The sequence below is a fragment of the Suncus etruscus genome, chromosome 6 (assembly GCF_024139225.1).
Source record: "Suncus etruscus isolate mSunEtr1 chromosome 6, mSunEtr1.pri.cur, whole genome shotgun sequence".
In the NCBI taxonomy this organism is placed as follows: Eukaryota; Metazoa; Chordata; class Mammalia; order Eulipotyphla; family Soricidae; genus Suncus; species Suncus etruscus.
In genome coordinates, this window is record NC_064853.1 from 31,432,838 (window position 1) to 31,504,292 (window position 71,455).

At 47.6% G+C, this 71,455-nt stretch overlaps 1 protein-coding gene and 1 non-coding gene across 2 annotated transcripts; both read right to left on the minus strand.

The window, feature by feature from the left end:
• Positions 1-11,635: 11,635 nt before the first annotated feature.
• Positions 11,636-50,492, minus strand: FAAH (fatty acid amide hydrolase). The gene is made up of 16 exons (XM_049775492.1): positions 50,468-50,492; positions 33,224-33,537; positions 25,407-25,520; positions 22,318-22,452; positions 22,102-22,235; positions 21,820-22,026; positions 21,551-21,591; positions 20,645-20,769; positions 16,442-16,567; positions 15,541-15,638; positions 14,567-14,666; positions 14,309-14,349; positions 13,525-13,564; positions 13,081-13,189; positions 12,473-12,618; positions 11,636-12,187 (listed from the first exon to the last, which is right to left on the minus strand). The coding sequence occupies exons 1-16, from the start codon at positions 50,490-50,492 to the stop codon at positions 12,059-12,061; spliced, it is 1,884 nt and encodes a 627-aa protein (XP_049631449.1). The 3' UTR covers positions 11,636-12,058.
• On the minus strand, positions 23,526-23,634 carry LOC126013110 (U6 spliceosomal RNA). The gene has a single exon (XR_007497442.1). It is a non-coding gene; the product is annotated as a U6 spliceosomal RNA (small nuclear RNA).
• Positions 50,493-71,455: the final 20,963 nt, after the last annotated feature.

The window sequence follows — 71,455 nt, forward strand, 5'->3', positions numbered from 1 at the left end:
ACACACACCCAATATTGCACACTCAGGTCAGTCAGAGAAACTCACTGATTTCTCCTACACCACACAGTGATCCCTCAAAGTAGGAGGCCTGAGTTTGCCCTCAGGCTATACACCCCAGGTTCTAACCCACATCTCAATTTTAAACCCTAACAGCTAACTCATATTCCTCTCCCACCTCATTTTCACCCCAATTTTTTTTGGGGGGGGGGTTCTATTTAGGGACCTTCACTTTCAGTGGTGCTGAGGCGGGGAACCATGTCTGGCAGGATGAACCAGGATTTCAGGCTCTAAGTCCAGCCAATACCTCTACCCTATGAGCTGGTGCCCCGCCCTCCAGCCTTCCTTAAACTGAACTCTGGACTAACCTTCACCTCAGTAACCCAATTGCTGCCCAACCCAGAGCTTAACTCCCCATCACACCCCGAAGCCAACCTGATCTCAGATCTCAGCCCTGCCCTGCTCAAATGTTGAAACTTGATTCAGGGTCAGGCATGGCCCTAAGGTCCTTGTGTGGCCTCCCACTGCTCGCCCTCACTCAGTGCCCTCAGTAGAACCTGAGATTTGGCCCTGTCTCCTGCTCCAGGTATCTCTTTCAAATTCTTACTAACTTAGGGCTCCCAGAGGAGGGGATATTGAGGACACTATCTCAGACTGCAGGACAATGCCAGACAGCCCAGTTGAGGCTCCGGGAGAGAACCCTAAAGTCTCACTCTCCCACACTCTGAGCTCCTTAGGTCCCCACCCTCTATAAGTCTCTTTGCCCCTCTGAAGCCTCCTCCCCTTTCAGAGAATTTGCCTCTCTTGGGGGCCCCACCCCCTTCTAATCCTCTTCCCCTTGAGTCCCTCCATGAGTCACCCACTTTCTTTGCCCCCTCCCAACCCTCTCACACTCTATGTGAGTCCCCTTCATGAGGGCCTCTCCTCCTTTGGCCTCTCCCCACCCCACTTTGCTCACCCCATGGGTGGCAGAGGAGAGCCTGGAGTCTGGCCAACCAACCAGCCCTGTCCTGCAGGTAGCACCCAAGGGCCGCTTACTAAGGAATGCTAGTCCCACAGTAGATTCATTACAGCCTTGCAGTGGTCAGAACACTTGGCAACTTCACCCCCTTTCTTCCCTCACCACAAAAACTTAGACTCTCTGGAGTTAGGAAAGGCTAAAACAGACTGGCCTGAGGCTGGTAGTGTGGCAAGTGTGGAAGCATCTCTCTAGGAGAAGCTGCCCCATAGCATTTGAAGAGCTGGGATGCCCTTCAGAAGGCAATTTCAAGAATACTTGCAGTCTGGGAGATTGTAGAGCGCTTGCCCTTGCATATGACTGATCCTGGTTCAATTCCTGGCACTGCATATAATCTCCCAAGCACCACCAAGAGTGGTCCTGAGTGGTAAGTGTAGCCCCAAAGCAAAATAAAACAACATCTTTGCAGATGTCTTTGACCAGAACTCTCTGTGCCAGTGGACACAGCATAGTTGAGCTATTCTCAACCTCTTATCTAATTCCTTTTTATTGCATACTAAAAGCACACGCCCACGACATTTCTCTGCCATTCTTGGTACAACATGTTTGTTGTATATTTCTCAATTACTCATGCTCAGCTTTCTTCTTTATAAATATGCATGGACTTCCTAGAAAATGTCTAGAATATGTATAAGCTGCTATGTTCCTCTCTCTGCTATGCATAAACCAGATCCCAGCTCCATTTCTGAGTCTGGTCTCCAGCCTTGTAAGAGAACATCCTTGCCCACTCAGTTGTTTCATTGCCAATAAAGCTCCATGTTTGTCCTTAGCTCTTCCTGTGCTGGGCAGTGCTCATAAGACATACAGTGTCAGGGATTTGAACCCAGAGTTGCAGTAAGGGGCCCTGTGTGTGTGACCATGAACTATCTCTCCAGTTCAAGATACAAAGATTTAAGCTAAGGAACAGTCCAGAGGCACCAAAGAGATAACCTAAAGGGCATAGGCACATGACCGGCATGCAGGAGCCCCTGATTCAATTCCAATTCAATTTCAACTCACGCACCTCTCCCCATCAACATTGCTGGACATGTCCTACGTAGTCTCCAAGCAGAACCAGAGCAGCCTGGCAGCCCCAGCATGACTGCAGTACCAGCTTGCCAGGCCAACTATTGGGCTAAGTAGGCTCCTCCCAGGAGAGGATGAGGATAAAGAGAACCATAGAGGAAAAAACAAAGGCCTTTGTGCCCACAGGCTGCCAGTGTAGGAATGTGTGTGGGGAGTGAGAAGCTGACTAGGCGGCAGCAGAGTCTTTCCTAAGGTGAGGCAGAAGCCGTATGCCCCATGAAAACCCAGTTAACTGAAACACTAAGGAAAAAGGTTCTAGAGGGCCGGGTAGGTGGCGCTGGAGGTAAGGTGTCTGCCTTGCAAGCGCTAGCCAAGGAAGGACCTCGGTTCGATCCCCCGGCGTCCCATATGGTCCCCCCCAAGCCAGGGGCGATTTCTGAGCACATAGCCAGGAGTAACCCCTGAGCGTCAAATGGGTGTGGCCCAAAAAACCAAAAAAAAAAAAAAAAAAAAAAAGGTTCTAGAGCCAGGCAGGCTGGTTCCAAGCGCAGCACTCCCAGATGTCACCAGTCACCAGTCCCACTGCCCATATACAGCATAGCACTGTTTTACAGTATCAGGGTGAGGTGAATCCAAAGAGCCTGCACAGAACAGGGACCAGTAAACACTTTTGAGCCCTGACTGCACGCTTCACATGCCTGGGGTCCAGCTCCAGTACCACATGGGTTCTTGAGCATTGTCTGGAGGAGCTTCCAGGACAGAGCCTGGGAGTAGTCTTTGAGCACTGCCGGGTATAGCAATAAATAAAATAATAAATAAATAAAATACATGAATAAATTCACAAATAAATGAAGACAGCCAGAACTGGGAGGTCCTAAAGCCATTGACCAGTTCAGTCCCTTATGGCAACTATAGGGAATTAGAGGCCCCAGAGAGATGACTCAGCCAGCGTGGCCTCAACTAAAAACTGAAAACCTGCTGAAGGAGACACAGGCTCTCCAAAAGTGTCCTGCCATGAGGGGTATGACCCTGGATTCCTCTCCAGATGCAGTCACAGTGCAGCTCCAACCTGCTATAAAGCTGAAGCAGCTGGTGTCGTGGAGGGTGGGGGTCAGCCCTGACTGATCATGGGGGACAATCAGAGGACACATTTCTGGCTTGACTCCTCCACACAGGACAGTGAGGTCTGGGAGAAGTGTCTCTTTCCTCATTACCCCCACCCCATCCCAGGCCATGAGACTAGCCCCTGTGGTCACTTCACAGGGAGAGGGGAGAGAACATCCCTCTTATCTTTTCTGCTGGGGGACCTGCCCACTCCTGGTCTCTGAGGCTAAAACCCAGGCCATAAGCAGGGCTGGAGAAGGAGTGTCCTGGGGTAGGGTAGAGGACAGCAGTGGTGCAGCTCTAAAGCAGGGGGAGACCTGTAAAAGGGCTGAAGAACAAATTGTAGGGCAAGAGCCACTGCCTACAGCAACTGGAGACAATCCTGCAGTGCCTCCCAAAACAATGCTATCACCTGTGGGACTGACATCAGACATGGGGGCCAGGAGAGGAGCCACAAAAGCAAAGTTGGCCAGGAGGAGGAATAGATTTGATCAGCAATTCCACTTCTCAGTATCTACTCCAAGCACAAAATCTTCATTCGATTGGGGCCAAAATGACAGTGCAGCGGGAAGGGCATTTGCCTTGCACACTGTAGACTCAAGTTCAATCCCTAGAATCCCATATTGCCCCCTAGCTAGCCAAGAACAATTTCTGAGCACAGATCCAGGAGGAACCTCTGAGTGCTGCTGGTTTTGGCCCAAAAACAAACAAAAAAATCATTCAAAGGGTCAAATGCACACCTTTGTCCACTGCGGCACTTAGCTAGGGGATGGATCAATTTAGGTGTCCAACAAGAGATAAGTAGAATGAAGGTGTGTGTAGATACAAGATGGGATATGAAGCAGCTGTGAGGAGGGATGAAATCATGCAATTTGCTGCAGGTTGGATGGAATAGAAGGATTATCAGGTTAATTGAAGTAAACCAGAAAAAAAAAGTACACTGTGTAATGAATGAAACGTGGCAAGAGAATGCAAAGCACCAAAGCGGGGATATCTCTAGCCCTAGATTATAGTAATTAAAAGACCTAAAAGACCTAGGAAGGAGAGAAATGGAGCAGGGAATAAGCAGAGGCAGATGGGAAATAATGGGAACAAGGTAATAACAATGTGAAGGAATGGGGCCCTTAGACACATTGCTGTAAAGCTGCAGCATAGATAGATATCTAAACCACAGAGCTAGCAATACTGAAAAACTTGGTGTCAGAGACCCACATTTGATTCCAGCACACCATATGGTTCCCCCCTCATCCTGCCAGGAGTGATTCTTGAGTGCAGAATGAGGAATAATCCCTGAGTACTACTGGGTGTGGCCCTCAAATTAAAAATGCCTAGTAAGAGTTAGTCTGGGATGGGGCCGGAGAGATAGCGTGGAGGTAAGGTGTTTGCCTTTCATGCAGAAGGATGGTGGTTTGAATCTCAGCATCCCATATGGTCCCTTGTGCCTGCCAGGGGCGATTTCTGAGCATAGAGCCAGGAGTAACCCCTGAGCGCTGCCAGGTGTGACCCAAAAACAAACAAACAAAAAAGTCTGGGATGAAGAAGATAGCCTAGAGATATTGGTGGAGAGAAGTTGACACTAGTGGTGAGATTGGTGTTAAGAGTGTTATATGTCTGAAAATATAGTATGGATGCTATTATAAATAATGGTGCCTAAATAAAAACCTTATTTTAAAAAGTAATAAAGTAATATATATATATATATATATATATATATATATATATATATATTTCATGTGCAAGGTAAAGTAAGAGAAAAGACAAGGAATGGAAGAGAAGGGAAGAGGAGAGGGGAAGGGAAGGAAAATGGAGGGAAGGGAAGGGAAGAAAATGGAAGAGGAGAAAAGGGGAGAGAAGTGGAATGAAGAAAATGGAAGGGAAAGAAGGGATGGAAAGGGGAGGGAAGAGAAAAGGACAGGCAAGGGAAGGGAAGACAGGGAGGGAAAAGGAAGGGGAGGGAAGGGATGGAGAAGAGAGGGAAGGAGAAAAATGAAATATGTCTCCAGTGTATAGTATGAGGATTCATAGGGTGGGTGGGAGAAGGGATGACTGGATGGAGAGCAACCTCAATAAATGAAAAAAAAAAGGAAAATATTGTGGAAAAGTAGAAAATTGTGGAAACAAATGGATGAGTGGGTGGCTGAGGGCCAGTGACCTGAGACTAAGGGATGGATGGTTATATAAGTGCATAGATGGAAAGGTGAAGAACTAAATGGGTGAAAGAATGTGCTACATTTTTTTAAAGGATTTTATCCCCTGATATATTCCAAGTACAGTATCTGGCTAAAGGTAAACACTCAAAAATATTTGCCACATAAATTACATGGTGGGTGAACTGTGAGCCATTTGATGGATTGAGACACGAGTGGGGGAATGGATGGATTGATGAATGAGTAAGAGAAAGGGTAGACTGATGGATAGGTGTACAGATGAGTGAATTAATGAACCAGTGAGCTGATTACTGAGTGGAAGGTCTATTTGTCTGCCACCTGTACCAAGCATGGTATGTTTAGCTATCAGCTGAGACAGGAATGATCCAAATTCCACCTATCTTTAACCCCTCCTGGATGAGAATTACTGTGCCAGAAGGCCTCTAGGAGCGACTGAGTCCCCACACCAGCTAATATTGAGGGTGTCCTATGCCCCAGAGGTGCTAACTACTACACAAGATGGCTGCTATGTGAATATTACCCTGGATAGAACTACTTCCTGTCAACAGAGCCCCATGCCCCCTGAGGAGACCCTGGTGTCTTCCTGAACCTCTGGGGTTCAGAGTCTGTCTAGAGTTGGAGCAGTTAAAGCTGAGGAGAGCAAAAGAAAGGGGCTGGACTTAAATGCAGGTCATCCATATTTCCCTAATTTTGCAAGGACAAGTGTTAATTTTATTACTGGCTGAGAACCATCACCTCAGGCTTGCAGAGGGTGTAGGCTCTACTAGGAACAAGCAGTAACTTCTAGAGTGTTAGAACAATTACTCAACTGGAGACAGAAGGGAGGTGAAGCCTAAGGGGTTATTCTTTTTTTTTTTTTTTTTGGGGTCACACCCGGTGTTGCTCAGGGGTTACTCTTGGCTGTCTGTTCAGAAATAGCTCCTGGCAGGCACGGGGGACCATATGGGACACCGGGATTCGAACCAACCACCTTTGGTCCTGGATCGGCTGTTTGCAAGGTAAACGCCACTGTGCTCTCTCTCCGGGCCCAGGGATTATTCTTGAGGTATGGTTAGAACACAGGCATCCCAAGTCCCAGGCCACTCTCTTTTGGGGGGTTTGTATATTTTTGTTTGGGGATCACACCCATTGGTGTTCCAAGGTTACTCCTTGCTCTGCACTTCAGAAATCGCTCAGTGCTCTGGCCTACCCAGGCCACACCCTTAACTTGCTTGTTCCACAACTTTTCACAAGGCTCATTGGAGTAGGAGAAGGACAGTTATTAGCACAGATATTAATCCCTTATCTGACGGGTAGTGGATGAATAGTTTCTCCCATTCTGTGACTGGTGACCTTTGTACCCTAGTCACTGTTTCCTTTGAAGTGCAGAAGCTTCTCAGTTTAATGTAGTCTCATCTGTTTATTTTTGCTTCCACTTGTTTGGACAGTGGTGTTTCCTCCTTGAATCCTCATAGATTATTAGGACATTCTAATGACAGTGTCTTTGATTAGTTGACAATGGAGATGGTAACCTTAGAGCTCAGCAGGCATAAGAATTCTGAATGTAGGCCCCGAGAGATAGCACAGCGGCGTTTGCCTTACAAGCAGCCGATCCAGGACCAAAGGTGGTTGGTTCGAATCCCTGTGTCTCATATGGTCCCCCGTGCCTGCCAGGAGCTATTTCTGAGCAGACAGCCAGGAGTAACCCCTGAGCACCACCAGGTGTGGCCCAAAAACCAAAACCAAAAACAAAAACAAACAAAAAAAAATTCTGAATGTAATCATTTTCAGTTTAGGAGAAACTGAGTGAGAACTCAACTCCAGAAACTATCTTTTTTTTCCTTCCCTTTGGTCACATCCGGTGCCACTCTGGGGTTGCTCCTGGTAGGCTCAGGATTCCAGGAAATCGAACTGAGTCAATCCATGATTGGCCTCGTGCAAAGCAAATGCCCTACCGCTGTGCTATTTGTTTTGTTTTTTTTTTTGTTTTTTTTGGGCCCCACCCGTTTGATGCTCAGGGGTTACTCCTGGCTAAGCACTCAGAAATCGCCCCTGGTTTGGGGGGACCATATGGGACGCCAGGGGATCGAACCTCGGTCCTTCCTTGGCTAGCGCTTGCAAGGCAGACACCTTACCTCTAGCGCCACCTCACCGGCCCCCCGCTGTGCTATTTCTCTGGCTTCAGGAATATCATTGATGCTAAAACAAAGTCTTTTTCATTAGCATACAAGTGACCTGATTTGTTGGGTGAGTATTCAAAGATAGGGGCAACTTCAGATGACAGCTAGTCAGGCCAGGAAGACAGTACAGGGGGTACTGTGCTTGCCTTGCAGTGTACTGCTCTGGGTTCAATCCCTAGCACTCCATATGATCTCCTGAGCCCACCAGGAGTGATTCCTGAGTGCAAAACTAGGAATCAGCTGAGTGAGGCCTACAAACCAAACCAAACCAAACCAATTTGTTTGTTTTGGGGAAGAGGCCACAGTCAGTGGTGCTCAGGGGTCCTATACTCAGGGGTCGTTCCCAGCAGTGCTTGAGAGGCCATGCGGAGACTGAACCTGAAACTCTGAACTATCTCTTGGCCTCAAACTTATGTTTTGTAGAGGAGACAATAAGAGGCCAAAGACCTGTAGATTTAAGGTGAGCTGGAGATCATGAATGACCTCGCCAACCACCTCTTCTACCAGACACATCCCCATACACCTAACTCAAGAATTACAGATCCCAGAAACCCAAACGATACTGATCAGATGTCCCTACACTCCACCATGCCTTGGTGCAGCACACAGGCCCCCCCCACACACATAGCACACAGGCCCACAAGGCACGCGCACACGCATACACATGCACACACACACACGAACATACAGTGCAGGCCACACCCAGCTGGGCCCCACACAGGAATCCTCTCCATCATTCGAGCTCACCATGGTGACCCCATTAGCCCGGCTTTCCTCATCATCAGCCAGGGAGGGGCAGCTACTCTCCAGGGGCAGATTGATTTATCCAACTAATTAGCCCCAATTAATATTAATACACATTCTTCGGAACTGCAGCAGCTCAGGCAGAGAAGCTGCCCACTAGGATCATTAATCACCACCCAGGGGATGGCAGAGGACACTCAGGAACTCAAGAGCATGGGGACAGAACCTTAGGCACTGTCCCCAGCCCCGAAGCTCCAGGGCACCCAGAGACTGTCACCATCAGCCGGGCACCCTGTGATCCTGAACCCACACTTCCTTGGGTAGTTGGGGAGCCCCAGACCCAGAGAGGTGCTGTCCCCTAGCCTAACACTGTCTCCACAGCCCTTCCACTTCTGGTATCCCCATGGCTCCGTCATTTCCTCTGCCAGCCTCGGTGGTGGGAAGCTACCCCAGAGTTCCTACAAATAAGGAATTTCCTGGAGCACTACCTTCTGGATCCTGGTACTTTGCCTCTGCCAGGGTTTCGAAAACGTTTTCAGAACCAAGTGGGGGTAAAGGAGGGTACAAGAAAATATCGGCCAGGGTTCCTGTGTCAGTGGGAGTTTTTGGTGTCAGGAACCAAGAGGCCTGTTTCATACCCACAGTTGCCTCCACATATTCCCTTCAGTTCCTGAGCATGGTGCCCAGCCCCAGGATGGCAGAGTAAACATGCTTCACTATGGTTTCTAAGGATAGAAAAAGCACAGGAGCATGGACCTAAGCAGTAGCACAGTGGTTAGGTGCTTTCCTTGCATATGGCCATCTTGGGTTTGATTCCCGGCATCCCATATGGTCTTTTGAGTCTGCCAAGACTAATTTCACACTGCCTTCCCCAGGGTGGCTCTGCTGGAGCTCCCTTCACTCTGGGAGAATCCCCAGAGGCAGGCTCTCTCAGTCTGGGTGACCAACCTCATCTTCCAAATAAACTTTTTGGACACCAGCAGCACTATCCCTTGAGCCAGGCTGTGCTTTGGGGGGTGGGGGACCCAGTCAAGGAAAGAACCCTGGTACTGGTCTCAAAGGCAGGGCACGTGTTCTACTGCTGGGTCATACCCATGGCCTTTTTTTTTGGGGGGGGGGGGAACAAGGTTGGAGGGTACTGTATGGTACTGATCACTACCAGGAATGACCCTTGAGCACCAAAAAGTATTTCTTTGGCCAGAGCAGAGTGAACTAAGAAAGAGACCCCAAGAGGCTGGAGCCATAGCACAGCAGTAGGGCGTTTGCCTTGCATGTACGGCTGACCCAGGATGGACCGTGATTTGATCCCCTTGCGTTCCATATGGTCTCCCAAGCCAGGTAACCCCTTAGCGTCACCGGGTGTGGCCCAAAAACCAGAGAGAGGTAGAGCGAGAGAGAGAGAGCCAGAGGCAATAAGAGGGAATAAGGACCCATCACACCAGTCCCTGAAACCCCAGAAAAGGCTTTACTCCAGGAGGTAGGGGTAGGGTGGGAGCTGTCAGAGGTCTTAAAAAGTGACTCAATCAGTTCCTACGTATGACAGTGCTGTGAATGGTCCAGGGCCACCCCCAAAACCAGACAAGTGATCTACCACTGAGCCCTGCCCAGCCCTGATTCACAATTCTTGTTTTTAGGTCACACCGGTGGCACTCAAGGGTTACTCCTGGCTCTTCACTCAGAAATCGCTCCTGGCAGGCTCAGGGGACCATATGGATTTCAGGAACCAACCCTCTGGGTCCGTTCCTGGTTGGCCGCATGCAAGGCAAACTTCTGCCACTGTGCTGTCACTTTGGTCCTCTGATCCACAAATTCTGAAGGTTACTCTGCACTGAAAGTGGATTGGGACCAGGCTGAGTTCAGTATCCACCTTAGCACAAGGCTGAATGGGGCCAGGCTGGGGTCTCAAGGGTGAATCGATGAAGGAATGAAGAAGAGGTGCCCTTGACACCTCCACCCATCCACTTACTCAGTAATGTGACAACACAAGCTCCTCTGTGAGTAGAGAAGGGGAAGGAGAGTGATTTGGAGGAAGGTTGGGAGGGAGTCCATACCAGCATTGAAGCTCCCTATCTAGGCCTGAGGGGAGGAGAGAGGTGAAGGTATAGGCGCAGGGGTCCTCAAACTTTTTAAACAGGGCCAGTTCACTGTCCCTCAGACCATTGGAGGGTTTGACTATAGTAAAAAAACTTATGAACGAATTCTTATGCACACTGCATATATCTTATTTTGCAATGAAGAAACAAAACAGATACAAATACAATATGTGGCCCCCAGGCCATAGTTTGAGGACCACTGGTAGGGTATGGAGCTCCCCCAGCTTTTTTTTTGGGGGGGTGGCTTTTTGGATCACACCCAGCAGCACTCAGGGGTTACTCCTGACTCTGTGCTCAGAAATTGCTCCTGGCAGGCATGGGGGACCATAAGGGATACTGGGGATTGAACCCAGGTCTGTCCTGGATTGGCTTTGTGCAAGGCAAATGCTGTGCTCTCTCTTCGGCCCCACCCCTCCAGCTTTCTGACAAGGCAAAAAGGCAAGGCAGATGAGACAAGTGTCATTGTGTGTCACTTGAAAGGGGAGTCCCACGGGGGATGGAGAATGGCAGAGCAGAAGGGAGCCCCCAGGATGAAGATTGTCCTTGAAGTTGATAATATGGTAGAAGCTAGGAGCCTCTAAGCCTAGATCAGCTGGGCTGTTTTCTCCGGCAAACAGGCTTAGCCCAGGCTAGGGAGCTGGGGAAGAGGGCTAAGCAAGCTGGAGAGGGTGCCCAGATAAGCTGCCCTTCCACGTTCAAGAGCTGTTAAGTCATCTCATTCCACCCAATGTCTCAATTTTCAAACCACCCCCCTCGCCTCTGGTGGAGCTCAGGCTGTAAGCCCAAGCCGTCAAGACCTTGGAACTCTGGGCTTTGCTCCTCCAGGAAACCCTCCTCACTGAACCTGCATGATCTTTACTCCTCATTGCCCTTGAGATGAGATTTAAGATCCTAAACTGGTCCCCCAAGTTCACTAGGATCTGGTCCACCTATAGCTCTGCTGCTTTTCTGGTGCCCGGTTAACCCATTCCTCTGCCAGTCTCATCCTGGACTCTAGAAATAGATGGTTCCTTTTCCTTGGAGATCTTTGTTCCTGAGTTTAGTCTCAAAAACTTCTAGATTCAACACAGGTCCTCCAGAAAGCCTTCCAAGAACAACCCACCAGATTTTTGTCCAATGACGGCCTATTGGCCCCAGCTGAGGGTCAACTCTTTAGACTGGGCCTGTGTCTGGCCACGAAAGACAAAGATATAGCAAAAGGGTTGATGCTGTTAAGGTACCTGAGGAGATGGACACCCAGGAGCCCACCAGGCAGGGAACATGAGAAAGAGCTATACCCCCTGCTCTGGGGCTGATTCCTGTGCCTTCTGGAGAAAGAAGAATCTGAGCTGTGTCTCAAGGATTTAATAAAAGAGAGCTCAGAAGCGTCATGGGCAGAGGAAGGGGAGAGGAAGGGAGAGAAAAAGGGAGAGCTTTCAAAACAGGCTCAATCTGAGTATATATGGACAGGCCAGAGTTCATTTTGTAGACGAGGAGAACTGGGGGCACTTCGGGAGCAGAAGACCTACATGGCTGGATTCATACTTGCAAAGATCAAGTCTAGATGTTCTAGAAGCCTCTGGGGTTCGGACAATGAAGGCCAGAAGAGACACAGGAAGCAAGAGCTCTTTTCTGCTGGTGGCCTTTGCCCTCGCTCCACCCACAAGCCACCAACGTCCAGACATGGGTTTCTGCTTCTGCACTTTGTGCATGGATTCAGAAGAAGAGACTGTGGAAGCACCAGCCCAGCTGAAAGTTCCTAAAGGCCCGTCAGCGGCACCTGCTCCATGATCAGGACGGCTGTTTCTGCGGTGTCATCAGTCGCTCTACCTCCCGCATGAACCGCAGACACAACTCCTCCTGCCAGGGCAGAGCCACGCACTGCACGGCCACAGGCAGCCCCACGCTATTCCTCACGACCTGTGGAAGACACATCAGGAGATTGTGAGACAGGATCCCAGCTCCAGGAATTCTGTCCCACCTGGTGAGCAAACCCAATTCCTTAAGGTCCCATGTTAGGAAAGGGAGGTCAGGCCAGGGAGAGTGCAGTGAGCTCGGTGCATGTTTCACATGTGGGAGGCCCAGGTGTGGGTCCTGTCACCACATGGTGCCCTGAGCACGAAGCCAAGAGCAGCCTCAGCACCATAGAGCAACTGGAGTTGAAATGCAGAGATGAGCCCAGAAGAAGGGGAGCAGAGGCCTCACCTTCTTCAATTCTTTGTCCCAGATATCCCCAAAGTATCCCTGGAAATGATCCATTTCGGCCTCGTCCTCACTGGTCACTTTGGTGACGGGCACCACGCCCGCCGGGAAGTCCAGGCAGTTGTAGAGCACCGTGTAGCTGATGGCAGCTAAGAATAGCAAAAGGGGCTGGAGCAGCAGAGGACCGACACCCACTGTCCAGTCCTCCCTGCAGTTTCCTGCCCCTGAGGAAGGTGCCTTGTCTCCTTAGATGGAGGCTCCAGTCACAGAGCCCAAGAGGTGAGATCTGGGGTGAGCAGCAGAGCCAGGCATATGGCTTTGCCCTGGCTCACGGGGTCCAAGACCATTAGCTTGTCTGACTCCCACCTGTGCCTCACACCCCAAATTATGAGTTGGAGCTGCAGATGTTCAATAGTGCTGGGCCGGGAGCTCTGTCCCCCAGTATAGGCTGTGATGGCCAAGGAGGGTGGGGGCCCGGGGGCCCTCCCCCTGGATATGGCCTCCCCACGAGGTCCCTTCATCTCTTTTCCCTGAAGCCTCCCTGGGTACAGGGCAGAACTCAGCAAAGAGGAAGGGTGGGGAGGGTGGCAGGAGGGGATCAGGGGCCTCACCTGGGGCCTTGCCTGGGCCTTTCAAGTCCAGAGCAGGGCCTAGCATAGGGGTGAGCAACACGTCCAGTTCTTGTGCTTTCCACTGAGTGATCACGGATTGGCGGTACATCTGGAGGTGGAGGAACACCCTAGGGCCTCACTGCTTGGTCTCCCACACCAGCCCGGTGATGTGGTTAGGGCACATGATACGTGACTCCTGCTTTCAGGGAAGCTTTTGGTTCCAACACACACTGGGGCAGAGAGAGGCATCCACAGGCAGCACCAGGGACTGGAGAGCCTCTCTGAGTGAGCATCAGGACAAGTAAGGACAACAGAACCCAAGAGGGCCAGTCCAGAGAACATAAGGGGCACTAGTGGGACTAGAGGTGAAAAGACACTGGCTGGTGGACGCTTTTCCCAATGACCCACCAGCTCATCCCACTCAAACCTGTGACTCTGCCTCACCTCGAACTTATGGTGCAGTTCCCAGAGCTTTCCCGCTGACCTGGGCAGGAGGAGGAAGGTCACAGGATTAGCAACACGGAGCCCCTCTCTGAACCCCTCAATCCCCCAGGCCATCTCAGCACAACTCTTGCAGGGAAGCAGCGTGGCTGAGTTCTTGGTCTGAAGCCTTCTCTTTTTTTTTTTTTTAGTTTTTGGGCCACACACAGCGGTACTCAGGAGTTACTCCTGGCTCTGTGCTCAGATATCGTTCCTGGCAGGCTTGAGGGGACAGCATGTGCAATGCCGGGAATCAAACCCAGGCTGCGTGGAAGGCAGCTCACTGCTGCTGTGCTATCGCTCTGCGCCCCACCCCCCCAAGCCTTGGGGAAACCCAGCCAGCAAGGGGCATAGGCCGGGTTGGCTGAACTTGCTTCCTGGCAAAGGCCCTTGAAGCCTGGATCAAGGCACAGACTGGCAGTGCCCAAGCCCTGATGCTCCAGCTTAGGCCATGAGAGGGCAGAAAGGAACCAGTGCAGCTCTGTTGGGAAGTTACTGAGAACAGTATTCACTGGGGTTCCCTACCACTCCCCTCTCCCAGGCCCCCTTGACAACAGCCCATAGTTCTTCTCATCCATGCTCCAGCCAGGCCAGTCTGCTCTACCTACCCTCTCTCAGCCCACATTCTCCCTCGGGACACTTGCTCCTCTCTAGGGTCTGGCCCACTACTAAGCTCCCACCAGACCTGGGCCACATCTTGGATGCTGAGGAGAGGGAAGCAGGCAGCGGGGGAAGGGGAAGTTCTCACCGAGACTGTACGCTGCTGCTAAAGGTGGCCATCCTGGGGAGCTGCAGAGACATAGAGATGGGGCTCTGCACAGGGTCCTCATGCCAGCCCTGGAGCCTCCCTCCCCGGGAACAGCTCAGTATCCCTAGGGCATGTAGGCTCGGAGGAGGAGAGAAGTCTGGGGAGGGGCCGGAGAGGATGCAGAGATGCCTCTCACAAGGGAGAGAACTCCAGAGGCTCCCTCCAGCCCTCCAAGCCCTGCCACCACTGTGTCCTCACCACAGGCTTCAGCAGGAAAGAGATCAGTCTCTTCAGCCAGTTGGGAAACTTCAGAATTAAGACCAGGAAGCCCAAGCAGGGGTCCACAAAGTCACCTTTGCTGGGAGACAAAAGGTCTAGTCCAGACACATATACCCCAGCACCCCTGTTGAGTCCCCTGCATTCCAACTCCTACAGTTACCCCTTACCTCTCCATCACCAGACCCCACTGACCTCCAGCCCCCCATTCCTCTCCCTTAAGCTGTTTCCTTTCAAACGTGTGGCTGGTTCTGCTGACCCCACAGGAGGTAGACCCCGCACCCACTGCAGCTCCCCAAGGCAGGACTCGAATCTCCCTGCCTGGGAAGCTCAGCTTAGAACAATCAGATCCCAGGAGCACAGTCTCCCACCCAGGGCTTGACGGAGGCTGAGGTCTTTCCCAAAGGTTTGTGGGGCTCTCGAGTAAGCAGAAGACCCTGGCACTCTGGAAGGTTCCAGATCTCAGACCACAGATGTCAGCCCGGCCCAGAGTTAGCCACTGGGGAGTTGGACCAGCCCAGGTACACCACCCAGAAGCACCTTCACATGCCTGTCAGCCTTAAAGACTCAAACCATGCCATAGAACCAGCTTCTCAACACGTGAGCCCAACTAAGTCCCTCACCCAAGCCACCAGAAGGCAAACACAGAGACAGGGAAGACTCACATCAGAAGAACCTGGCATCGGGGCAAAACGTTCAGGCCCCTCTCCTGCCACCCTGCCTGTGGATGCTCACCCTTGCCTCAGCTTACATGGCGCCTTCCAGAGGCTCCAGAGCCTGTTGTCTCCCAGCTCAACTGGTACAGCTGAAGGGGTGGCAGTCTCTGCCCTGCTCGGCTCAAGTCCAACTTTCCTCTTTCTCCAGACCAATTACCCTGGGGCCACAGACTGTGCTGTTCACCCCTGCTCTGTCCCTCCTGATCCCGCTAGAGCCCCATGGCCACTACCACCACTCACAAGCACTGCAGGAATTTGTGGCCGCCATCGCTGAACAGCCCGCCTGGTGACAGGGTCTCCATGACGTACGGGATGTTTTTTGGCAGGAAGGGAACCAGCTGCAGGGATTGAGGGATGTTGGGGAAGGAAGCACGGAGGGCCTGGATGCAGCTGCCCTGACTGGAGCCATACGATGCCTTCTCAGCCAGGAACTCCTGCTACACTCCTGCAGCCAGTGAAGTCCAGCAACATACAACATACAAACACACACACACACACACAAACACACACACACATACTGCACACGCAGATTCCTGCTGAATTCCTATAGTCAGACAAGTCCAGCAAAACACACACACACATACACACACCCTACAAATCTGACTCAGCCATCAGCTCCAGGCCCCAGAAGTTGCCCCTACCTTTCGCACACACGCGCACACACACACACACACACACCCTACAAAATTGACTCAGCACACACACACACCCTACAAAATTGACTCAGTACACACACACACCCTACAAAATTGACTCAGCACACACACACACAGTTGCCCCTACCTTGCACACACACAAAATTGACTCAGCACACACACACACACCCCTACAAAATTGACTCAGCCATCAGCCCGGGGCCCCAGCAGTTGCCCCTACCTTGCATACAAACACAAACCACACCCTACAAAATTGATTCAGCCATCATCTCGGGGCCCCAACAGTCTATCCAGTGGCCCCTACCTTGCTCTCTGATGCTGAGGATGCCCCAGTGTAGGACTGGGCTAATCAGCAAACCTTCCAACACCTGCTTAGAAATCAGACACTGGTGCCAGGGGACAGTTTCCCTCCCAACTGCAATCTGGGTGCAGGATGCAAAGCCTGGGCACACAGGTACAAGGAAGAAGGGGCTCCATAGCCATACCGTGTGGCCAGCAGCCTCCAGGCTCTTCTTGGTCTCCAGAAGGGCCCGTCTCATGGCCGGGGTGGGCCTGGTATAGTTGTCTGTCTCATAGTAGCCTATGCGTAGGGGCCGTGAGCTTTTGTAGACCTGGATGTGAAACACAGGTGACTGAGGCAGAGCTGGGTGGGGCAGGGTTCCCAGAGATCAGGGAAGCTACCACACATGGCTGGGAGGCTGCAGGCTGGACTCCTGACACTGATTGACCAGAGAAAAGAGCTTCTTCTGCAACTGACCCTTTTTCAAAACCCTTCGCAGTAACCCTGCAGGAAGGCGATGCAACTGCCCTGTATTATGTGGGGGAATCCAAGGTGTAGACTGGGAGATGGCTCCAATGAGGGGTTGGAAAGCCCAAGCCCCCACACACATGAATCATGTGTCTTCCTTCTCTTTTGACCCATTCAAGAATATGAATGGGAGGCAGACAGGGGGCAGGGCGGGAAGAAAACTGGGGACACTGATGGTAGGAAATGTGCACTGGTGAAGGGTGTTGTACATTGCATGACTAAAATTTAATCAATGAATAATTTTGTTATCTATAAAAAAATCATATTATGAAAGTTGCAGAATTGGGAACTTGAGCTTCTGAAATCACCTGCATCACACTTATAATGTATTCTTTCCTCTGTATAAATAAAAGACAAAATTTGGGCCAGAGATATAGCATGGAGGTAGAACATTTGCCTTGCATGCAGGACAGTGGTTTGAATCCCGGCATTCCAAATGGTCCCCCGAGCCTGCCAGTAGTAATTTCTGAGCATAAGAGCCATGAGTAACCTCTGACTACTGACAGGTGTGACCCAAAAAAACAAAACAAAAAACAAACAAAAAAAAAAACCCAAAATGAGGGGCCAGAGAAATAGCATGGAGGTAAGGCGTTTGCCTTTCATGCAGAAGGACAGTGATTTGAGTCCCGGCATCTCATATGGTCCCCTGTGCCTGCCAGGGGTGATTTCTGAGCAGAGCCAGGAGTAACCCCTGAGAACTGCCGGGTGTGAACCAAAAACCAAAAAAAAAAAAAATGATGCAGCGGTAGGGTGTTTGCCTTGCATGCAGCTGACCCAGGACAAACCTGGGTTCATGGGTTCAATCCCCAGGTCCCATATGGTCCCCCAAGCCAGGAATGATTTCTGAGCATATAGCCAGGAAAGTGTCACCAGGTATGACCCAAACATCAAAAACAAAACAAACAAACAAAAAGAAAGTCAAGACAGAACTAAATATACAAGCTACAGAGTCAACATGAGATCCAATCCTAACAACCAAACTTAAAAGTGGACCTGTTACAATGGCAGGCTAATGGTAGGGGTGGTGACATGGGATGGACTCTGGGAATATCAGTGGAGGGAGGCTGACACTGGTGATAGGATTGGAGTTGAAACACTGTATGTCTAAAACATAACTATGAATAACTCTGCAAATCACAATGCTTCAAATAACAAAATGTAAGAGAAAAAAATAATAATAAAAAAGGGATAGAAGAGATAGCACAGCGGTAAGGCATTTGCCTTAGGTGCAGAAGGATGGTGGTTCAAATCCTGGCATCCCATGTGGTCCCTCAAGCTTGCTAGGGGCTTTTTTTTTTTTGGTTTTTCAGGCCACACCCATTTGATGCTCAGGGGTTACTCCTGGCTAAGCGCTCAGAAATTGCCCCTGGCTTGGGGGGACCATATGGGATGCCGGGGGATCGAACCACAGTCAGGATCTTTCCTTGACTAGCGCTTGCAAGGCAGACACCTTACCTCTAGCGCCACCTCGCCAGTCCCTGCCAGGGGCTATTTCTGAGCGTAGAGCCAGGAGTAACCCGAGTGCTGCCGGGTGTGACCCAAAAAACAAAACAAAACAAAACAAAAAAATAATAATAATAATTAAAAAAAACATGAGTTCTGGGGTAGAGAGATGACTCAAAGTGTGGAGCACACACTTGGCATGCAGGAGCCTCAGGTTCAATTCCTGGCATCATCTGGGCTGCCAAGCACTTCAGAAGAAACCCCCAAACACAGCATTAGCCCCTAAGCCCTATCAGATGTGGCACAAAAACAAAAAAGAGAAAAACAACATAAGTCCTGTCTCCCAAAATCAAATATTCCAGACAGGGACAAAGATGTCCTGGCCTCCCTCGTACAAGGGGATTCACAGACTCCTGGGTTCAGTTAAAGTCCTCTATTGAGGACAGTCCTGTCCTCCCTTTCCAGAAATCTCATTCCTACCAGAGGAGGAGGAAATATGGCTGGATAGGGATAAAGATATGCTGGAGGCAACAGAACCACCTCCACAACGTCCTGCTACACAGACATGCCTACCACCCCTTTCCTGCAGATCTTGGCCCCAAAATGTTCCTGGGTGTTTAGTTACATAAAGCACAAATAGAACAGAGAGAATATGTGATAAGGCGCTTGTTTTGCATATAACCAAACCCCATTTCCTGAGCTTTGCCAGGTGTGGTCCAAAAACATTCTCCCAGTTTTTTTAAGTAATAAAAGTAAAAATAACTCATTTTTTTTTTTTTATGTGTGCCTGTGGTGGCAGGGAAGTGTCTGGGCCTTCTGCTATGCTCAGGCCTCACTCCAGGCTCTACGCTCAAGATTCATTCCTGGTGGTGCTTGGAGGACTATAAGGGATGCCAAGAACGGAACCTAACTCAGTTCAAGAGGCAAGCATCCTCCCCACTTTCCAGCCCCTCATTGTTCATTCTTGAAAGATCCATAAAAGCTTCAATAGACACATTAAGTGACACTTATAATCCCAAGATTCCTTAAACTAAAAATACCTCACTTTGCTGTGTCCACCAGTCCCATCATCTTTTTTTTGTTGTTGTTTTTGTTTTTGGGTCACGCCCACAGTGCTCAGGGGTTATTCCTGGCTCTACACTCAGAAATCGCTGTTGGCAGGCTCGGGGGACCATATGGGATGCCGGATTTGAATCACTGTCCTTCTGTATGCAAGGCAAATGCCCTATCTACATGCTATCTCTCCGGCCCCCCATCATCTTTTTGATCCTATTTTTGTTTGTTTTTGGGGAAACCCAGTGGTGCTCAGGAATTACTCCTGGTTCTGCACTCAGAAATCATTCTTGGCAGGCTCGGGGAAACCACACAGAATGCTGGGGATCAAACCTGGGTCTATCCCGGGTTGGCTGCATGCAAGCAAATGTCCTACTGCTGTGTTATGGCTCTGGCCCTAATCACTTCTAAATTTCTTTTTTGTTTGTTTGTTTGTTTGTTTTTGGGCCACACCCGGCATTGCTCAGGGGTTACTCCTGGCTGTCTGCTCAGAAATAGCTCCTGGCAGGCACGGGGGACCATATGGGACACGGGGATTTGAACCAACCACCTTTGGTCCTGGATCAGCTGCTTGCAAGGCAAACACCACTGTGCTATCTCTCCGGGCCCTTTTTTTTTTTTTTTTTTGAAATTTCTATTTTATTTTTTAATTGGACAGTCCCACACACAGTGGTGCTCAGGGGCGATCTCTGGATTGTTGCTTGGGGACCCTACAATACTGGAGGCTGGAACCAGAGGCCCTTCAGTCCTGTCTCTCTCAGCTCCACCAGAAGAAGCAGAAAGTGGCTTGAAAGTGCCAGGATTTGGGGCCAGGCGGTGGCGCTAAAGGTAAGGTGCGCCTGCCTTGCCTGCGCTAGCCTTGGACGGACCTCGGTTCGATCCCCCGGTGTCCCATATGGTCCCCCAAGCCAGGAGCAACTTCTGAGCGCATAGCCAGGAGTAACCCCTGAGCGTTACCAGGTGTGGCCCAAAAACCAAAAAAAAAAAAAAAAAAAAGAAAGTGCCAGGATTGGGGCCAGAGTAGTGGGACATTTGCCTTGCACACAGTTGACCCAGAACAGACCCGGGTTCAATTCCTGGTATCCCATATGGTACCTGACCCTTCCAGGAGCATTTTTTTTATTTTTATTTATTTATTTATTTATTTTAATTTTTAGGAGCAATTTCTAAGTGCAGAGCGAGGACTAACCCCTGAATGGTGCTGGGTGTGGCCCCCCAAAACCAAACAAAATGCCAGTTTTTTAATGAGGGAGAGGGCTCCACCTGGTGGCCATCCTTGGAACAGCAGCTGACCTTGGCCTCAAGCCCAGAAAGGCTGCTCTCTGGGCACAGGGGCACCAGTGACAAGGGAATGTTCCCCATAGTCATTCCTACCCTCACTTACCTCGTCATTGAAGGGCAAGGGGGGCACAGTGGGGTCCAAGCGGAACATATCCTTACACAGCAGTGCTCGCAGGCAGAGCGCCAGGCTCTCCACATTCCGGGCCATGGGGCCTATCGAGAGTTGAACTGTGGGGAAGGGACACAATAGAGAAATCACCGGGGCCCAAGCAAGAGCTGTGGCCCACGATGCAGAAAAGACACCTGCACTCGTAGGTTCATTGCAACACTACTCACAATAACCAAGCTTTGCAAACAACCCAAGTGCTCAAGAACAGATAAAGAAGCTACGATACACATACACAACAAAATTGATTCGGCTGGCCCTAAGATGAAGTCATGCAATTATTGTTAGGTAGAGAAGTGATGTACTGAGTGAAATCAGTCAGAAGGAGAGAGATGGATTCAGAATGATCTCACTTATATGTGGGCTATAAAGAAACAATAGCAAAAAAAATTTAAAAATAAAGTAAAAAAAAAAACAAAAACATAGTAAGGGACTAACTAATGATCAAAAGTAACATAAACAAAGAGCAGGAGAACTGGTTTCCAGTAGGAAGCTTGCCACTGGGAGAGGGGAAGTAATAGGTCAGGGAGGACGAGTGCTGAAAGGAGGTAGAGAGTGCCTGCCATAGAGGCAAGCTGGGGGTTGGGAACAGGAGGGAAACTGGGGACTCGGACTGTAGGGAAGTAGACAATAATGAAGGGACTGGTGTTCGAACATTGCATGACTGAAACTCAAACATGAATAACTTGGTGATTCATGGTGATTCAACAAAAATAAGAAAGAAAAAAAAGAGCTAAACCACTGCCCAAGACGTGAGCATATTCAGAATGGCCAGGGAGAAAGGGCAGAGGCAATGAGCAGATCCTCCCGGCCTCCTCCAGGGTTGGGGGACCCAGACCTCACCTGCCACCTGTCCATAGACACAGCCCTTCAGGCCAATCTTGCTGGATAAGAAACAGACATGTCAGAAACAGCACACAAGCCCCTCACCCAACCCCTCACCATGCTGGAAACCAGGGACTAAGGCCTGCGGGGCTGCAATATTCCCATCGTAAAAAAACCCAGTGCAGAGTCCTCCTCCCACCCCATGCAGGGCCCAAAAAGGCAGAAACTAGGTGATGGTCTGGGTAAAAGAAAGGTCCTCCACCTACTTATCATCACCTCCACCTTACCTGAGGCGGTTCCCCGTGGGCTTCAAGCCGCAGATGCCACAGAAGGATGAGGGAAAGCGGATGCTGCCTCCAATGTCGGTGCCAATACCCAGCGGGGAACCTCCAGAGGCAAGGAGGGCCCCTTCACCCCCCGAGGAACCACCGGGGGTCTTAGAGGACTTCCATGGATTCAAGGTCTGGCCGTAAAGGGGGTTACTACAGTCAAAGCTGGAAGGGACAGGAACAGGTCAGTGGGGTCACACGGCACCATCCACTTCCCCCAGCCCACACACGAGACCCCACCTGTACATGGACTGGGGGACGTTGGTGTGCACAAAGGGGATGGCCCCTTGTAGCTTCAGCACCTGCACGATCACGCTGTCGCACTCTGCCAGCACCCCTTGGTTCAGGCTCAAGCCCAACGTCGAGTCGTGACCCTAGCAGGAGGGGTGAGCAGTGGTGATGAGTCAGGGCCAGACTCATCCATCCTGAGGGACGCAGGCAGGTCAGGGCAGTCACCTTACAGTTGATGCACTCCTTGAGGCTCACAGGGACGCCATACAGCAGGCCCTTCCGGGGTGTCTTCTCCAGCTGAGTCTCACATTCATCCAAGTAGGTGGTCACACAGTTGGTATCTTTGGTCACTTCCCAGGCCTGGGGGAGAAAAACATGGACATGGACAAGAGAGGTCAGACTTAAAAAATATGCCTGTTGGGGCCAGAGTGATAGCACAGTGGTAGGGCCTTTGCCTTGCACGCAGCTGACACCAGACAGGCCTGGGTTTGATTCCCGGCATCCCATATGGAGTGATTTCTTTTTTTTTTTTTTTTAATATATAAAATCGTTATTTAAGGAGCTGGAGAGATAGCACAGCAGTAGGACATTTGCCTTGCAAGCAGCTAACCCAGGATCAATATTGGTTCGAATCCCAGCATCCCATATGGTCCCCCGTGCCTGCCAGGAGCGATTTCTGAGCACAGAGCCAGAAGTAACCCCTGAGCATCACCAGGGGTGAGCCCTCCAATTTTTTTTTTTAATCTTTATTTAAGCACCATGATTATAGTGGGGTTTCAGTCATAAGCAGAACACCTCCTATCACCAGTGTAGCATTCCCACTACCAATGCCTCCCCTCCCTTATACCCAACCCCTACCTGTATGCAAGACAGGCATTCTACTTCTATCACTAAGATTGTCATGATAGTTATTAGTGTAGTTATTTCCCTAACTGTACCACTACTCTTGTGGTGAGCTTTATATTGTGAGTTGATCCTTCTAGCCCTCATCTCTACTGTCTCTGGGGACAATTACAATTACAATAATGCCCTAATTTCTCTTAAAACCCATAGGTGAGTTGGAGACTATTCTATGCCTACCTCTCTCCCTGACTTATTTCACTCAGCATAATAGATTCCATGTACATCCACGTATGGGAAAATTTCATGACTTCATCTCTCCTGACGGTTGCATAATATTCCGTTGTGTATATGTACCACATTTTCTTTTCTTTTTTTAAAATATGGGGCTGAAGAGATAGCATGAAGGTAAGGCGTTTGCCTTTCATGCAGAAGGTCATTGGTTCGAATCCCGGCATCCCATATGGTCCCCGGAGCCTGCCAGGAGTAATTTCTGAGCGTGGAGCCAGGAGTAACCCGAGTGCTGCCAGGTGTGACCCAAAAACAAACAAAAAAATACACACACACACACACACACACACACACACACACACACATATATGGGATGCTTCACGAATTTGCGTGTCATCCTTGCGCAGGGGCCATGCTAAAATCTTCTCTGTATCATTCCAATTTTAGTATATGTGCTGCCGAAGCGAGCATGTACCAGTTTCTTTAGCCATTCACCTGTTGAAGGGCATCTTGGTTGTTTCCAGAGTCTGGCTACTGTAAACAGTGCTGCAATGAATATAGGTGTGAGGAAGGGATTTCTGAATTGTATTTTTGTGTTCCTAGGATATATCCCTAGGAGTGGTATAGCTGGATCATATGGGAGCTCAATTTCCAGTTTTTTGAGGAATCTCCACATTGTTTTTCCATAAAGGCTGGACTAGATGGCATTCCCACCAGCAGTGAATGAAAGTTCCCTTCTCTCCACATCCTTGCCAGCACTGACTGTTCTTGGTCTTTCTGATGCATTCCAGTCTCTGTGGTGTGAGATTGTACTTTGTTGTTTTGCCGGGAGTAATTTCTGAGCGCAGAGCCAGGAGTAACCCCTGAGCGCCTCTGGGTGTGACCCAAAAACCAAAAAAAGAAAAGAAAAAGCTGAAAACTAAAAATGGCCTCATGGGGCCGGCGGGGTGGCGCTAGAGGTAAGGTGTCTGCCTTGCAAGCACTAGCCAAGAAAGGACCTCAGTTCAATCCCCCAGCATCCCATATGGTCCCCCCAAGCCAGGAGCAATTTCTGAGCGCTTAGCCAGGAGTAACCCCTGAGCATCAAATGGGTGTCGTCCAAAAAACCAAAAATTAAAAAAATAAAAATGGCCTCTTGTGAAACCAGGGAAGAGGGACAGCACAGAGCCAGGGGCACAATTGGTGACACAAGGGTGCAGCACCTGCCTTGGGGGCAGGGGTCATCTGGTCCAGCCTCACAGGTCAACTCTGGTGTCCCACCTCTACCTGGAGAGAACCCCAGGGCCCACTGGCCCCTGATGCTCCTTGGAGAAATGAACCCTGTTCTCCAGCTCTGCTGAGAAAGGAGCAGACCCCACCTCAGCACACACGCAACTCCAGCCTGTCCTCCCCAGGCAGATGGGTGTACCCAGTAAAAAAAAGGGCCCAAGGGAAGGTGTGAGCCAGGGCTTGTACTGCCTCTCCAAAACTCACCTTCACGTGAGGGCCAAGGCAGAGGAGCAGAGCTCAGAAAAGTATCCTGCCAGGAAATACCATGGAGGCAAGGCTTGTTGCCACATCCAGGCCCCAAAATCAGTCTTGGAAAAGGAGGCGCCAATTCATAAGCATGAGATTAGGAAGGGCAGAACCTCTCAGGCTCCCGGTCCTCAGCCCCCCTTGCAGTGATTTACTGTGCTCACCCATGGGTGAGCCCAACTTCACACCAAATTACCTAGGAGTCACATACGTAAGGGACAATTCTCTCTCACACTCACTTCATTTCAAACATCTGTAAGGCAGAACTCAGGACAGATGAACAGGCAGGATAAGACACATTCTGATCATAAATGCCCACAGGTGACATAGGACAGAGAAACACAAGCTACATAAAGTGATGAAAAAGGTTAAAAAGAAGGAACCTGAATGTGAGCTGGGAAAGATGAGAGTCGGGGAGGCTTCTGGAAGAGGTGGACCCTCTCTGAGCTCTGGAAAGTCAGCCAGCAAGTCCAAGAAGGGAGAGAAAGGCCTTCCACAAACCACTACAGACTACCTCTGTCATCCTTCTCTCTCTCTCTCTCTCTCTCTCTCTCTCTCTCTCTCTCTCTCTCTCTCTCCCCCCTCCCCCTCCCTCCCTCCCTCTCACCCCCGAAGGGAACAGCAGTATGAGGTCACCAGGGGCCCCTAGCAGCAGCAACTCTGGGCCAGATTTCCCTACGGCTAGTGCAGAGTACAGGACAGAGGGCAGAGGACAAAACGACACCTACCTTGCCCACATAGGTAAAGAGTACAGCCTCAGGAGACAGCTCCCCACTTCGTAACTTCCCGACCAGCTGAGGCAAGGGTAGAGCCAACAGTGCCTCTGAGTCCAAGTCTGGGTTCTGGAGAAACACCATGGATTAGTGCCTTGTTGCCCACAGCACCCCCATCACCCAGTGTCTGCAGTAGTCACCTGTGTCTCCCACCCTGAACATCATGCCAACACAGTCCCAGACACCAGACACATAGTCCCACCAGCAGGGCTTACAAATAGTGCTTCTTCTAGAAGCTCTCTTGGTGAGGACAGACTATGCTCCCAGGTTGATTAATAAACCTTTATAAACCAGGGGCATCAGAGGCTGCCTGTGCGTACCAGGTCCCATAAGTGCTGGGTTTCAAGTTTCCCACCACCTATTCTCTCCCATGCTCCTCCATGTTGATGGTGGATGACAGCATTCTCAGAGTATTTTAAAGTCGTCACCTTGCCATCAGGCAGCTGAGAAATGGACTCTTTCAGAAGACACCAAATTAAGTCTGTGTTTCCCAGAGCCAACAGAACTCAGCAGGGAAATAAAGGTATAGAGAGAAGGCAGGAAAGTATCCAGGTAACTTCTTTTTTTTTTTTTTTTTTTTTTTTTTTGGTTTTTGGGCCACACCCTGTGACGCTCAGGGGTTACTCCTGGCTATGCGCTCAGAAGTTGCTCCTGGCTTCTTGGGGGACCATATGGGACGCCGGGGGATCGAACCGCAGTCCGTCCTAGGCTAGCGCAGGCAGGCAAGGCAGGCACCTTACCTCCAGCGCCACTGCCCGGCCCCAGGTAACTTCTTGTTTTTGGTCTTGGGGATAGAAACCTGGACCTCTTACATGACAGCATGTATGTGGTCTGTCACTGAGCTACATCTCTGGCTACATGTAAACTCGTTTGTTTGGGGGCCACACCCATCAGTAACTCAGGGGCTACTCTTGGCTTTGCACTCAGAAATTACTATTGGTGGGCCCGGAGAGATAGCACAGCGGCGTTTGCCTTGCAAACAGCCGATCCAGGACCAAAGGTGGTTGGTTTGAATCCCAGTGTCCCATATGGTCCCCCGTGCCTGCCAGGAGCTATTTCTGAGCAGACAGCCAGGAGTAACCCCTGAGCATCGCCGGTGTGGCCCAAAAACCAAAACAAAAAACAAAAAGAAAGAAATTACTATTGGCAAACTCAGGGGACCACATGGGATGCCAGGGATGGAACCTGGGTCTCCAGAGTGCAAGGCAAATGCCCTACCCGCTGTGCTATTACTCCGGCCTCATAAATGTAAATTCTAATGAAACATGTGGCTTCCCTGCAGACAGATTTTTCGAGGGAGGCATGCTACAGCCACCAGTGCCTCACTACAATCTGTTCTTCTCCCTCCTAGTCACCCACTGAGTCACTGTACTGTTCTAGACTCCCTTATGTCTCATGGTTTCCATTTTGTTCAATTTCCAGTTCCCACTTCCATTTGTTTGTTTGGGTTTTTTGTTGATTTGCTTGCTTGTTTTGGGCCACACCAGTAAGTGCCCTACTATTGCTCCAGCCCCTCCCACTTACATTTGACCCAGTAGGCCCCTCATACTGATTTCAAGATGAACTATATTATCAACTTATCTACTGAACCCATTAATTTAAAAAGTCAGGTTCTAAGTGAACGTGGAGAAGACCAGAAGACGGATTTACAGGTAAGGTCTTTTAAGAAGTGTCTTTTTTTTTTTTTTTTTTTTTTTTTGGTTTTTGGGCCACAACCGGTAACGCTCAGGGGTTACTCCTGGCTATGCGCTCAGAAGTTGCTCCTGGCTTGGGGGACCATATGAGACGCCGGGGGATCGAACTGTGGTCCGTCCAAGGCTAGCGCAGGCAAGGCAGGCACCTTACCTCTTGCGCCACCGCCCGGCCCCAAGAAGTGTCTTTTAAAAGACCTGGGAGGCAGTGAGAGAAGGGGCTGGTTGTGTGGGAAGCTGCCTTCAAAGAAAAGGCACAGAGGTATGGCAGGTTTGGGGGTGGGGTGTCTCTCCCAGTCATACTATTCTGTGACTGGTGCCTCCTCCAGTGGGTCTAGAAACTAGGACAAAAAAAAAAAAAATCAGGAGGCAGGGGGAGACACAGGTTACAGTTGAACCGGTTTAAGCCTCCAATGGGCAACAGTGCCAGCAACAGGCCAGGCTCTGGTTGCTCAAGAGTCTGGCAGTGGTTCCCCTCCTCCCACAAACCAGCACGAAGGTTTTTGGGATCCTTAGTCCAAAGTAGGCCAGGTGGGGCTGTTTGCTTTGCTTGGGTGACCCTAATCACCACTAGGAGTGATTCCTGAGTGCAAAGCCAGGAGTAACTCTTCAGCACTTAATAAAATTAAAAAATAGCAATGTCTATCAGGGCTGTCCCGGGCCATTTCTTCAGAGCAGTTTTTGAACTCCTGAGTCCAAAGTCTACCAGGTGGGACTATTTGCTTTGCTTGGGTGAACCTAATCTTAAGTGCAAAGCTAGGTAGGAGTAACATTTTAGCACTTAATAAAATTAAAAAATAGCAAAGTTGCCCGGAGACACAGCACAGCAGCGTTTGCCTTGCAAGCAGCCGACCCAGGACCCAAGGTGGTTGGTTCGAATCCCGATGTCCCATATGGTCCTCCGTGCCTGCCAGGAGCTATTTCTGAGCAGACAGCTAGAAGAAAAAGCAAAGTCGGGGCAGAGCAAGCCAGGAGTCTACCAGGTCTGTCCAGGGACCATTCCTTTAGTTTAGAGCCTCCTGCTACTGTTGGGGCTCAGGGGAAGCTGCTCCCAAAACAGACCAAAGAGGCTTTTTTGGTTTGGTTGGTTTTTGGGTCCCACCCAGTGGTGTTACTACTGATTCAGTGATTGAGGGTAACTCCTGGCAGTGCTTCTGGGGACTAGGCAGTACTGGCAATCAGAGTCAGGCCATCACCACTCAAAGTTTGTGCTCCAGCCATCAAGCTTTCTCTCAGTCCTTGAATTTAAAGTTCTTGAGAGAGAATTGTTATAATTGACCTCCTCCTCTGTCTTCCTAAAAGTAGGACATAGGTTTTTCGTGGGAAAGGCATCCCTTGCAACTTCCCCAACCCAGTGATACTTTTTTTTTTTCTTTTTAGTTTTTGGGTCATACCCGGCAGCACTCAGGGGTTCCTCCTGGCTCTACGCTCAGAAATCGCCCGACAGGCACGGAGGACCATATGGGATGCCGGGATTCGGACCACCGTCCTTCTGAATGAAAGGCAAACGCCTTACCTCCATGCTATCTCTCCGGCCCCCCAGTGATATTCTTATTGGGAAATTCAGGGCCGAGTCAGCTACAGAACTGGGGCTTTTGTTGGTGTTGAGGGACTGCCTCCCCAGCTTTGTTTGGAAGCTGAGGCCTAGAAATGACTCCTGATACTGTGGGCCTAACAGTACCACCAGTGAGGGTCATCTTGGAGGTGCTGAAGCCATCTGGGAGATACCCAATGCTTCCCAGGAACAAAAATTTAATTTGTTGTAAGATAATGGAGAAACCTTGACCCACACACAGTTCTCCACAAACATCTCTTTATAGAACAGGGGATATGGCTCTATGATCAAATACAAGTCTCACAAGTGTGAGACCTAGGTTTAATCCACAGCACCACAAAAAAACTAAAAACTGCATAAACTTCATGCATTGATTATTCTGCAAGTCCCAAAGTCAAGGAGAACCTTTTGCCTATAAAAGTAGTCTTTTTTTTCCTTCTGATAATTGCCTGTGCCAATTTTTTTTGGCCTGGGGGATTCTTGCCACACCTGGCAGTGCTCTGGGGTTACTCCTGCTCTGTGCTCAGAAATCACTCTTGGCAATCTTGAGGGACCATATGGGATGCAAGGGGTTGAACCTGGGTCTGTCCCAGGTCGGCCATGTGCAAAGCAAATGCCCTACTGCTGTGCTATCACTCCAGCCCTACCTGTGCCAATTTTTTTTTAATTATTTTTTAGTTAAAATGACTTAGGAAGGATAGACAAAAGACTTTACTCGCTAACACTACTGTAGTCTGAACTAGAAAGCTCCAGAAGATGCTAAGCATCTAAAGTGGTAAATCAGATAAAAGTGGATCCCAATTGGGGTGAACCACTGAGTAGGGTGCTTGGCTTGCATACAGCCAACCTGAATTCAATGCCTGGCATCCTGTATGGTCCCAGGAGCACTGCCAGGAGTAATCCCTGAGCATCACCAGGTGTGACCCAAAACCAAAAAAAATAAATAAATAAAACCACCACCAGTTCTTGCCTGTGGCCAAGGCCACCAAAGTCAATGTCATCAGAACCCATCCTTTTGCTGATTGCTCAAATAAGGCTCCAGATAAACTAGTATTTCTTCACTCCTTAAAGAAAACAAAGGTGGGCCCGGAAAGATAGCACAGCGGTGTTTGCCTTGCAAGCAGCCGATCCAAGACCAAAGGTGGTTGGTTCGAATCCCGGTGTCCCATATGGTCCCCGTGCCTGCCAGGAGCTATTTCTGAGCAGACAGCCAGGAGTAACCCCTGAGCACCACTGGGTGTGGCCCAAAAACCAAAAAACCAAAAAAAAAAAAGAAAGAAAGAAAAAGAAAACAAAGGTAATACCCCAAATCTCTCTTCCAAGAAAGCAAACTTTGAGGTTCAATGGTTAGGTTCTATTACCCCAGAGAGAAATATAAACAGCATTAGAATTTCAGACACAAAATTTATACAATGAAAGATTCTATCGGGGCCTGGAAGGTGGCGCTAGAGGTAAGGTGTCTGCCTTGCAAGCGCTAGTGTAGGACGGACCGCGGTTTGATCCCCCCCCCCCATCCCATATGGTCCCCCCAAGCCAGGAGCGATTTCTGAGCACATAGCCAGGAGTAACCCTTGAGCGTCAAACAGGTGTGGCCCAAAAACCAAAAAATAAATAAATAAAAGAAAGATTCTATCTATTTGGCACCAAAAGTCGAACCCAAGGCACTACTTCTGAGCTATCACCAGCCTTACAATGAATGAGTTTTGTTTTGGTTTTGGGTCACATCCATTTACTCTTGGCTCAGTACTGAGGGCTCACTGGCTGTATCTGGCCTACCAAAGATTGAACCTGGGTCTTCTGTATGCAAAGTATAGATTCACCTAAGTAAGCTCTCTCAAGCCCACAGTGCAAAGTTCTGTTTATAAAGCAATGATAGGGTTGGAGTGATAGCACAGCAGTAGGCCTTCTGTCTTGCATGCGAATGACATGGGATGGACCTGGGTTCAATCCCCGGCATCCCATATGGTCCCCCGAGCCTGCCAGAAGCTATTTCTGAGCGCAGAGCCAGGAGTAATCCCTGCCAGGTGTGGCCCTAAAACCAAAATAAAGTAAAAATAAAAAGCAGTGATAGCTCCAGAGGAAGGAGATGCTTGGAGCTGAAGGAAGGAAACACTAACTGTCTAACTTTCTCATACCCCTCCCAGCCAGGATTGTTCCTTGCAACAAGGAGAGCTATTGTAGGCAGAACTATGGACAGATTCCTGCGGTTCTTGGAGCTGTAGAACTCAGCAAGGCTGCACAGAAGGTTGTAGACAGAGTTGTAGACATAGTACATGCAGCAGGTAGAACATTTGCCTTTGCAGGTGGTCAACCTGGGTTGGATGCCCAGCACTTCATATAGTCCCCAGAGTTAGCCAGGAGTGTTCTTTAAATGCAGAACCAGTAGTATAGCCTGAGCACAGCTAGATGTTACTAAGAGAATTTTTTTAATTAAAAAAAAAAGGGGAGGGGCCGGAGAGATAGCACAGCGGCGTTGGCCTTGCAAGCAGCCGATCCAGGACCAAAGGTGGCTTGGTTCGAATCCCGGTGTCCCATATGGTCACCCGTGCCTGCCAGGAGCTATTTCTGAGCAGACAGCCAGGAGTAACCCCTGAGCACCACCGGGTGTGGCCCAAAAACAAACAAAAAAAAAAAAAAAAGGGAGGGGGGGGCGGAGAGATAGCACGGAAGTAGGGCATTTTCCTTGCATGCAGAAGGACGGTGGTTCAAATCCCGCACCCCCTATGGTGCCGAGCCTGCTAGGAGCGATTTCTGAGCAGGTGTAACCCCTGAGCGCTGCCAGGTGTGACCCAAAACAAAAAACAACAAAAATGAGGACTTCAGGCCTCCAGAGCGCAGAGGGTCCCCACATTGACCTAGATGGCATAGATCCTCGAGAAGGGCAGCTCTGGAGCTGAGCCAGAAAAGGACTACACTCTACACAGGGTTAAGAATCTGTTCTCATGGGGGATAGGAGGAGGCAGTTTGAACTCGACTCCAGGGTCTCCCATGTGTAAGGCATAGACCCCAAAACCGGAGAATAGTAAACCTGTCCATCATCTTGATAAAGGCAGGAAACAAACATCTGGGCTTCAACAAATAAACAACTACGACAATAATCTGACCCAAGAAAGGTCGAGCCAATTTCCTGCGGCAAAACACTGAGTTCCTCCAAATCGCTGCTCTCCTCGGGTATCCACCTGACTCCAGCTCTGCCTAGGGCAGAAATCCTACCTCGGCTGAGTCCTCACTAAATGCCATTCCCCGAGATTTCCAGAATCCCGGCAGCGTCTTCTCCTTGCTCCCCCAGGGGAGAGCTCCCTCTGACTCTGCAACTCCCCCCAGCACCTGAAAAGATTATTGGGCTGTCGGCCTCAAATTCAGTTAAAGCAGTGGTTTCCAAACAGTGGGGCGCTCCCCCCACCCCACCCCGTTTGACCTCGGCAAACACAGTCCTAACAAGCTAAGCCCCATGTTTATGTCTCTGTCATTCTCTGGAGCTGAGAGTCGCTGTGTCCTGCTTGAAAACCCGCTTCGAAAAAGCTAAGCATTGCAGAACGTGCTGCATGGTAGCCGTTCATCCAGATACCACCTCTGATGAAAAAAATCAGCTCAAATTACTTTATATATTTTTGTTCTGCAGGTTCAAGTTTTTTTTTTAAAAATAAAGATACTATTTACAGTCGCGCGTGGGGGGGGCGCGGAAATGGTTTTCTTCTTCCCAGGGGGGCATGGCAGAAAATAATTGAGCAGCACTGAGTTCAAGTGCTCCTCCTCACCTTCTTCCCAGGTGCACAATTGGGGGGGGGGGGGCAGGGAACCAGCAGAGATGAGCGTTTGGACTAAGTAGTCTAGGGTCCGACACCATTAGGGAAGTCTCCTCTTGCAGATCCCCCTCCCCACCCACCCCTCCATGCACACCCGGAGCAACCTAGAGGGAGTCGGGGAGAGAGGTTTGCTGGCAGACCACCAGGGAAGGGATGGGATGAAACCTGCCCTGAAGTCTCTCCTCTTGCAGATCCCTCTCCCCACCCACCCCTCCATGCACACCCCGAGCAATCTAGAGGGGAGTCGGGGAGAGAGGCTTGCTGGCATGCTGGCAGACCACCAGGGAAGGGACGGGATGAAACCTGCCCTGGAAAGGGGGGTCGGGTTGGGGGCTGAGGCAGAAACGCGTGGGCAGGATCTGCCTGAGGGAGACTCTAGGAGAACTGCTTAGGTTGGGGTGAGGAAAATCCCTTCCCTCGGCCCCACTTCGCACCCCACAGAGCTCAGGGTTTGCAGCTCTGCGCCGTGAGGTTCTGCTCAGACTCCTGTCAACCGTCTCGCCCTAATTCCTGAAGCCTGCGGGCATCCTGCCTCTCGGTTCTTTGGGGTTCTACCCCTGCCCATCCCGTGCTGGAGGTTCTTCTCCCGCACCTGGCCTCTGCGACCCAGAAGGTCCCGGAAAGTTGCCCCCCGGCCGTCCGCCCCCGCGGCGCCACCTGCGCTCCCGCCGCGCGCGCCCGCCCCGCGCCCGCCCGCGCCCGCGCCCGCCCGCCGCGCACCTGGAGCCGGAAGCGCCGCGCCGCCTGCTCCATGGCGTCCAGGGCGGCTCGCTGCCGGCCCCGCGCGCGGCTCACCGCGCCCCGCGCCGCCCCGCGCCGCCCCGACCAGCGCACGGCCAAGGCGGCCGCCACGAGGCAGCAGGCCAGGGCGGCCCCGGACACGCCGCTCAGCTCGCCCCACATCCCGGCCAGCGCCGCGCCGATGCCAATGCCAATGCGAATGCGAGCGGTCACTCGGGCGCTCCCTCCGCTCCCTCGCCGCGGCCCGACCGGCGCCTCAGACCCGCGGGCTTGGGATGCGGCCGCAGCTGCAGCTGCGCCGAGGCGGCGGGGCGGGAGGGCGGGGAGGGGAGGGCAGGGGAGGGAGGGCGGGGCTCGCAGGGGAGGGGCGGGGCAAGAGGGGAGGCGGGGAAGGGAGAAAGGGGAGGGGAGATGAGGGGAGGGGAGGAGGGGAGGGAAGAGGGAGATGAGGGGAGGGAGGGGAGAGGAGAGGGGAGATGAGGGTTGGGAGAGAAGATAGGAAGGGAAGGGAGGGGAGAGGGGAGGGAGGGGAGAGGGGGAGGGAGAGAAGGGGTGGGAGAGAAGGGAGGGAGGAAAGGGAGGGGAGAGGGGAAGGGAGGGGAGGGGTGGGAGAGAAGAGGGAGGGGAAGGAAGGGGGAGAGGGGAGGGGAGATGAGGGGTGGGAGAGAAGGGATGGAGGGAGGGGAGGGGAGAGGGGGAGGGAGTCGAGAGGTGTGAGAGAAGGGAGGGAAGGAAGGGAGGGGAGAGGGGAGGGGAATGAGGGGTGAGGGAGAAGAAGAGAGGGAAGGGAGGGGGAGAGGGGAAGATTAGGGGAGGGGAGGGAGGGGAGGAGGAGGAAGAGAAGAGAGGAGGGAGGGAAGAGAAAGGGGAGGGAGAGGGAGGGGAAGAGGAGGGGAGAAAGGGGAGGAAGAGAAGGGAAGAGAGGAGAGAAGGAAGAGGGGAGTGGAGGGGAAGAGAGGACAGAGGGAGGGAGGAGAGAAGAAGGGAGGAGGAGGGAAGCGCCGTTGCCAGGCAGCCGGCTAGGCCCCGAGGCGCTCAATTGCCAAGGTCGAGCCCCACCGCAGTCCCTCTCCAGGTCTGCTGTGCCAGCACCATCCCTCGGGGCTGGAGGGAAAAGCCCCGCCCCAGCACCACCTTGGCTGGCACAGTCCGGGTTCGCCCAGGTCCCCTAAAGGCACCCCCAAGAAGAGAAGGTGGAAGAGAAGCTGCAATAGCAACTGGCTGGACTGTTGCGGGCATCTTTTCTGGGGAATCTTTCTTACATAGCTGTCAGGCACTCCTTCTTGGGTATCGGGCCTCCCCGCACACCAGAGTGACTCAGGAAGTTTCTGCTGCTCCCCTCTTTCTTTTCTTCCCTAAGAGATATGGCGATGTCTCTGCACTTGGACTTTCTTTTTCCTCGTGGACTACCAGAAATCATTGTCCTTTGCTTAGCCATGACCCGGCAAATTGACCCTGGTAGGGTTGTCATTTTGTAGTCCTGAGCTTCCTGGCTTTGAACCCAGAAAGCTGAAAAGAATGTATGAAGAGAAGAGAGGAAAGTCTGAAGCTCTTTCTGAAAGGACTATGTGGATTATATTCACACACACACACACACACACACACACACACACACACACAGTCCCACCCCACTCTGTCTCTCTTCTTTTTTTTTTTTTTTTTTTTTACTGTCTCTCTTCTTTACATACATTTTCATTTGGTTTTGGTTTAGTCATACTTAGTAGTGCTCAGGAGCTATCCAGACAAATGGCTGCACACTCCCTCCCCACCACACACACACCCTCTTATGATATTGTTTCTGTACTTTTTGGCTTGTTTTTGGAGCCTTTCCCTGCTGTACTTCAGGGCTACTCTAGTCTGGAATGAGCCATTGAGCTGAACCCTAATGTTTGATCTCATTTGTTCTACAGACCTTGAGAAAGGCAGTTTTATTATCCTCATTTTATAGATGAGATAACTGAGGATAAGGGAGAATAAATTACTTTTATGTATCCCAAAGATGCCTAAGTGAGAATTTAAACTCTGGTTAAGGACTAGGGAGATAGTCCAAAGGGCTACAGAGTTCACTTTACATGTGGGCCTGAATTCAATCTCTGGCACTTCATGTTCCACCCAGAACCTCTCAAGGAGCAATCCCCAAGCATCTCTGGGAGTAATCCCCCAACTATTACCTGGTGTCACACCAAAACAAAACAAAAACAAGTTCAGGTCTAATCTAAAACCATTAATCTACCAAAAAGAGCATCAACATTGCTGCCCTAAGAAACCAGACTTTTTAGGGTGCAGACAAGGAAAGAACTTTGCAACAGAAACTCAGTTTAGCATGAAAAGGCATCCTAAAGAATTCAAGAGAATATTTGCTCATCATACATCTGACAAAGGGTTAAATTACAAGCTATGTAAAGAATTTATAAAACTCAAAAAAATAAGGAACTACAGCGCTAGTACAGAGGGTAGGGCATTTAATTTGCACATAGTGTGGCTAACCTAGGTTCAAATCCCGGCACCCTATATGGTCTTCCAAGCAAGTCAGGAGTGATTCCTGAATGCAGAACCTGGAGTAACCTCCTGAGCACCTACCCAAAACCATACCCAAAAACCACTTCAAAACACACACACACACACACACACACACACACACACACACACAACCAAAACATTTTCACCAAATTTAGGGAGAAGAGGAAAGATAGGATAATGGTTAGAGTGCTTGGCTTGCACTTAGTCAACCTGAGTTTGATCCCTGGTATCCCATGTGGCCCTTGAGCATCCATTAGGAGTAACCCTGAGTGCAGAGCCAGAAGTAAGCCCTCAAGGGAAATGATAACAAGACAAACAGGATATAAAGATCACCCACAGAGTGGGAGAGATTAACACCCATGAACAAGAAATTAAAATTCAACATATACAAGGCTAGTAGAATTTAACAAGAAAAACACCCAATCTGGGGACTGGAGCGATAACACAGTGGGGAGAGCATTTGCCTTGCACACGGCTAACCAGGGTTCAATCCTCGGCATCCTTCTATGGTCATGGGAGTCTGCCAGGAGGAATTTCTGAGTGCAGAGGCAGGAGTAACCTTTGAGCACTGCCAGGTGTGACCCAAAAACAAACAAAAAAGAAAAAAGAAACACCTAACCTATCCAAAAACTAGGGAGAAAAGATGAATAGAAACTCACTCAAAAAAAAAGAAAGAGGTAGGGCCGGGCGGTGGCGTTGGAGGTAAGGTGCCTGCCTTGCCTGCGCTAGCCTAGGATGGACCGCGGTTCGATCCCCCGGCGTCCCATATGGTCCCCCAAGAAGCCAGGAGCAACTTCTGAGCGCATAGCCAGGAGTAACCCCTGAGCAACGCCGGGTGTGACCCAAAAACCAAAAAAAAAAAAAAAAAGAAAGAGGGCCCGGAGAGATAGCACAGCGGTGTTTGCCTTGCAAGCAGCTGATCCAGGACCAAAGGTGGTTGGTTCGAATCCAGGTGTCCCATATGGTCCCCCGTGCCTGCCAGGAGCTATTTCTGAGCAGACAGCCAGAAGTAACCCCTGAGCAACGCCGGGTGTGACCCAAAAACCAAAAAAAAAAAAAAGAAAGAAAGGGGCCGGAGAGATAGCATGAAGGTAAGGCGTTTGCCTTTTATGCAGGAGGTCATCAGTTCGAATCCTGGCATCCCATATGGTTCCCCGTGAGAGAGAGAGAGAGAGAGAGAGAGAGAGAGAGAGAGAGAGAGAGAGAGAGAGAGAGAAAGAAAGAAAGAAAGAAAGAAAGAAAGAAAGAAAGAAAGAAAGAAAGAAAGAAAGAAAGAAAGAAAGAAAGAAAGAAAGAAAGAAAGAAAGAAAGAAAGAAACGTTCTCAAACACATACACAATGGAATATTATGCAGCTGTCAGGAGAGATGAAGTCATGAAATTTTCCTATACATGGAAGTACATGTGAGTGAAATAAGCCAGAGGGAAAGAGAGAGACACAGAATGATCTCACTGATCTATGGGTTTTAAGAAAAATAAAAGACGGGGCCGGGAAGGTGGCGCTAGAGGTAAGGTGTCTGCCTTGCAAGCGCTAGCGTAGGACGGACCACAGTTCGATCCCCTGGCGTCCCATATGGTCCCCCCAAGCCAGGGGCGATTTCTGAGCACATAGCCAGGAGTAACCCCTGAGCGTCAAAAGGGTGTGGCCCAAAAACCAAAAAAAAAAAAAAAGAAAAAGAAAAGACATTATTATTATAATCCCCAGAGATGAGGGCCAGAAGGACCAGCTCATGATATGAAGCTTACCACAAAGAGTGATAAGTGCAGTTAGAAAAAAACTTCGCTGGGGCTGGAGAGATAGCATGGAGGTAGGGCACTTTCCTTACATGCAGAAGGATGGTGGTTCAAATCCCGGCATCCCATATGGTCCCCCGAGACTGCCAGGAGCGATTTCTGAGCGTAGAGTCAGGAGTGGCCCCTGAGTGCTGCCGGGTGTGACCCAAAACCCAAAAATAAATAAAGGGAAAAAAAAAGAAAAGAAAAAGAAAAAGAACTTCACTAACAACTACTATGACAATATTAATGAGTAGAAGTAGAATGTTTGTCTCGAATACAGGCAGGAGGTGAGGGAGGAAGGTGGTAGGGGGCATTGGTGGTGGGAATGTTGCACTGGTGAAGGGGGCTGTTCTTTGTATGACTGAAACCAAACTACAATCATGTTTGTAATCACGGTGTTTAAAAAATAAATAAAAATAAAATTAAAAATTAAAAAAAAAAAAGAAACTTCCTTAAAGAAGAAAGACAAATGGCTGGAATTGAGCTGAGATGTGTGAGAACAGCAAGAGCAGCTCTGAGTAGTATCCAGAGTTCGGACCTAAAAAGCACCAGTTTGAATGGAGCTTAGGTGCATGAACCCAACTTCAGCAATTTACCAGCTGTGGGTGGAGTTTGGGCCATTTCTTCCAGTCAAGGATCCACACCACCACAAATAAAACAGTACCACCCAAAAAGGTCACAATGGAAAAACTACTTAGAACCCCACCATACCTTGTGACTAAAGATGCTACTTCTGGAAACCCACCCAACACAGCCACCTATATAACTTCTCTGATAAGAACTTTAGAGAGGAAATGTTAAGGATGTTCAAAGATCTCAAAGAAACAATGGAACAGACAACCTGTAAGATTCAAGAGGATATGAGAGTAGAAATGAGAAAACATCATATAGAAATATCAGGGCTTGGGGCCAGCGTGATAGAACAACAGGTAGGTGTTTGACTTGCATGTGGACTACTGGGTTTTATCCCTGGCATCCTATATGGACCCCAAGCCTGCCAGAGTAATTTCTGAGCACAGAACTCAAAGGAATAACCCCTGAGAACCACTAGGTATAACCAAATACTAATATATATATATATATATATATATATATATATATATTATGGCTGAAAAACATTATGGTAGGTGAAATGAAAACCTCAATGGAAAGCCTCATCAGCAGAGTAACACCCACTGAGGACAAAATCTATAGCTAGAAGATGAACTGCATAACACCTCCATACAACGAAAGAGGCTGGAAAAAATCCTTAAAGAAAGCAATCCGGGGCCGGGCGGTGGCGCTGGAGGTAAGGTGCCTGCCTTGCCTGCGCTAGCCTAGGACGGACCGTGGTTCGATCCCCCGGCGTCCCATATGGTCCCCCAAGAAGCCAGGAGCAACTTCTGAGCACATAGCCAGGAGTAACCCCTGAGCGTCACAGGGTGTGGCCCAAAAACCAAAAAAAAAAAAAAAAAAAAAAAAAAGAAAGCAATCCAATGACAATAGAACTCTGAGATAAACTCAATAGGAACAACATAAGAATCCTTGGAGTCCCAGAGACCCAGAAAGAAAACCCCCATGAAGAATCAACAATCAGGGCCCGGAGAGATAGCACAGTGGTGTTTGCCTTGCAAGCAGCTGATCCAGGACCAAAGGTGGTTGGTTTGAATCCCGGTGTCCCATATGGTCCCCCGTGCCTGCCAGGAGCTATTTCTGAGTAGACAGCCAGGAGTAACTCCTGAGCACCACCGGGTGTGGCCCAAAAACCAAAAAAATAAAGAAAAATCAACAATCAAGAACATCATTGTTGAGAAATTCTCTAAACTAAAGCAAGCAAGCAACCACATCCTGGATGCTTAAAGAGTACACACTAAAAGAGATCCAAAGTAAAGTACCCTAAGACACATACTGTTGACAATGATGAAAACCACAGAGATAGAATACTGAGAATAAAACCACATCAAAAAGGGAAGCTACATACAAAGAAGCTTTTTTGGGGGGAGGGGGGGTTGGATCACAGCCAGCATTGCTCAGGGGTTACTCCTGGCTCTGCACTCAGAAATTGCTCCTGGCAGGCTCGGGGAACCATATGGGCTGCTGGGAATCAAACTGGGGCCCCTCCGGGGTTGGCCACTGCAAGGCAAATGTTCTACTGCTGTGCTATTACTCCGGTCCCCAAAGAAGAATTTTTTTTTTTTTTTTGGTTTTTGGGCCACACCCAGTAACACTCAGGGGTTACTCCTGGCTATGTGCTCAGAAGTTGCTCCTGGCTTGGGGGACCATATGGGACACCGGGGGATCAAACCGAGGTCCGTCCAAGGCTAGCGCAGGCAAGGCAGACACCTTACCTTTAGCGCCACCGCCCGGCCCCCAAAGAAGAATTTTTAAGATTTATCACAGCAACTTTCAAGGCCCAAAGGCAGTGGTGGGATATAGTGACAAAACAATAAAATGAATGATTTGCCAAGGATACTTCAGCTAGCCAGACTTTCATTTAGGTTTGAAGGAAGAATGCATTGCTTCACAAATAAACAACAGCTCAGCTCAGAAACTTTACAGACACAAAACTAACCTTAAAGAGGAGCTGAAAGAGAAAAAAAAAAAAAAAAGGAGGAACTGAAGGTTCTACTTTAGGCAAGGCAGATCCATCACACACACTAAACTACTGCACAAAGATGACACTTTATCCCATGACAATAATCTCTCTCAATGTCAATGGACTAAATGCACCAGTTAAGAGACACAGTGTGACAAAATGGATCAAAAAGTTGAATACAGGGGGCCAGAGAGATAGCATGGAGGTAGGGCATTTGCCTTGTATGCAGAAGGACAGTGGTTCTAATCCTGGCATCCCATATGGTCCCCCAAGCCTGCCAGGAGCAATTTCAGAGTGTAGAGCCAGAAATAACCCCTGAGTGCTGCCGGATGTGACCCCAAAACAAACAAAACAAACAAAAAAGTTGAATACAACATTTTGCTGTCTGCAAGAAGCACATCTGGGGACTCGAGAGATAGCATAGCAGGTAAGGAATTTATCATGCATGCAGCTGACTCGGGTTTGATCCCCAGAATTCCAAATAGTCCCCTGAGCCTGCCAAGACTAATTTTTGTGCACAGAGACAGGAATAACCCCTAAGCATCACAGGGTGTGTGCCCTCCCCTCCCCAAAAAAAGAAGCACATCTGAATAGCCAAAGCAAACATAGACTCAAAGTCAAAGGATGGGCATTTGTTAAAGAGTAGTATTGGGAAAACTGGTCAATTACATGCAAAAAAAAAAAAAAAGTGAACTCAGACTTCTCTTTAAAACACACGCACAAAGGTCAAATCAAAAGGTTTTAAGAGGGGGCCGGAGAGATAGCACAGTGGAGGGTGTTTGCCTTGCACATGGCCAACCCAGGACAGATAGTGGTTCGATTCCTAGCATCCCATGTGGTCCCCTGAGCTTGCCAGGGGTTATTTCTGGGCACAGAGCCAGGAGTAGCCCCTGATCGATGCCAGGTGTGACCCAAAAACCAAAAAGGATTAAAGTGCTTATATCAGACCTGAAACCATAAGGTGATAGAGGAAAACGTAGGCAAAACACTTCATGACATTGAGCCTAAAGGCATCTTCAAAGAGAAAATGGTGTTTCCTGTCCAAGCAAGTGGAAGCAGAGATAAACAAATGGGACTATGTTAAACTGAGAAGCTTCTGCATTTCAAAGGAAACAGTGATAGAATAAAAAGGCTATCCATGGAATAGAAGAAATTATTCACCCAATACCCATCTGATAAAGGATTAATATCTAATATATATAAAGTACTGGCAGAACTTAACAAAAAAAATCTAGCCCCATCAGAAAATGGGGAGAAAGCAGCCGGAGCAGTGGCGCAAGCAGTAAAGGCATTTGCCTTGCACGCGTCCTAGGACGGACCGAGGTTCAATCCCCTGGCATCCCATATGGTCCCACAAGCCAGGAGCAATTTCTGTGTGCATAGCCAGGAGTAACCCCTGAGTATCACTGGATGTGGCCCAAAAACAAACAAACAAAAAATATATATATGGAGAGAAAAATGAACATTTTCTCAAAGAAGAAATACAGATGGCCAAAAGGCACATGAAAAAAATGCTTCATATCATTAATCATCAAGGAGATGCAAATCAAAACAACAATGAGTTATCATCTCACACCACAGAAAATGGCACACATCACAAAGAACAAGAACAACCAGTTGCTGGCAAAGGTGAGGGGAGAAAGGGACTCTCGGGCCTGGAGAGATAGCACAGTGGCGTTTGCCTTGCAAGCAGCCGATCCAGGGCTACAGGTGGTTGGTTCAAATCCTGGTGTCCCATATGGTCCCCGTGCCTGCCAGGAGCTATTTCTTTTTTTTTTTTTTTTTTTTTTTTTTGGTTTTTGGGCCACACCCGGCGGTGCTCAGGGGTTACTCCTGGCTGTCTGCTCAGAAATAGCTCCTGGCAGGCACGGGGGACCATATGGGACACCGGGATTCGAACCAACCACCTTTGGTCCTGGATGGGCTGCTTGCAAGGCAAACACCACTGTGCTATCTCTCCGGGCCCAACCAGGAGCTATTTCTGAGCAGACAGCCAGGAGTAAACCCCTGAGCACAACCGGGTGTGGCCCAAAAACAAAAAAAAACAAAACAAAACAAAACAAAAAAAAAAAAAAAAAAGAAAGGGACTCTCATTCATTGCTGGTGGGAATGCTGTCTAGTCTAGCCTTTCTGGAAAACAATACAGATATTCCTCAAAAATCTGGAAATTGAGCTCAGTATGATCCAAGAATACCATTCCTAGGAAAATACCCTAAGAACACAAAACATAATACAAAAATGCCCTCTGCGTTCCTATGTTCATCACAGCAATAGCTGTGATACTATTAGCAATTTACAATAGCCAGAATCTGGAAGTAATCCAGATGCCCAACAACAGATGAGTGGCTAAAGAAACTGTGGCACAGCTATACAATGGAATACTATGGAGCCTTTAGGAAAATGAAACCATGAAATTTGCTTATAATGGATGGACATGGAGAATATTATGCTGAATGAAATGAGTCAGAGGGACAAGAACAAACAAAGAAGGATCACACTCAATTATGGGATATTAGGAAAATAAAATATAGTGTGGGGATGATATTCAGAAACAATAGAGATGAGGATCAGGAGGATTAGTCTGTGGTAGGAAGCTTTCCACAAAGAGCAGAGTTTGCACTTAGAGTAGAGAAAGGTCTACTATGAAAATGGTAGTATGGGCCCGGAGAGATAGCACAGCAGCGTTTGCCTTGAAAGCAGCCGATCCAGGACCAAAGGTGGTTGGTTCAAATCCCGGTGTCCCATATGGTCCCCCGTGCCTGCCAGGAGCTATTTCTGAGCAGACAGCCAGGAGTAACCCATGAGCACTGCCGGGTGTGGCCCAAAAACCAAAAAAAAAAAAAAAAAAATGGTAGTATGAACTGATTGTTCTGGACAAGAATTGGGTGCTCAAAGGGGATAAAGTGACATGTATGTCACTCCTCTTCAATAACAGTAGTGCAAACCACAGTGTCAAAAAAAGAAAAGAGAAAAAGAGAGTAAAGTAAAATGCCTACCCCAAAGGCATGTAGGAGTGGGTGAGTAGAAAAGTAGAGAGCATCAGTGAGGGTGAGAGGGAAACTGGGGACTTTGGTGGAGGGAAATGTGCACTGGTGACGGCTGTTGTACATTGTATGTCTGTAACTCACTTATGAGCAACTTTATCTGTGGAAAACAAAAACTCTATTATGAACAACCTTGGGGCCTGAGCAATAATAGCACAGAGGTAAGGCGTTCGCCTTGCATGTGCCCAACCCAGAAAAGACTGCCATTCATCAAGGCATCCCATATGGTCCCCTGAGCTTGCCAAGAGCTATTTCTGAGCACAGAGCCAGAATACCCCTGAGCACTGCTGGGTGTGACCCAAAAACCAAAAAAGTAGAACACCCTTATAACCACAGTGTTGGGCCCGAAGAGATAGCACAACGGTGTTTGCCTTGCAAGCAGCCGATCCAGGACCTAAGGTGGTTGGTTCGAATCCTGGTGTCCCATGTGATCCCCCATGCCTGCCAGGAGCTATTTCTGAGCAGACAGCCAGGAGTAACCCCTGAGCAACGCTGGGTGTGGCCCAAAAACCAATAAATAAATAAATAAATAAATAAATAAATAAATAAATAAATAAATAAATAAATAAAAATAACCACAGTGTTAAATATATATGGAAGAAATACAAATGACCAAAATTGCTCCACCTCATTAATCATTAGGGAGATACAAATCAAAACCATAATGAGATACTGTCTTATACCACAGAGAATGGCACATCAATAAGAACAAGAAATACCAGTACTGGTGCAAATACAAGGAGAAAAGGACTCAATCACTGCTGGTGGGAATGTCAGCTGATTCAGCTTTTTGGAAAACAGTAAGGACATTCCTCAAAAAACTAGAAATTGAGCTTCCATAAGACCCAGCATTATCACTCCAGGGAATATATCCTAGGGACTCAAACACACAACAGCAAAAACGACATCTGCACTCCTAAATTTATTTCAGCATGAGTCACAATAGCCAGAACCTGAAAATAATCCAAGTGCCTGAGAAGAGATGAGTGAATAAGAACATTATATACTTTTTGTAAATATTTTTTTTGTTTTTTTTGTTGTTGTTTTTGTTTTTGCTTTTTTGTTTGTTTGTTTGTTTGGTTTTTGGGCCACACCCAGCTGTGCTCAGGGGATACTCCTGGCTGTCTGCTCAGAAATAGTTCCTGATGGGCCCGGAGAGAAAGCACAGCGGTGTTTGCCTTGCAACCAGCCAATCCAGGACCAAAGGTTTTCGAATCCTGGTTCGAATCCTGGTGTCCCATGTGGTCCCCCGTGCCTGCCAGGAGCTATTTCTGAGCAAACAGCTAGGAGTAACCCCTGAGCACCGCCGGGTGTGACCCAAAAAACAAAAAACAAAACAAAACAGAAAAAAAGAAATAGCTCCTGGCAGCACGGGGGACCATATGGACACCGGGATTCGAACCAACCACCTTTGGTCCTGGATCGGCTGCTTGCAAGGCAAACGCTGCTGTACTATCTCTCCGGGCCCTGCTTTTGTTTTTTATTTCAGGATCATGGTTATTGTGTGGTTGGTATCTTTATTGCTGTGGTGTTTTTCGAGTTGTTTGGTTTTTTTTTTTTAATTTTTTTGTATTGTTGTTAGGTTTCTCCCCTTTTCCCTTTCTTCTCTTAAACTATTTATAGCCTCTAGAAGGAATTCTCCCATTTTTTGCTTCTTTGATTTTTGCCCCATTTTCTTTACTTTTTTTCTTTTCTTCAAACGAACCACATAATTTGAACCATCTTATCTCGCCTCACAAATTGAGGGGGAAATAATGGAGGGTACCAAGACTACACAGTCGTATGAACATTAAGTAGAAATAAAAAAAAAATGACCAGAAAAAAAAATGACCAGACATGCTAGACACAGAGGGGACCACTTATACTAGCAACCTGGGTGGTAAAGGAGGGGGATGTGGGATGCATGCTGGGAATAGGGGTGGAGGGAGGACAACATTGGTAGTGGGAGTGCCCCTGATTCAATATCACTATGTACCTAAAAAATTACTGTGAAAGATTTGTAATCCACTTTGGTCAAAGTAATAATAAAAATCAAAAATTAAAAATATTGCCCAGAGAGATAGCACAGCGGCCTTTGCCTTACAAGCAGCCGATCCAGGACCAAAGGTGGTTGGTTCGAATCCCGGTGTCCCATATGGTCCTCCGTGCCTACCGAGCTATTTCTGAGCAGACAGCCAGGAGTAATCCCTGAGCACCGCCAGGTGTGACTCAAAAACCAAGAAAAAATATATATATATATTAAAAAAGAATATTATAATATATTTATAGCAGCCTTTAGGAAATGAAATTTGCTTCTATATGGATCGTATTGGTGGTACATACTGTCATGGAATAGTATCATGCTAAGTGAAATGAGTTAGAGGGAGAAGGACATGAGCACATTCATTTGCAGGATTAAAAAAAAAAAAAAAATAATCCAAGTATAGGGGCCAGAGCAATGGTGCAGAGAGGTAAGGCATTTGCCTTGCCAGCACTAGCCTAGGACAGACCGTAGTTTGATCCCCAGGCTTCCCATATGGTCCCCTAAGCAAGGAGCAATTTCTGAGCACATAGCCAGAAGTAACCCCTGAGCATCACTGGGTGTGGCCCAAAAAAAACAAAACAAAACAAAAACAAAAACAATATATATATATATATATATAGTTATAGTTATAGGGCTGGAGCAGTGGTTAAGGGGTAGGGCATTTGCCTTGCACACACTAACCTAGGATGGACCACAGTTCGATCCCCCAGCGTCCAATATGGTCCCCCAAGCCAGGAGCGATTTCTGAGCACATAGCCAGGAATAAATCCTAAGTGTCACCGGATGTGGGCAAAAACCAAATATATAAGTAAGTGTGTGTGTGTATACATATATATATATGTATATATATATATATATAGTTCTAATAAATATTTTGGTATGAGGCTGGAGCAATAATTTAGTGGATAGGGTGCTTGCCTTGCATGAGGCCAACTAGGAATTGATTCCTGGCACCATCTATGATTCCCAAAACCACCAGGAGTGATCCCTGAGCTCAGAGGCAGGAATAATTCCTGAACATTTCTGGGTGCAGCCCAAAACAAACAAAACCTCTGCTCTTTTTGTTTTTTGAGATCAAAGAGATAGTACAGTAGGTAGGATACTTGCCTTGCACAAACGTATCTTCAGCATCCCCCATGGTTCCTTCCCTGAGTTATTCCTGCACCAGCCAGGAGTGCTCTCTAAGTGCAGATAGGAGTAAATCTTGAGCACTGCTGGGAGGTGGATTCAGCACAAACAATAAATAAGTAAAATGAAAAATAGGGGCCGGGAAGGTGGCGCTAGAGGTAAGGTGTCTGCCTTACAAGCGCTAGCGTAGGACGGACCTCGGTTCGATCCCCCGGCGTCCCATATGGTCTCCCCAAGCCAGGGGCGATTTCTGAGCTCATAGCCAGGAGTAACCCCTGAGCATCAAACGGGTGTGGCCCAAAAACCAAAAAAAAAAAATAATAATAATAAAATAAAATGAAAAATAAATAACACCTCATCCACTGTAATGACTCAGCAGTCAGCTCATTGTTGTAAGCAGAGAGGTGATGCAATCCTATCAGTGTTTTGGAAAGACAATTTGAAGAGAACTGAAAGAGGCAAAACCCAAGGAGGGAAAGAAGGGCAGATACGCAGCAGAACTAGGGCAGATGGGTTCTTAAGAATCCACCTGTTAGAGAGCAGCACATGTGAGTAACATTGTGCCATTCTAAGTGGCAATAGACTGTACCTGAGCTCAGGTCATATGAGGAAAGATGCACCAATTGTAATAACCTATGACTTACTCTGTTGGCTTGCCACTTACAACTTGGTTTCACACGAAACAAAAATTACCCCTGGTTTGTTTGTTTGTTTGTTTGGTTTTTGGGCCACACCCGGCGGTGCTCAGGGGTTACTCCTGGCTGTCTGCTCAGAAATAGCTCCTGGCAGGCATGGGGGACCAAATGGGACACCTGGATTCGAACCAACCACCTTTGCTCCTGGATCGGCTGCTTGCAAGGCAAACACTGCTGTGCTATCTCTCCGGGCCCAGCCCTTGTTTTTTTTTTATATCTGCTTGTTCACAACTTGGTTTTACCCAAAACAGAGATTTTCCTACTTAGCATATTATACATGTCTCAAGCAAACCTGGGCAGAATTGGCTCAGGATAGGCCTTCTGTCATTTACTCATCTGCTAGTTTGTCTCTGTACTCAATAAAAACTGCAGTTCCAGCAGGTAGCGTCCTCTCTTGGCTTGACGAGACTTGGCCAAGCTTATTTCACTTTGTTTGGAATATTTCCAAACAAACACTTTGGAATATTTCCTGCAGCGACTGTTGCTCCACACCTGCTTTCCAGAGGTGGAAATAGTATTGGGGCCATTACTTCTGCCACCTGAACAGGGACAAAGGTGATCAGCTAATTGCCTTTTAAAAGAAGTCTCCAGGGCTGGAGAGAGAGCACAACAGTAGGGCGTTAGCCTTGCAAGCAGCTGACCCGGAGGGACCTGGTTTGATTCCTGGCATGCAATATAGTGTGTCGTCGTGTCCGTGTCCCCACCCCCCCCCCCCCCCCCCCGTGCCTGCTAGGAGAGATTTCTGAGCAGAGAACCAGGAGTAACCCCTGAACGATGCCGGGTGTGACCCAAAACCAAAATAAATAAATAAGTAATAAATAAATAAATAAATAAATAAAAGAAGTCTCCATGAGGTCTGAGAGATAGCACAGCGACAGGGTGTTTGCCTTGCATGCAGCCAACACAAGAAGGACCCCGGTTCAATTCTCAGCATCCCATAAGGTCCCCCAAGGCTGCCAGGAGCAATTTCTGAGCGCAGAGCCAGAAAAAAACCCTGAGCACTTGCCAGGTGTGACCCAAAAGCCCCCCCACAAATAAATCAAATTAAAGAAGTCTCCAATAATGTTTTGATGGTTTTATCTACAGGAATCTCTGGAAAAGGAACCTGGATGTCGTGGACTCTCATTACAGTGCTCATCATAAGAATGTTTTAGAGGGGCCGGGCGGTGGCGCTCGAGGTAAGGTGCCTGCCTTACCTGCGCTAGCCTAGGAGACGGACCGCGGTTCGATCCCCCGGCGTCCCATATGGTCCCCCAAGCCAGGAGCGACTTCTGAGCGCATAGCCAGGAGTAACCCCTGAGCGTCACCGGGTGTGGCCCAAAAACCAAAAAAAAAAAAAAAAAAAAAAAAAAAAAAAAAAAAAAAAAAAAAAAAAAAGAATGTTTTAGAGGGGCCCAGAGAGATAGCACAGCAGCGTTTGCCTTGCAAGCAGCCGATCCAGGACCAAAGGTGGTTGGTTCGAATCCCGGTGTCCCATATGGTCCCCCGTGCCTGCCAGGAGCTATTTCTGAGCAGACAGCCAGGAGTAATCCCTGAGCACCGCTGGGTGTGGCCCAAAAACAAAAAAAAAAAAAAAAGAATGTTTTAGAGGGGCCAGAGTGGTGTCACAAGTGGTAGGACATTTGCCTTGCATGCGCTAACCTAGGGCAGATCAATCCCCAGTGTCCCATATGGTCCCCCAAGCCAGAAGCGATTTCTGAGTGCATAGCCAGGAGTTATCTCTGAGTGTCACCGGGTGTGGCCCCCCAAAAAAAAAACCAAAAATAATATTTTAGTAATTTATTTTTAAACTAATATGTCTACAATAATATTCTTGGGTTTTGTTTGTTTGTTTGTTTGTTTGTTTGTTTGCTTTTTGGGCCACACCCGGTGACACTCAGGGGTTACTCCCGGCTATGCACTCAGAAATCGCTCCTGGCTTGGGGGACCATATGGGACACTGGGGGATCGACCCGAGGTCCATCCAACGTTAGCACGTGCAAGGCAAATGCCCTACTGCTTGTGCTATGTCTCCAGCCCCCTGCAATAACATTCTAATGTTTTTGTTTACAGAAGTCTATGAAGAAAGAAGTTGGGCACATTACAGTGCTCTATCCTCTAAAATCTCATTACAGTGCTCATTATAAAAATGTTTTAGCAATCCATTTTCAATTTTTTTTTTTTTTTTTTTTTTGGTTTTTGGGCCACACCCTGTGACGCTCAGGGGTTACTCCTGGCTATGCGCTCAGAAGTTGCTCCTGGCTTCTTGGGGGACCATATGGGACACCGGGGGATCGAACCGCGGTCCGTCCTAGGCTAGCGCAGGCAAGGCAGGCACCTTACCTCCAGCGCCACCGCCCGGCCCCCCCATTTTCAATTTAAATACATCCACTAAAAATCTTTTTCTTTGGTTCTTTGGCTGAAATTTCAAAGTTAAGATATCAGGGGCCGGGCGGTGGCGCTGGCGCTGGAGGTAAGGTGCCTGCCTTGCCTGCGCTAGCCTAGGACGGACCGCGGTTCGATCCCCCGGCGTCCCATATGGTCCCCCAGAAGCCAGGAGCAACTTCTGAGCGCATAGCCAGGAGTAACCCCTGAGCGTCACAGGGTGTGGCCCAAAAACCAAAAACCAAAAAAAAAAAAAAAAGTTAAGATATCAGCAAGGGGACTTCTGAGAATTATGTTATGGGTGATTGTCCTTCCACTGTAACTTTACCTTGTCCTCTTTCTTTGCATCCTTGTTCTCATAATTAAAAATAAAAAAATTAAAAAAAAAAACTTTTTTGTTTTCTGTTTTTCGTCTTTTGGGGCCACATTCGGCAGTGCTCAGGAGTTACTCCTGGCTCTGTGCTCAGAAGTTGCTCCTGGCAGGCACGGGGGAAGGCACGGGGGACCATATGAGATACAGGAATTTGAACCGAGGTCCGTCCTGTGTTGGCCACATGCAAGACAAATGCCTTACTGCTGTGCTATCACTCCAGCCCCCTAAAATGTTCTAATTTTTTTTTCACAGAAGTCTACAGGAAAAAAACTGAGTAGTCTGGACTTGCACTACAGTACTCAGTGCTCTTAATTATTACTATAGTGCTCATTATAGGATGTTTTGCATTTATAAAAAAAACTTTTGTGATATGTTTAAGAAAGGATATGGGGGCTGGGAAGGTGGCGCTAGAGGTAAGGTGTCTACCTTGCAAGCACTAGTGTAGGACGAACCACGGTTCGATCCCCCGGCGTCCCATATGGTCCCCCCAAGCCAGGGGTGATTTCTGAGCGCATAGCCAGGAGTAACCCCTGAGCGTCAAACGGGTGTGGCCCAAAAACAAAAAAAACAAAAAAAAAAAAGAAAGAAAGGATATGGAAAAGCCAATTGGTTTAAGTGTGATGTTTACATAATCTAACCTATGACTCTTTTACAGCCAAGTCTAAAATTTCCTCCCCACCTTACTTGCCAACTTTTACAGCCAAGTCTAAAATTTCCTTTTTCCACCTTGCTTGCCATTCCCATTTACCATGCTCGATGGGTCAGTTTTACAACTGTAACATATTGAACGATCTACAATTACGTATGACTATGTGCATGTGTGTGTAGCCAACTTTATGTTAGTTTAATGTCTGTATTATACATAATGTCAGTCTGTGTTGCACATAGTTTTACTTTCCCCCTTCCCTACCTACCACTCTGCAAAACCTTGTTATTGTTTCTCCAAGCTCATTTATTCCACTTTGTTGCTCTCCCTATTAAAACCCTTGTGCTCTGGAACACTACCCCACTCTCACATGCCTGTGTCCCAACACCCTTTCAAACTCTTGTCGCCGTGGATTGCTGCTCATACCAGAACCAGCTTCTCAAGTAGGCCTTGGCTCAGAGACTGATCTCAGCCTCACAGTTTTGGGACATTTTTTTTGTATCTTTGACTGCCTTCAACCGATAGATCACTTTGTTAGCTAAAGCAGTATTATAGACTCTACCCACTTTGGACATATTCAACAGACTGGGGGGGGGTATGTGCATTTCTTTATTTGGGGTACAGCATTTTTCCTTTGGACTTGTTCAGCAGAAAATAGGAGATATGTGTATTTCTTTATGTATTTCTTGGGGAACAGTGTTGTTGTTTATCTATGTTACAGAAAGTATAGAGCATGACATCAACTGAGGGATGAGTTCCGTATATACTCAAGTATAAGCCAACCCGAGTATAAGCCGAACCTCCCTAATTTTAGCCTAAAAACTGGAGAAACTTAGTGATTCCAGTATAAGCTGAGGTTGAAAATGCAGCAGCCGGGGCCGGGAAGGTGGTGCTAGAGGTAAGGTGTCTGCCTTGCAATCACTAGTGTAGGACAGACCGCAGTTCGATCCCCCGGTGTCCCATATGGTCCCCCCAAGCCAGGGGCAATTTCTGAGTGCATAGCCAGGAGTAACCCCTGTGTGGCCCAAAAACCAAAAAAAAAAAAAAAAGAAAGAAAAAAAAAGAAAGAAAATGCAGCAGCCACTGGTAAATTTCAAAAATAAAAATTTATACCCAAAACAATTACAATAATTGAGGAATCAGTAGGTTAAATGTTTTTCAATATTTATTGCTAAAGAAAAACAATAAGTTTAAAACTTTAAATAAAGTGCAGAAAACTGTAGCTTAATGGGTAATCAAGTTAAATCACAAAGGTTAAAATCTTTCAAAGCTGGATTCCTCATCCTCATCTGTATGTCCACACAGACCTTCAGTTGTATCTGATGTGAGGGTATCAGCATAGACATTGTTATCACTGAGTTCGCAGATATCATCATCACTGCTGTCAGTCTCATACAAAGCACAGAATATTGAGAGTTAAATAGTTCAATGGCATCCAGTTCAGTTCAGCTGCCTACCTCTTCAGCTAAGCTTTGACTTGTGGACTGAGCTGAAGCATTGCCCCCTCCAGCAAACAGACCCCACCCCACCCCCTCGTCCAGCAGACAGCAGAAGACAACTGGAGACCTACATGCATTTCACACGCACTGAATCAAATAACCTGTTAGACCCAAGTATAAACTGAGTTTGAGGTTTTCAGCACAAATTTTATGCCGAAAAACTTGGCTTATATTCGAGTATATAGGTACTACAACCCAGCCATAGTTTCCTGGAGCCCCAATAGTACTTTGTGGCATTATTCCGTTTCCTTTTTTGCATAGATCCAGTAAAATGGGGAAATCTTATGTATGAGAGGAGTTCCTGTTTACTAGGGATAGGAATTCTAACATTTATATGCTGCAGGTGGGTGTTTTACTCTAAACTGTTATATTGACTTTGATTTAAACTTCAGTTGCTCTGAGATTGGCCACACACTCCCAACTTTTGGGTCTCATCTCCAGAAAAAGGACAGGCTTCAAGACACCCTGGCAATGACTTTCGAACTTGGGCATGCTTCATGGCATTCTGGGAATGCTAGGGAATGCCCTAGCAACAACATACATAGGACTTACGAGAGCCCAAGAACTCTAGCACTATGCCTACAATAATAAGCTGCCATGAGAAAAACTTTTCTCTGGACCTAAAAGACTCTCTGGGGCTAAGCAAAACTTAGACTGTCTGAAGCCTACAATTAATTGGACTGTATGACCAAATGCTACCTCAGAAAGGCCGCTTTGCCCCTATATAGACTTAAAGGTTTTTTTTTTAACTTTATTTCCCCAAATGTAACGTGCCTAGGCAAAATAACTGCCACATTTTGGGGGGGAAGCCACACCCAGAAGTGCTCAGAGATTACTCCTGGCTTTGAACTCAGAAATCACTTCTGGCAGGCTTGGGAAACAACATGGGATGCTCAGGATCAAACCTGGATAGGTTGAGTACAAGGCAAATGCCCTATCCAGTTCTTGCCCAAATCTCCCATGTTCTAAAGTTCTACAAGTTTAGAAACTTTAGCAAATGCCCTACTTGCTATGCTATTGTTCCAGTCCCTAAAGTTCTGAATTTCTATAACTTTAGAACATGATCTAGTCTGATTTATCTCATTTGCTTTTCAGTAAACAAAAAGGGGAAATTGTTCATTTACAACTTACAACTTGGTTTCACTCAAAACAAATATCATCCCTTGTTTCTTTGTATCTGTTTGTTTACAACTTGGTTTTACCCAAAACAGAGATTTTCCTACTTAGTATATTTTACATGTCTCAAGCAAATGGCAGGACTGACTCGAGATAAGCCTTCTCTCTTTACTCCTTTGCCCAAGAGTGGTCTCTGTACTCAATAAAAACTGCAGTTGTGGGGCTGAAGTAATAGCACAGTGATAAGGCATTTGCCTTGCATGTGGCTGATGGGAAGGACCTGGCATCTCATATGGTCCCCGCAAGCCTATCAGGAGCAATTTCTGAATGAATGAATGAATGAATGAATGAATAAATAAACAAACTGCAGTTCTGGCAGGCAGCATTCTCTCTAGGCCTGAGGAGACTCGGCCATGTTTATTTCTCTCTCAGGTTTGTTTTGGGTTATTTCCTGTGGCAACTCTTGCTCAACACCTGCTTTCCCAGGGTGGAAATAGGACATTTAGAGCCATTACATTACCCATAAGCAGACCTTGAACAGAGTCCCCTGAACAGTCCCTGAATGAGCGAGCAGTCTTGAATAAGTCATCCCTAGGTGTCATTAGCTATTAAGTAAAATATCAGGTAATACGTTGCAAGTGCCAAGGAGAAGACAGTAGGGCTCCCAAATGAAGGGAGCTTCCCAGATTCCTGAGTTTTGAAATCTGTCTTTGTGCTGGAATGAGAACAATGTGACCCAGTTACCAGCAATTGTGCTGTCGCTCTATTTCCTTTTCATTTGGTGATGTAAAAAAAAAAATTGGCAGTTGGGATCGGAGAGATGGCATGGAGGTAGGGCGTTTGCCTTGCATGCAGAAGGATGGTGGTTCAAATCCCGGCATCCCATATGGTCCCCCGAGCCTGCCAGGAGTGATTTCTGAGCGTAGAGCCAGGAGTAACCCCTAGCAGTGTCAGGGGTTGAACCCAGGGCCTCAAATTTGCAAGTGAAGTGCTCTGTTGCCCAGTCACATCTCTGGTCCACTTCTGGAAATCTTTCCTTGGACCTAGTGATGGAGAGCTGAAGAGGAGCTGAGGGGGAGCTGCTCAAAGGGAACCAAAGTCCTACTGGTGAGAGAAAATTCTCCAGAAAGAAATACTATCTGGGGCCCAGACAGATAGCACAGCTTGCGTTTGCCTTGCAAGCAGCCAATCCAGGACCCCAAAGGTGGTTGGTTCAAATCCCAGTGTCCCATATAGTCCCCCGTGCCTGCCAGGAGCTATTTCTGAGCAGTCAGCCAGGAGTAACCCCTGAGCACTGCCAGGTGTGACCCAAAAAAAAAAAAAAAAGAAATACTATCTGAGTGGAGGAAAAGGGCACTTCATCATTTTCAAAATTCTAAGTTCCTCTGCCACCTCAGAAACCCTGCCTGTCCCCTCCATTCTGCTCTGAGTGAGCTTTGTTTCCTGTGATAAATTGATTCCACAAAGGACCCCAATCTTTAGCCCTGTTGTGTATCTGTGTTCATGTAAAATAATGCTGCAGCTACTCCCTTCAGGGAGAAGAGCTCTTTCATCCAGTTCAGTAATCTGTCCTGATCTTTGATTTAACTCATAAAAATATAAGGAATGGGGGCTGGAGCAGTGGCACAGCAGTAGGGCATTTGCTCTGCACACGTCTGACCTAGGATGGACTTCTGTTTAATCCCCAGTGTCCCATATGGTCCCCTGAGCCAGGAGCAATTTCTGAGTGCAGAACCAGGAGTAACACCTGAGCGTCACTGGGTGTGGCCCCAAAACAAAACAAAACTATATATATAAGGAATAGTAGAAAGAAATGCAAGGAGGGCTATGCTAATTCCAGGCTGCAAGAGAACTGTGCTCTCAGGAAACCTGCCACTGCCAGGAGAAATGGGCCCAATCAACCTGGCAGAGGAAGAAACCTTATGAAGTCTAACCCTGCCTAACCTGGTCCTTGAGAGTACTAACGCTGGTGAGAGAGCCCAAATCAGAGGCCAAGCTAGGACAGTGAACCCCGGAGTGCACATCCCCTACTCTGTCTGAGCATGCCCATCTTAATAGATGGGCTCAATAGAACCTCCAGCAAACCAGAGGAAGAGAGTAATAAACGGTTACTCAGTTCATCCATTTCAGAATAAAACCCTAGCCAACAGATAAACTTCCCAACGCCCATGGCTCAGATGAATAACTGAGGTGGGCAGATGAGTGTCACTCAGTGTCACAGAGCTCACGAGAGGCTCATCTGTGAATCAAACCAGTTTGTAAAGACTCCAAATATCTGTCCCCTGTCACATGAATGCAGACCATTCCTGAAAGTTTTATCCTTAGGAGGGTCAGTAGTATAACCCTAGAGTGCCTACCTGCAGGTCGCCAACCAGGGTTCTATCCTCGGCATCCCTAATGGTCCCTAAACATAGCCAGGAGTAATTCCTGAGCACCACTGGTTGTGGCCCAAAAGCCAAAACCAAAACCAAAACCAAAAAAAGGAACCACACCTCATCTTCTAGCTCTGTTCCTCTGCCTACTTCAGACGAAATTTTTTTTGGGGGGGGGTCACACCCGGCAGTGCTCAGGGGATATTCCTGGCTCCCATGCTCAGAAATTGCTCCTGGCAGGCACGGGGGACCATATGGGACTCCTGGGATTCGAACTGATGATCTTCTGCATGAAAGGCAAACGCCTTACCTCCATGCTATCTCTCCGGCCCTGAGATGAAATTCTCTTTAGAGACATTTGGTACTTCCTCCTTCCTAAAATTGTTTTTGAAACTATGGAACGAGACTTTCAGATCTCTCTCTCCTCTCTCTCTCTCCCCTCTTTCCTTTCTCTTCTTTCCTCTCTCTCCTCTCCTCTTTTCTCTCTTCTCTCTCCTCTCTCTCTTCCTCTCTCTTCTCTCTCCTCTTTTGTTTTTTGAGCCTACTACTGGCTCTGTATTCAGAAATCATTACTTGTGGGCCAACAGATAGGATGGAGGTAAGACATTTGCCTTGCTTGCAGAAGGACAGTGGTTCGAATCCCAGCTTTCCATATGGTCAGCACTGCCAGGTGTGACCCACAAATTAAAAAAAAAATTCACTACTTGCAGGTTTGGGGACCTTGTAGGATTGCTGGGAATCAAACCTGGGTCAAGCAAGGCAAATGCCCAACTTGTTATGTTTTTGTTCTGATCCCTAAGGTGTGTTTCTTTATGATTCTGCAAGTTTGCTCATCTGTAAAATAGGAATATTGTACTGCCTGTTGATTATGAGAAATAGATTATTCATGTGAGCAAAGTTTTTAGAACAAGGCCTGACTGCTAGCAAGAACTGTGTAGAATAAAATAATATGACTAAAAATGAGCCATAGCAACAGCAATTTTATTAGAAAAACATTTTTGTTTTGATCCTGAGAGCTACAGATTTCTCACTTGGTGGTAATGTCATCAGTATTGAGTCAGCTTGTCTGCAATAAGTTCTTCTATTCAAGACAGCGTAGGAGACATCTCGTGGGCAGGAAATTCATTTTTGGACACTATACAAGCAGACAAGCACAGTTCTTACTTCTGGAATATGTGGTTTCCTTTACTACACATCCACCACTTTTTATACAGGGTAGATTTTTGGCAGTTTATGTGTCAAACTTAAACAGAAATCTATTTATTTATTTATTTATGTTTGGTTTGGAGGCCACACCTGGTAGTGTTCAGAGGTTACTCCTGGTTCTTCACTCAGGAATAATTTCTGTCAATCCTCAGGGGACTATATGGGTGCTAGAGAGCAAACCTGGGCTGGCCAAATGCAAAGCAAATACCCTACCCATTCTATTGCTTTTCTGGTTCCAAAATCAACGTTATTTAAAAAAACAACAAGAAAACATGTGTGGGGCTGGAGTGATAGCACAGCGGTAGGGCATTTGCCTTACATGCAGCTGATCTGAGACAGACCCGTGTTTAATCCCCCGCATCCCATATGATCCCCCGAGCCTGCCAGGAGCGATTTCTGAGCATAGAGCCAGGAGTAACCCCTGCGTGCTGCCGGTGTGACCCAAAAAAAAAAAAAAAAAAAAAAAGGAATGAAAGCCTGGTTAATATCACACCTTGCCAGCAAAACACTAATTTCTAAAATACTACGAAACCGGGCCCGGAGAGATAGCACAGCGGCGTTTGCCTTGCAAGCAGCTGATCCAAGGATCAAAGGTGGTTAGTTCGAATCCCGGTGTCCCATATGGTCCCCCGTGCCTGCCAGGAGCTATTTCTGAGCAGACAGCCAGGAGTAACCCCTGAGCACCGCTGGGTGTGACCCAAAAACCAAAAATAAATAAATAAATAAATAAAATAAAATACTACGAAACCATGTCTTTAAACTTCTCAGTAAATTATTTTGAAACTATAATTATACACTTGAACTAACAATCAGGAATGAGACAAAATGCTTTTTCTTTTTTCTTTTCTTTTTTTTTTTTTTTTTTTTTTTTTTTGCCTTTTGGGCCACAGCCAGTGACACTCAGAGGTTATTCCTGGTTATGCGTTCAAAGCTCCCTCCTGGCTCGGGGGACCATAGAGGACACCAAGGGTTGGAACTAAGGTCCATCCTAGATCAGCTGTGTGCAAGGCAAATGCCCTACCACTGTGCTATTGCTCCAGACCCACAAAATGCTTTTTCTAATATATAAAAACTCAAAAAATATATACTAGATGAACTCCCACTAGATGAACTTTTTTTCAGGGACGTTGACCCTCAAATAATATAAGAACCACAAAAAGAGGAAGGACACCCCACCCCACCAGCACCAGAGCTAAAAAGATGGGCAAGCCCTAACCAGGAAGTAAAACCCCTGGTGACCACATGCACAAGCCCCACCACTAGAGAAACATAAGCCTCGGTCAGCACCTGGGCCTCTGCAAGCCCCAGCACAGACAGATACACGCACAGTGGCCCTTCAATACATCAATTCAACCAAGAAACAAGAAAGAGGACAGTTTGAGACATATCACAGAGTAATTTTCTCAATGATTCAGAAGTTAGAAAACCACACAAAGGATCCAGAGCAATAGTACAGCAGGTAGGTGCTGTAAAGGAAAAGTTTCCCTGAGTTTCCTGACTGCCCTGATCACCTACCCCCCTTCACAGTTCTGGGAACTTGTAGACCCAGTTACAGTTTAACTTCCTTTCTGTTCCTACATGGTTTTAACCTGGTCGTGTTAACCCAGTTAGCTTGCACCTGCACCTTGCAAAAATGTGATTGAGCAAATGCCAGATGTCATGTACTTCCTAAAGCAAATCAATCTACTGTAACTTTCTATTGTTTGAAATACAATATACAGCTTGTAAGCTCATGGCTCAGGGCTGGCAGTTTCTGGCTTATGCTGGATTCTAGCACAGCCCCTGCATATGCTTGTAAGAAAATAAACCCCCTGCTTTTGCATGAGACTGTGGTCTTGGTGTCTTTGAACGGCGCATCATTCTCCTGGACTTAACATTGGAGGTTCCATCGAGATATTCCCGCCTGTTCAGGGACATCAACGCCTCACCTTGGGGTCCTGAGGACACCGGCGCCTAGGAGGTAAAAATTTGCACTTGGGTGGGCAATGTGACTGCCGAACGAGCCCGTGAGGGTTCTCAGTGGCGGCTGACAGACTTGTCTAGAGGGCCGCAGGTCACAGATCTGAGGGACGCCTCAGTGAGGTTTGGGGATTCCGAGGATGCTCGGAAGCCCTTCTGTATGTATGACCCTTAGTGGAGTATACATTTGTAAACTGCCCAAGTATCAGGATCTAGGTCAGATTCTGTTTGTCTGTCTGTCTGCCTGTTTGTCACTGTGAATTGTGTGTCCTTGCTCTGTGTCGCTGCTGCTGCTGCTTGCATTTGCATTTTGTATTTGCCTTCACAGGAATGGGACAATCTGTGACCACCCCGCTGTCTCTTACACTAGATCATTGGCCCGAGGTGCGAACCCGAGCCAGTAACTTATCTCTCCCTGTGAAGAAATCCCAGTGGCAGACTTTTTGTTCTGCTGAGTGGCCGACCTTTGGAGTTGGCTGGCCTGGGACGTTTTGCCTTGATATTATTAAAAGAGTTAAAAGTTTTGTCTTTCGGGCCTGGAGAGACAGAACAGCGGTGTTTGCCTTGCAAGCAGCTGATCCAGGACCTAAGGTGGTTGGTTTGAATCCCGGTGTCCCATATGGTGCCCTGTGCCTGCCAGGAGCTATTTCTGAGCAGACAGCCAGGAGTAACCCCTGAGCATCGCCGGTTGTGCCCCCCCCCCCCCAAAAAAAAAGTTTTGTCTTTCAGCCGGGAGAGTATGGGCACCAGATCAAGAAGCCTACATCATAGTCTGTCATAGTCTGGCAGGACTTAAGCGAAAACCCACCGTCATGGGTCCAGCCTTTCCTGTCCCCCCCCAACCTCTAGGGCCGGGCTCAAACTCTCTCTCCTCTTTCTATTCTTCCTGCAAAACTTAGAGGGGAAAAGAAGGAGAATCCCAGTCAGCCAAGTGCCCCAGTGCTAAATCAGCCTGACCCACTGACCCCCAAGCCGGTCTGTTACTCTTTGACACTCTTCCACCTCCTTACTCCCGCCTCCACAGCGGTTGCAACGACAGGCAGCACCTGCGCCTGAGGCTGCCCCACTTTCTCCCCCACAGGAGCCAGATTCCTCCACAGGTCAAAGTGGAGCAGCAGCCCCAGGACCACCCTCAGCAGAGATCACAGAAAGCCCGGGGCCAGCAGGGAGAACCCGCAGTCGAAGACCCCCAAACGTGGAAGAGGAAGCTCCAGTTCCTGAAGTAGCAGTGACCCTGCCCCTCCACCCATTTGGCCCGATGATAGATAATGGAGAAGGAGGGAAATGCCAACCTTACAATACCGGCCTTTTTCTACTGCTGACCTCTATAAGTGGAAAAATAACAATCCTTCCTTTTCAGAAAACCCTACCAAGCTTACTAACCTTGTTGATTCTGTTATGTTTTCACATCAGCCCACTTGGGATGATTGCCACCAGTTGTTGGGCTCCCTGTTCACCACTGAGGAATGGGATCGAATTCTGCTCAAGGCCCGAAAGCATGTTCCAGGACTGGATGGTCGGCCCACTCAGTTACCCCACCTCATGGATGACCGATTCCCTCTGCGCCGCCCTAATTGGGATCCGAAAACTCCTACAGGTAGGGAGCATTTGTCCATCTACGGCCAGGCACTAGTGGCAGGTCTCCGGGCGGCCTCAAGAAGGCCCACCAATTTGGCCAAGGCCTCTGCGTGGGCACCGTCCCAGCAGACAAGCAGTTTCTATGTGCCTCCACTCGGGTAATTTCTCCTACTACTAAGGCTAACGAGTACATTTTACCTGCACCAGGTGCCCGATGGGCTTGCAGTACGGGTCTCACCCCATGCATTTCTGCATCTGTTTTTAATTCTTTAAACCACTACTGTGTTATGATCCGCCTATATCCCAGAGTGCTATATCATGATTCTCAAACCTTTGAGGAACAACAGTCAGGATGTTTCAGCAGATTTAAAAGAGAGCCAGTATCTCTCACACTGGCTGTACTCCTAGGAGCAGGAGTTGCAGCAGGAATTGGCACAGGTACAACTGCGCTCTTAAGGGCCCGGAGAGATAGCACAGCGGTGTTTGCCTTGCAAGCAGCCGATCCAGGACCAAAGGTGGTTGGTTCAAATCCTGGTGTCCCATATGGTCCCCCGTGCCTGCCAGGAGCTATTTCTGAGCAGACAGCCAGGAGTAACCCCTAAGCACCGCCAGGTGTGGCCCAAAAACAAACAAACAAATAAACAAAAAAAGTTTACATACAACTGTGCTCTTAAGGGGGACCAATCAAATCAGTCAGCTTGAAACAGCCATCAGGCAAGACCTATGAGAAATAGAAACCTCAGTTCAAGCTCTCAAGGACTCGCTAACTTCCCTGTCAGAAGTTGTGCTCCAGAATAGAAGGGGGTTAAATCTCCTCTTTGAACAGGAAAGTGGGCTATGTGTGGCCCTCAAAGAAGAACGTTGTTATTATACAGATTACACTGGGGTCGTACAGGCATCTATGGACAGACTTAAAAAGAGGCTAGACGAAAGGGAACAAAAATCCCGAGTTCAAGACAATTGGTTTCAGTCCTGGTTCAAGCAGTCCCCCTGGCTAACAACTCTAATATCTGCCATCACAGGCCCGCTTGTGCTCCTGCTGCTATTACTGACTATAGGACCTTGCATCATTAATCGTCTAGTTACTTTCATTCAAGAACGAGTGGGGCGGTAAAATTAATGATTATTAGGCAGCAGTATGAGGCACTTAATCAAACAACCCAAGATCTCTAGGATTAGAGATCAAACAAAAGAAAAGGGGGAGATGTAAAGGAAAAGTTTCCCCTGAGTTTCCTGACTGCCCTGATCACCTACCCTCCTTCACAAACCTGGGAACTTGTAGACCCAGTTACAGTTTAACTTTCTTTCTGTTCCTACATGGTTTTAACCTGGTTGTGTTAACCCTGTAAGCTTGCACCTGAACCTTGCAAAAATGTGATTGAGCAAATGCCAGATGTCATGTATTTCCTAAAGCAAATCAATCTACTGTAACTTTCTATTGTTTGAAATACTATATACAGCTTGTAAACTCATGGCTCGGGACTGGCAGTTTCTGGCTTATGCTGGATTCTAGCACAGCCCCTGCATATGTTTGTAAGAAAATAAACCCCCTGCTTTTGCATGAGACTGTGGTCTTGGTGTCTTTAAATGGCGCATCATTCTCCTGGACTTAACAGTGCTTTGCCTTGTACATGTTCAACCCAGATTTCATCGTCAGCATCCTACGTAGTCCCCTGAGTACTGCCAGGAGTAATTCCTGAGTATAGAACCAGGAATAATCCCTGAACATCTCCATGTGGGGCCCCAAAACAAAATAAGAAAAAAACCCAGGGAGATAGCTCAAAAGACAGTGCTTGAAGGCTTCTCCCAGTTCTGTGCTTGGGGGTTGCTCTCATTGATATTCATTGATACTGATATCAATACTCTTACTGATTTGGGGGGGACTGTGTGATGCCAGGGATTGAGTGGGACTTCTGCACACAAAGCATGTACTCTAGTCCAGCCCTCAAATTGATTTGTGTTAAGAGAAGGATTTGGGTCACATCAAGATATTCAGGGGCTAGTCCTTGCTCTGTGCGCAGGGGTTGACCTGGTGCTACTCAAAGAACCAAATATGGTGTCAGGGATGGAACTAGGATTGGCTGCAAGCAACGCAAGCACCCCAACCATGGTTCTAGTTCTCAGCTGAAATCTATTTCTTGACTATGAATGATAGTTCAGAAAACACTTGCTTAAAGCTTTCTTCTTCATCTTGATCTGCAGTTTGTTCCCATAACTTAACTCTTACTGGCCCAGTTTTACCTTTGGGGACACACAAACCACAAGCTTTAGAACCTTGCTTTAGAACAGTCCTGTTTTACTTAGTTCTTTTCCCCAAGCCTTTCCCTCCTCTGACTTGATTCCTTCAGTTCCCCCCAATTCCTCTTCCCATCTTGTGTTTGTTTGTTTGTTTTGTTTTGTTTTTAGGCCACACCTGGCAGTGTTCAGGGGTTAGTTTACTTCTGGCTCTATGCTCAGAAATCTCTCCTGGCCAACTCGGGGGACTAGATAGGATGCTGGGAATCCAACCCAGGTACATCATGGGTCAGCTGTGTACAAGACAAATGCCTTACCATTGTGCTATATTTCCAGCCTCTTCTCTCCTTCTTGGTTACGCTCCTCAGGCTGTGCCTGGAATCACCAATCACCAGCACAGTTCCTGAAGTCTCACCTACCTCACTTTGGAGTGTGGCAGTTTCCATTTACTCAAAGAGATGAGGGTAGAGTGAGCTTAGGGATCCGATTGACCTTGAGAAGTATTTTCTGTTGAGCCAGTTATTTAATTTCCTCATTCAGCAAATACTATTGATAATCATATTCCCAGTGGGAAGCACAGGGAAATCTTATCAGATCATTTTCCAGCTTATAAATTCTGCAGTGGTTTCCAATTACTCCAGATAAATAGCTGACAGGCTGGTTGCTGGCTTCTGCCTCTTTCCCCAACTTCAAATTTTACAACCACACCTCAGCCCCCTTCTATGATACAGCAAAATGGATCTCTTTCAGATCCTGGAATATTCTTCTTCCTGCCTCACAAGCTTTTTTGTCACATGGTTTGTCCTCTGTGCTAGATAACACCCACATACAATCCTCCTGCCTCACTAATTCTTTTAACATTTTTTTTTTGGTTTTTTGGGCCACACTCATTTGATGCTCAGTGGTTACTCCTGGCTAGGTGCTCAGAAATTGCCCCTGGCTTGGGAGGACCATATGGGATGCTGGGGGATCGAACCTCGGTCCTTCCTTGGCTAGCGCTTGCAAGGAAGACACCTTACCTCTAACACCACCTCACCGGCCCCCTGCCTCACTAATTAAACTCCTCATTCTCAGGACTGTTTATTTTATTTGGAAGAGGCCTAAGCCTGAGATCCCTCCCAGTGATTCTCACGGATCAGGCCAGAAATTCAATGCAAGGGTCTGAAGATACTGTACTTGTCTAGGGACCATGTGAAAACAAGCCACATAGAAGGCATGTGTGTTAACCCCAGTAAGACTTTTCTACCTCAGAATCTTATTTTTGAAGGAGGACACATCTAGCTATACTCAGAGGTGACTCCTGACAATGCCAAGGGGACCAGACTGACTGGCTTAACCACTTGCAGGGCAAATGCCTTATTCTTGTACTATCTTCCCGGGCCCTCTTCAGGACTATAAAACATCACAAGGCTAAGTTGGTCTTCCAAATACTTGGTTCAGGGCCCGAGCGATAGCACATGATAGGGAATTTGCCTTGTATGCGGCTGACCCAGGACAGACCCTGGTTTGATTCCTGGCAACTCATATGATTTCCTTGAACCTGCCAAGAGCGATTTCTGAGTGCAGTGCTAGGAATATCCCCTGAGCACCACTGGGTGTGACCCATAAACCAAGTACTTTGTTCACTTTGCATCTCGTTTATAATTCATTCATAATTACTGGTCTGACTTGCCCACTAGATTATATACCCCATTACACCAAAGAATGACCTTGTCTATTCTATTATCCACTTCTTCCAGTATCTAGGGTTTGACCTATAGAAAAGAGTGGACAAGGTCATATTAAGATAAGGGCTTGAGAGATAGCACAGCAGGTAGGGCATTTGCCTTGAATATGGCCAACCAGGGTTCAAACCCTGGCATCCCATATAGTCAATCACCCCGGCCTGCCAGGGGTGGTTTCTGAGCACAAAGCCAAGAGTAACCCCTGAATGCCACCATATGTGGCCCTAAAACTAAAATAAATAAATAAGACATACTCAAAATGGATGGACCACCTAATATGTACCAAGGATGTAAAAAATTTCCCAGTCTGAAGAGGAGAGCTTTTGAACAAGGACAGTACTATCTTTATAGTTACAATCAGAGGCCAGGAAACACAAATTGGAGTCCAAATGAAGACTGATAGCTTTCAAAGTAGAAAGTAATTTGGGAACATAAAAATAAAATTGGAGGGGCTGGAGAGATAGCATGGAGGTAAGGCATTTGCCTTTCATGCACGAGGTCATCAGTTCGAATCCCAGCATCCCATATGGTCCCCCGTGCCTGCCAGGGGCAATTTCTGAGCATGAAGCCAGGAGTAACCCCTGAGCACTGCCGGGTGTGACCCAAAAACTACAAAAAAAAAAAAAATAAAAATAAAATTGGAGGAGAGCAGTGATCGAGATCCATCCTAGGGCCTCATACATGCAGCTCAAGTGCTCTATTACTAAGATACAGAGGTTGGAGAGACAGTACAAAACCAGGAGTAACCCAAGTACTGCTGAATGTAGTTTAAAAAGAAAAAAGGGACCCAGAGATATAGCACAGCAGTGTTTGCCTTGCAAGCAGCCAATCCAGGACCAAAGGTGGTTGGTTCGAATCCTGGTGTCCCATATGGTCCCCCGTGCCTGCCAGGAGCTATTTCTGAGCAGACAGCCAGGAGTAACCCCTGAGCAACGCCGGGTGTGGCCCCCTCCAAAAAAAAAAAAAAAAAAAAAGAAAAAAGAAAAAAGATCATCTACATGCCAACCCAGGAACAACAACAATATTTTTAAGCTTCACATAGTTTGTTACTAATCTGTGTTTCTGAACTAGAAAGTATTAATATTTGGGTTTAAAAATAATTTTACAGGGACTGGAGCAATAGCATAGCAGTAAAGCATTTGCCTTGTACGCAGCCAACACAGAATGGGCCCCAGTTTGAATGCCGGCATCCCATATGTTCCCCTGAGCCTGTCAGGAGTGACTTCTGAGTGCAGAGCCAGGAGTAACCCCTGAGTGCCACTGAGTATGATCCAAAAAAACCAATAATAATAATAATAATGATAATTTCACAAACCAGAGTAATATTCCAGTGGGTAGGGCACTCAGCAGACCTGGGTTCAATCCCTGAGCACTGCCAGTAAACCCTGAGCACTGCTGTCTGACCCCAAATCAAAACAAAATATCTCTTCATAAGTAAAACACATAAGTACTATGGAGTGGGTTCAGAAAAGGGGAGTTCAGGCTGACACAACTGGCTCAGAGGCTAGGTCAGATGGGGTTTAGAGTGATTAGGAGAGACAGAACCTGAGAGGAGAGCAGTGGGGGTGCAGATATGAAACAGGATCAACAGGGGAAAGAGCAGAGAGCTTGGACTTAATCCTGCTGACAATGCAGACTGAACAAAGCATTAGAACAAAGGAAATCCATCAGCTCTGGGTTTTTAATATGTATCAATTACTTATTGCTATGTGAAAACCACCCCCAAAACTTTACAACTTGAAAAAAAAAAAGCCTTTTTTGGTGATTCAGAGATTCACTTGCATGTGTGAGACCTTGGGTTTGATCTCCAACATCATCCAACCCCCAGAGCACTGTTGGGTGAAGGCCCCAAGCCCTACACACATCACCACTATGACCACTACAATGTTCTGTCTTCATAATTCTAGGGTTAGTAGGTTGCAGCTTGGTTAAGAAGAGTACCAACATGGTACTTCAGCAGGTTAATCTAGGCAAGACTTCCACTGGAGGGACTGGAAGAACAGTACAGGGGGTAGGCTACATGCAAAGCAAGTTATTGACTTGGGTTCAATCCCTGGCACCAATGTGGTTCTCTGAACCCTTCCAAGAGTAATTCCTGAGTTCAATGCCAGGAGTAAATGCTAAGCCTTTAATTATTTTTACCCCCTCCCCCCAAAAAAACTCTTTCACTGTAAGAGTAGAAGCAACAAGGCCTAAACTGAGAAGCTACACATCATGTATTCCACTGCATTTAACATCTCAAAGAGAATCCTAAATTCAGTGCATAATCAGGGCAGTTCAGAGATAACACTGCTTCTTTTTCTTTTTTAATTTGGTTTGGGGCCCACACCCAGTAAGGGGAATATGGTACTCGAAGCTCAGTGTTTGGGGAACCATGGAAAAAAGGCTTAGCACATATACAGCACATGCTTCAGATCTATGAGTTCTTTTTACACAGCCCCTTTCTGTTATTTTAGTTGATGTGAATTGAATTCAGGGCCTCACATATGCAAGATAGGTCACCTGCCTGGCCCAATACAAGAAGTATTTTAATGACTCAGCAATTCTATTTTTAGATATCTACTAAAACTTTAATTCAAAAAGGCATATGAGCACCATTCTTCATTGCAGCACTTAGTACAATAACTAAGATATAAAATCAATCTAAAGTCCAACAATAAATGTAAATCATTAAAATATAGTGTATGTATACAATGGAAATATTACACAGGGGCCAGAGAGATAGCACAGCGGTAGGGCATGCCTTGCATGCCGCTGATTCAGGACAGACAGTGGTTTGAATCTCATCATTCCATATGGTCCCCAGACCTGCCAAGAGCAATTTCTGAGCACAAAGCCAAGAGTAACCCCTGAGCACAGCACAGCCAGGTGTGGACCCAAAAACAAAAAACAACAACAACAAAAAAAAAGATAGCAATGCCTGAGGATATTTTCACACCAAACTTGCATCAGCTGTATTTTTTTTGATATCAGAGAAATAAAAAACACGTTGGTCAGTGACTTTATGGAGTTTTATTGTGGGAAAATAAAGTGTTTTTTCTAGGGAATAAAAAAGAATGTTGAGGGCAAGGAAATGCAATGTTTAAAAGGGGGTTGTGCCAAGGGCTGGAGCAAGAGATACAGTAAAGTACTTGCCTTGTGTGAAGCCGATCTGGGTTTGATTCCTAGCATCCCATCTGGACTCTTGAGCACTACCAGGAGTAATTACGGAGTGCAGAGCCAGGAGTAACCCTGAGCATTTCCAGAGAAAAATAAAATAAAATAAAATAAAAAGAAGAAAGGCCTCCTAGGTTTTTTTTTTTTTTCACTCCTGGCTATGAGCTCAGAAATCACTCCTGGCTTGGGGGACCATATGGGACTTCAAGGGATTGAACCGTGGTTCGTCCTAGGTGAGAGCATGCAAGACAAATGCCCTACTGCTTGTGCCACTGCTTTGGCCCCTCCTAAATCAGTCTTGGCCCCAAGAGTATAGAGAGGTGTAAGACAGAAGAAATTGAGGGGAGAAAACCTGGACAGGAAGCAACAGGCAGCAGGATTAAAGGGATCAAGTACAACAGTGATATAAAGGAGTGGCTTAGGTTAAGGTTAATATCCACATCACAGAGCCAATAACACTGAAAACAAGAGATTCAAATTTCGGGGCTGGAGAGATGGCATGGAGGTAAGGCGTTTGCCTTGCATGCAGAAGGACAGTGGTTCGAATCCTAGCATCCCATATGGTCCCGCGAGCCTCCTGCCAGGAGCGATTTCTGAGTGTAGAGCCAGGAGTAACCCCTGAGCGCTGCTGGTTATGACCCCAAAACCAAAAAAAAAAAAAAAGAGAGAGAGAGAAATTCAAATTTCAACTATCAAACTTAAAAATGTGCCTGTCAAGATGGCAAGCTGGGGATGGGAAGATGGATGGGAAGGAACCTGAGAATCTGGTGAAGGGAAGAAGACACAGGTGGTAGGATTGATGTTGTAACATAGTATGTCTAAAACCCAACTATTAATAATGTAGTACTTTGATAAAAATAATATAAAAAGAAAGTATTTCAAGAGATGAGACTATAGGTCAGTTATTATAGTCTTTCATGTCCTGAGATCCCAAATTTAAGCCCAGTCCCACATTAAACTCCAAGCTTTAAATTAAATTCCCTAGTACAGAATTACTCCTGTACTTTGTGTTCAGGAATCATCTTTGGCAAGCTTAGGAACCATATGGGATGCCGGGGATGGGAGCAAGGTCAGTCACAATCAAGGCAAGTGTCCTTCCTGCCGTACTCTCTCTAGCCTCAATCTTTGAACTAGAATATATGTGTAAAAATTCTTGGCTTTCGTGGGCCCGGAGAGATAGCACAGAGGCATTTGCCTTGCAAGCAGCCGATCCAGGACCAAAGGTGGTTGGTTCGAATCCCTGTGTCCCATATGGTCCCCCATGCCTGCCAGGAGCTATTTCTGAGCAGACAGCCAGGAGTAACCCCTGAGCTTTCAGAGAGCCCAAATTTTAAGTTCCATGCAAAACTTTTTGTTGTTTTATTTTTATTTTTTGGGGGGTCATACTCAACAGTCTCAGGGCTTATTCCTGGCTGGTCACATGGGTGCTGGTGACCAAACCTGGGTTGGTAGTGTGCATGCAATACAAGCTACCTTAATCCCTGTACTGTTATTCCAAGCCCCCTGCAGGGATTAAGGTAGTTTGAGGATATAACCAAGTCAAATCTTTTTTTTTTTTCTCAGGGGTTATTACTGTACTGGCTTTGCTCAGTAATTGCTCCTGGCTTGGGGGCAAAAGCCTTATCTCTGTGCTATCATTCCAACCCCAAATCAAATCATTGTAACTAGTTAAACCAGTTATAGTAAAAAAAAATTTTTTTGGTTTTTGGGCCACACCCAGTGATACTCAGGGGTTACACCCGCTATTTGCTCAGAAAGGCTTGAGGGACCACATGGGACGCAGGGGGGGGGGTGGGGTGGGGTGTGGAGGGGTGGAGGCTGTTGAACTGCGATCCCGTATTAAGTTTTTTATAGCCAGACTTTAAGTGACACAATAAAAATCCCAAAAAGGGCCATAGCCATAGCAGAGTTGATAGGGAATTTGCCTTGCTGGGGTTCAATCCCTGGCATACCATATGGTTCCCCAAGCCTATCAGGAATAATTTCTTTTTGTTGTTGTTGCTGTGTTGCGTCAGAGCCCTTTAGATGGGTTTGAATGGTGGTGGATGGTTATGGAAGGATCTTTCTCTGCCATCCCAGGCCATGTGGCTGCATCACCCTCCAACCAGAGGGTCATCAGGTTTAGTTAGAGGCGAGTAAATCATCCACACAGGTTCCAGAGAGATAACATCTTTATTTGCTCTGGCCAACATCTGTGGCCTATATCATAAACCTATTTAAGCACATGTCATCCTTAGCATGCCCTGCTTCTTTTTTTTTTTTTTGGTTTTTGGGCCACACCCGTTTGACGCTCAGGGGTTACTCCTGGCTATGCACTCAGAAATTGCCCCTGGCTTGGGGGGACCATATGGGATGCCGGGGGATCGAACTGCAGTCCGTTCTACACTAGCGCTTGCAAGGCAGACACCTTACCTCTAGCGCCACCTTCCCGGCCCATGCCCTGCTTCTTTTTTTTTTTTTGGGGGGCCACACCCTGTGACGCTCAGGGGTTACTCCTGGCTATGCGCTCAGAAGTTGCTCCTGGCTTCTTGGGGGACCATATGGGACACCGGGGGATTGAACCGCGGTCCGTCTTAGGCTAGCGCAGGCAAGGCAGGCACCTTACCTCCAGCGCCACCGCCCGGCCCACATGCCCTGCTTCTTAACCTCTTTCAGTCATGTCTCCTCCTGCTACTTCTCCATCCAGGCAAATCCCCCTTTTGCCCCTCAGGCAAAACCTTTTATAACCTCCCCCAAGACCCCTCCCAGGAATGGGAGGGTCTTTCTCGTAGGTAAGGTAATGCAAAGAATAGGTATAGGGTTACATCTCCCCCTCCCTGAATATTTAAGAAGGGTATTAAGCTTTGTAATCCTAACTCCGCCTTTAGCCAAAGGCCGGTAATATTTCCATAGCAACAACATAATAAAGTGAAAATTAACATATCAGCCTTTTTCAAAAACATAACATTTCTGCAAAATATATCATACACCTGTAACTTAAAAAAATTTTTTTTTCAATGCTTTTTACCCAAGCACTATCCTGGAACTTTCTAGTTCCTATATCCTTACTGCTGTTGGGTTTTTTGGGGGAGGTTACTCCTGGTTCTGTGCTCAGAAATCGCCCCTGGCAGGCACGGGGGACCATATGGGATGCCAGGATTCAAACCACCATCCATCCTGGATCGGCTGTGTGCAAGGCAAACACCCTACTGATGTGCTATCGCTCTGGCCCCCAAGTAATAATTTCTGAGCACAGAACCTGGAGTCTGGGGCCGGGCGGTGGCGCTCGAGGTAAGGTGCCTGCCTTACCTGCGCTAGCCTAGGAGATGGACCGCGGTTCGATCCCCCGGCGTCCCATATGGTCCCCCAAGCCAGGAGCGACTTCTGAGCACATAGCCAGGAGTAACCCCTGAGCGTCACCGGGTGTGGCCCAAAAACCAAAAAAAAAAAAAAAAAAAAAAAAAGAACCTGGAGTCTTATGTGGCCCAAAAATAAAACCTAGGAAGGGGGCCACATCAGGCAGTAATAGGCAGTTACTCCTGGCTCTACACTCATGATCACTCTTGGTAGTGCTCGGGGAACCATATGGGATGCCAAGATCAAACTTCGTGGGCCACATGTTAAGGCAAGAGCCTTACCACGCTGTATTATCTCTCTGACCCCAACCCCCCCAAATTTTTTTAATCCTATTGACCTTCTGTTAGCCAACAGTAAAATACAAGATATGCAAACAATGATCTTTTGCAATTGTGCTTATGCAATCCTGCTGTAAATCAATTTTTTCTTCCACAGTATGAAATTCTAGATTAGGAAAACTACTGATAGCAAACCAGTACCTGGGATTAGGTAAGGAAGAAAGGGGTTCAAAAGGAAAGGTGTATATACAAGTAACTTTGTATTTTTTTTTGTTTTTGTTTGTTTGTTTTTGTTTTTCGGGCCACACCCATTTGATACTCAGGGGTTACTCCTGGCTTAGTGCTCAGAAATTGCCCCTGGCTTGGGGGACTATATGGGACATCCGGGGATCAAACCTCGGTCCTTCCTTGTCTAGCGCTTGCAAGACACCTTACCTATAGCGCTACCTTGCCAGCCCCACTACACGTAACTTTGTAGAAGACAATTATTTTTATATTTTGATGGTGATGTATTTTAGTTATTATGTGTAGTTATTAAGCAGGCCAACTCCATATTCATTTTATTATCTATAGAGATGTAAACCAAGCAGAGAAAAATCATGGGTACAC

Bases quoted from the DNA above. Each gene is read 5' to 3' on its own strand.
- FAAH (XM_049775492.1), bottom strand. From the start codon at position 50,492: ATGGTAAATGGGAATGGCAAGCAAG. The intron at 22,236-22,317 runs GTGACTGCCCTG...CCCTCCTGCTAG, and splicing joins AGGAGTGCATCAACTGTAAG to GGTCACGACTCGACGTTGGG. The intron at 20,770-21,550 runs GTGAGGTCTGGG...CCTTCCCCACAG, and splicing joins TGTCTATGGACAGGTGGCAG to TTCAACTCTCGATAGGCCCC.